At 39.1% G+C, this 72089-nt stretch overlaps 3 protein-coding genes across 3 annotated transcripts in view; 2 read left to right on the plus strand and 1 right to left on the minus strand.

Annotated features, from left to right (window-relative positions):
- Positions 1–2055: 2055 nt before the first annotated feature.
- On the minus strand, positions 2056–36995 carry nnt (nicotinamide nucleotide transhydrogenase). The gene is made up of 22 exons (XM_079256829.1): positions 36955–36995; positions 35034–35246; positions 30754–30983; positions 30051–30268; positions 29444–29531; positions 29223–29311; positions 27731–27918; positions 27199–27332; positions 26892–27083; positions 24861–25014; positions 23885–24046; positions 18789–18899; positions 16156–16301; positions 15704–15899; positions 14889–15122; positions 13063–13223; positions 9714–9893; positions 9321–9480; positions 6928–7009; positions 5587–5705; positions 5011–5126; positions 2056–4445 (listed from the first exon to the last, which is right to left on the minus strand). Exons 2-22 carry the CDS (start codon positions 35182–35184, stop codon positions 4296–4298), a joined length of 3261 nt encoding a protein of 1086 aa, XP_079112955.1. The 5' UTR covers positions 35185–35246; positions 36955–36995; the 3' UTR covers positions 2056–4295.
- Positions 36996–41929: 4934 nt separating this feature from the next.
- On the plus strand, positions 41930–50078 carry ccdc80l2 (coiled-coil domain containing 80 like 2; the record flags this gene model as incomplete). The annotated part of the gene is made up of 12 exons (XM_079256819.1): positions 41930–42209; positions 42283–42371; positions 42482–42655; positions 42795–42946; positions 46906–47208; positions 47342–47582; positions 47697–47853; positions 48416–48552; positions 48658–48809; positions 49130–49233; positions 49522–49602; positions 49750–50078. The coding sequence occupies 12 exons, from the start codon at positions 41930–41932 to the stop codon at positions 50076–50078; spliced, it is 2199 nt and encodes a 732-aa protein (XP_079112945.1).
- A 6780-nt stretch (positions 50079–56858) lies between these two features.
- Positions 56859–72089, plus strand: part of fyb1b (FYN binding protein 1 b) — a gene marked incomplete at its 3' end in the record, with an annotated part of 19594 nt that continues 4363 nt past the window's right edge. The window contains exons 1-9 of the mRNA XM_079256350.1: positions 56859–56944; positions 62890–63883; positions 67393–67516; positions 67626–67696; positions 68081–68103; positions 68456–68508; positions 71225–71351; positions 71471–71630; positions 71870–71987. Coding sequence (XP_079112476.1) covers positions 56942–56944; positions 62890–63883; positions 67393–67516; positions 67626–67696; positions 68081–68103; positions 68456–68508; positions 71225–71351; positions 71471–71630; positions 71870–71987 — 1673 coding nt within the window. The 5' untranslated portion in view covers positions 56859–56941. The remainder of the gene's footprint in view (positions 56945–62889; positions 63884–67392; positions 67517–67625; positions 67697–68080; positions 68104–68455; positions 68509–71224; positions 71352–71470; positions 71631–71869; positions 71988–72089) is intronic.

The raw sequence follows: 72089 nt of genomic DNA on the forward strand, positions 1-72089 counted from the left end.
GCTCGCTCAGCCAACAGCACTGAAAACAATGTGATTCCTATTATCATAAGACAGAGGGGGAAAAAAGGATAACTATAGTATTAAAATAGTTTTTGCTCTTTCACAGAAGTGCTATATTGATCTCTCAGCTCTAAACGTATTAAAATCTGCAGCATGTGTGAAAATTTGCTCATCAAAACCATTTATCTTTGATTAAGCACCAAGACAAGTGACGTCTGTTTGCCACTGAGTTAAAGTGGATTACGACCTGGATTAATTGCTATCTTGCCACAGGACAAACACAGATACACAGTCTTGTTTAGAACAACCAGGCAATGCAAACATGCTTTTTTTTTTTTTTTTTAACTGTAGGAGAAAGCCAGAGGACTTGGCACTGAATAATACTGAATAATAAAATATTCGTAATAAACTAATCTTGAAATTTTGAAGCCTTTGGTGGACAGAAGTTACAGCTCCATCTCTTCTATCCCCTTGTGTTGGTTTCTCATTTGAAGATAAAAAAAACTGCACTTTTTTCCATGAAACCCTCATTTGTTGTCTGTTCCTTTACAGTATTCAGAAATCTCACTGAAATGGAGGCTTGTGTACCTCTATCATGTTATGAATCCATAACCGCCCATCCAACCCAAACTGAATCCAATATGATCATTTTTAGATGATTTAGTTGCATTGCAGATCTCCTGTCCATCATGTTGCTGTATCACAGTTGTACTGTTTCCACTCTTTTACTTTTTTGTGCAAAGAGTGACTTTTGAGCATATTTTACAGCTGTCCAATTTCAATTCGTAAGGATTAATCCATAAACCAAAGGGCCTAATATGTACAGCATGATAACTGTTTTCTATTAGATCACACTGTTTTTACTTCAGATTTTAAGTCTTACATCATGATACTGGAATGTTCTTAAATCTAATTACACAGACGTACAAAGAAAAAGTCATACATACAGTAATTAAATACTTTATTTACTGAATCACAAACAAGTCCAATGAAACTAAGTCCTTTTCATTTCGTATAAGGGGGGAAAGATTATTTCTGTCGGGAGGGATGAAGGTTTATTGTGTCTGGAACATGCTGGTTGTCCTCGCCTCTGTGTGGGACTGACAGTAGATAAAACCCTGTCTGAGTGCTACTTGTTATAAGATGAAGCCATCCTTATCATGCACACATGCAATCCCAGTGTCCATAAATCCCCATGATCTAATCTACTGCCATCTCTGTAGGCACCACTCCCTTTCCAAGTGCCTCCAGTTCACTCCGTCCTGATGAATAGCAATCAAGTGCAGCTTGTAGGATAAAATGTAACACAAACTCATATTTACATTTCAGTCATTGTACAAACCCTCATCACACACTCATGCAATCCCATTAGAGACGATCATAGTGGGGTTAGAGTTGCTTCTGTGTGCATCACCTTCACACTCGCCCTCATCAAAGCAGAACCGTTGTTCATCTCTTCATTTATCAAATTCTAAGATGCCTGTTTTATGTTGCTGCAGGACTTTCATTCCCTCTTAAATGGCATATTTTATGCAAGTTGTTTTTTTAAGATCTTCATAAAAACACGCACTTCATTAATTCAGTGTGATCAGCTGGAAACGGCAACACGGCCATCTTAAATGTCATTTCCTTCCAGTCGAAAATAAGTTAAAAACTTCTCTGACAAATTAATCTGAAAGCCTCATTATTTGCCTTAATTTGCTGTATAAACTCAAATATTACATTTTAGAATGTGTCACAGACTAAAACTCTTTAGCATGAAGTGTGTTCGTTATTTTTTTTCCTATCCTGTAAAGCATCGCTGGAGAGATTAAGCATGTGTGGATAAAATTCCTTCCCCTCATGATCCTTCATCCAGGTAATTGCTGCAAATATTTGACTTCTCAGCTGTACCACAGTAAAATTGGGCTGGTAGTGTTAACCTCAAAGCTGTGGTAGACCTCAAGGCAAACCCTGCACATCAACGTGTTTACTATGGAGGAATTCAATTGCACCTTTCACCTTAAAGAGAAAGTCAAGGGAAAAGAAATGACACCTGCAGGCAACATCTTGTGTAAATACAGGTTTATTAGGGAAGAAAATGTTCCATGATAAACAAATAAGGGGAAAAGCAAATTCACAGTACATTTCATCTTCCTAACATGGTGCATTGCAATACAACTTCAAAACCCCATTGTTGCTCCGCACAATAATGTCTCTTTACAAAAATACTCTCCTTGAGCAGAAAAAGAAACACTTAAAAGGGAATAAGGGGCATACTTTTACAAATTCCAGGAACTTTTCTTTTTGTTCTTTTTGTTCATTATGACAGCAAATCTACAAATACGAAGCGAAACATCCCAAATTGAAGTCTTTAAAGATGGCTTGTGTGTGGAATCTGACATGTTAGAGCACTAATCTCCCAACATCTGTACCTCTACACTTACAAAACAGCATAAACTCGATGGCGGAAAACTGAGGTTTGATGGTTGAAAATGCAACACAAAACAGAATGCTTGGTCCTGGTTTTGGAAACACGAGAACTGAATGGCTGAACCGAGTCGTGAGAAAACAACAGGTTTGATCGTGTGGGAGATCAATAAAACTGGTCAGGTGAAGGTCCAATGGAAAGGCATTGGTCAGTTTATGGAGAGGTAGGATAGTTGTAATGGTCAACATATCAGGTCCCAGGATGAAATTGTTCTCATTAACTTCTTACAGTACTTGTGTAGGCTTTTAAGTCGAGTAACCAGCTGCTCTGTCACCTTGTGTGACTCTTTTTTACAAACTGTGTACTAATGCACACTCTTCCTTATTCGTGTACTGTGCCACTGTAAAAGTTAATGTACGTACTGAAGCAATGAAACTTTCAAAAGGAAAATCTGCTGGACCCAAGAGATGTTAACTCTTTCTTTAATTACGTCCCATGAGCCAAACCTCTGTTTGTCTGCGTCACACCAGATTAAGATTACCGTTTAAAGGGGAAGGCTTGGCACAATGCTGTGTTAATGACAAATATTCAACCTGAACAACAAATGGAAAATAAGTTAAGAGGTGCTCAACTATTAATCCCAAACAGTTCATATATTCTAAATTGTGGAAATGATTTTGATTAAATAATGGCATTTTGTTTGGATTTTCACACAACAGTCAGGTTAATACAGATAAGGCCCTTTACAAACTGTGATCCTTCATTTTCCTGTACAGTAGTAATGAGGACACACACTGGAGTGGATGAGCCACGTTCACTTATCTCAGTAAAAGGAAAAGAAAAAAAAAACTTCCTTTGCCATTAAGGCAACAAGCTAGCATTACATGTGATGTCTCAGAATGATGGAGCACACCTGGTTCAAAACCATAAAATCCATTCAGCTATCAGAGCAACAAGAGAGTTTGTAAGGGTGGGACAGCTGTGGTCACAGTAAAAGCTCAAAAGATGTCTGGTTTATTGCATCACATGCTCAACGGAGGAGCTCTTTTACTGTTTTTGCACCAAAGTGTGGTTGCTGCACACGAGACAATGATGGAAGTCACAAGACACACTGAGACGAAAAGGTGGAAAAAAAGCAAAAAGCATGACTTCTTACAGAAAATCTTTAAATTTATGATAATTACTGGACCAAATACAAAAATCTCTCATTACAGTATAAAACTGGAACTGAAAGAACTTTACAAAAATGTTATGCTATTCTGCTTTTTTCCCTTTTCGCTTTAGTTACACAGAAACAAAAAAGATGAGCAGGTAGATCTTTGCAGTGAGGATAAAATGTTGGTGCTTCAGTCTGTAAGAACTCCATCTGGTGATTCACCATCCAATTTCTTTTTATTCTACTTTGTCTATTGTTTTTTTTTTTGGTTTTTTTGGAGCTATTGACTAGTTGCTAGAAGATCTTAACTGTGAAAATGAACATATCTAACAATTGAATTCTACACGTCCGACTGTTTGTTTTTACATTAATACACGTCTAAAACATGAATGCCTTTCAACACGCCCCAGGTTATCCAGAGCACATTCAGATTGGTAACAAACCCTTCCTTTAATATCTAGAAATAAAAGAAGGGTCAAGGAGAATTATCTGTATTCAGGCTTACATGACTTCATTTGGGGAATAAATCTACAGTATCTGCATTGCATGGCATGGCTCACACTGCAACACATGTTCTTTTATTTGGAGATCTTAGGAAGAGTTTGCTAAAAACCTCTCATCGCAGTTATCAACTTCTCTCAGTTGAAGTAACGACTGGGCAGAGATGATGCGGATGCTGGAGTACTTTGCTTTGTTTTCTGTGCTCTCAGTGGAGGTGTCTGTGCTATATTACAAGCCCTGGGACTCCCGAACCTTGGCTTGCAGGGCATCACATGTCTTCTTAGCATCGCCGAGCAACATGGCGGTGTTGGGTTTGTAGAAGATGGGGTTGTCGACAGCTGCGTATCCCACACCCAGAGAACGCTTCATTACAATCACCTGAAGGAAGACGAGAAAGAGACACAAGCAGAACACTGAAAGATGAACTTTCAACAGGGCAGTAATGAAAGAAAGTCTCATTAAAATATGAGTTACAATGAAGAAAACCCTCACAGTGTGCTTTGCACATTAATCATCTCATTCTGAAAGTGCTGTGCAGTTTACATACTATTGAAATGCACATCTGCATGTGTGTGTGTGTCCATGTGTGTGTGATTAAGCAGAATATCTTCTTTGATTTTCCCAGGGGGAAAGTGTATGGAAACTTGTGGGAACAAAGTTTCACATACACTCTGATCAGTGCCAGTGGGATGAGATGCTACGAATGTTGTCATTCCACATGGCCACAGTCATCACTAATGGGATCAGGATGGGACTGCACCTGGAACTGTAACAATCTGTGTGTGTAAATGTGGGCCAATATTTCTTAAGGCTCGTGTACTTCTTCAAATGGAGGCCCCACTACAGGTGCGGACAGTTCGGTTGTTGTAAAAACTTCCATTCGTCTTCATCTTTTTCTGCTTCAGGACACGTTTCATTCTCATGCGTGCACCAGATGTCTCACCTGCTTAGACTTCCAGACCTCCAGCACGGGCATACCGGCAATGATGGAGTTGGGGTCTTCCTGGGCGGCGGAGTTCACCGTGTCGTTAGCGCCGATCACCAGCACCAGGTCAGTTTCTAATTAAACACAACACAAATTAAACTTTATAAAACAAAATGCGTCTAAATGTCAGCATAACCTCGTTTTTGCAACTTCTGTGGATTCAACCCCGAAGTCACCCAGACTTTATGAAAAATTTTACTCATCGTTTTGTTATGTCACACCCTAAAGTAACAAGTTACAAGCAAGAGTCTGAACCTAATTAATGTTGAACTCAAACTGGGTTCATTAAATTCATTCTGTTTTGCAGGATTTGGCTCATTTCTCACAGCTCGTTTAATCAGAAGTGGTCCTTGGATAAAATAAAAGAGTTTATAGAGAGAGAGAGAAGAACATTTCTAGATGCAAAATTATAATATCAATGTTATAAACCTCCATACTCGCCAAACTATGTCAAGGGCAACATATAACAATTGAGTCTCCATATGTTAGGAATAAACTTAGAGTGCGTAGAAGATGGGAAGCACTGGTTCCTACCTGGGAAGTCCTCATTAATCTCCTCCATTTCCAGGACAATATCGTACGGGACGCCTGCTTCAGCCAGCAGCACGTTAAGCTGGCCGGGCATACGGCCAGCCACTGGGTGAATACCAAACCTGCAGGAACCAAGATGCCATCTTTAGTAAATACTTACATATAGTGTCATAAAAATGAGGAGGGAGTGAATAAAAGAGAAAGGAAAATAACGTCAGTAATAAAAAAAAAAAAAACAGGGTTTAGGAAAAAAGGATTTTAAAGATGTTGGTGATGGTAGTTTGTCTACATCCAGCTTCCTCTACATTTCTGCTGGAGAGTCATTTGTTGAATGTGCACTGGTGTGTAGCTGGGTGCATACTGCTCTCAAACTCAATCAGCCATGTCATGTAATCAGGGAAGGAAAGTAACACCAGCTACTTGTGTCTATTGGTGGGTTTCTGTCTCTACTGTTCAAGCCAACCAAGTCACCACCATTTCAAGATCATTTTGTATTCATTGTGGTGACTTTAGGTAGAATGCAAAAGGTCTGCTGGTTTGAGGAAATATTAGCAATTATGGCAGCCAGACTCTTTCAGCCCACCGTGGAATTTTACATGTTGCAGCAGTGTGACTTTGAACCAGAGGAACAGTAGTGAATGTAATGCTTCCAAGCATTCAGCCAGTTACGTACGAGAAAGTACAAAAATGTATACAACACATCTGGCATTTAAAGATACGGGCGCCACTGCATGCAGAACTCTGCCCCGCCATGGACAAATGTTCTTGTTGAACAGAAAAGAACCTGGTCAACAGTTTACTGCACATAGAAACAGAGACATTCCAGCTGCTGTAATCGAAAATGAAGCGAGGACAAATCAAGACAACAAAAAAAGGAAAGGAGATACACCACCCAAGCCACACACACACACACACACACACACGCACACACACACACGCACTTCTTTTCCTAATCTTTGACCACCCACTTTCTTCTAATCACATACAAATGCTTTAAGCAGCAGCAGCTGAAACAGCCAGGATCAAACAAATGAAGTAGGACAAAAACACAGGTTCCGCTGTACTTCTACTCTTTCATTATTCACACACACACACACGCATACACACAGTATCCCAGCTAAACTCAGTACATCCCCTGCAGTTTGCATCATTCAGATCATTGCCGAGCTACAGAGATAGACCAGTTTTATCCATTTATTCATCTGTGTAGATGAAATCGTGGTTTGAAAAAAACAAAACAAAAAAAAACATCTTTTTCTGAGCATCTGTTTGCCTCTTTCTTCACTTCTTTGCTAATTTTTGAAATTTAGATCATTTCAGTGAACACTGACATCATCGCTTTACCTGACTTTCTTGCCGGCATCTTTAAGCATCTTCACCAGCTCTGCGATGGGGTACTGGGCCTTTGCAGCACAGAGTCCATAACCTGAAATCATTTTTTTTCACATGGGTGTATAAATGAGTATAAAATGAATAAGTTGATATACAAGCTTGTTACAGATGGACAACTTCCACAAGATCCTAAAGATTGCATTACATGTTTAAAGCTCAAAGGAAAACACATCATCATCATCATCATCATCATCATCATCATCATCATCACACCTGCTTATTTCCGTTTTCTGAAAGTAGCAGGAGCCGCAGGATAAACATCTTTGTGAAGTTACAAAGGCATCAGCTTAGAAGTAGGTTTGACTAAAATCGCTTCTATAATGAGTTGTGCATCATGTGTGATGATGAATTGGATCCACTGAGTGGAGTGGAGAAGAAGTGAGGTAAGGAGACATTCTGCAGAGGGTCAGCATGTGAGAATGCAATTGTAATTACGCCTTACAATAAATACTAGTCAATGTGCCGATATACAGTAAGTTTGTCTTTCTCTAAGCCTTGGATTGCTTTCATGTGTAATGATGCTTCTGTAAGGTGCTTACACACAAACATGTCAAGCAATGCAGTGGTGTTTACAGACCTTGTCACAACAAGCGGTGCGAAGCGGCCTTGTTACACCACACCAATCAAAATGACTTTTTCAAACTCAGTTTAAGAAAGAGGTGAGGGAAAAGAAAAAACAAAGCAAAAACATTGCTGACCGTCTGCAGTCTGACTAAACAATCTAAAGATTTCACTTTGAGTGCATTTAAAACTCATGTTTCCAATATTCTCGCACAACTTGCTAATGAAAGAAAAAACGTGGACCCGAACCATGCAGAGACAGTCCAGACAAGTCCAGGAAAACACTTGTGTTTATCAAACAGGTCTTAGCTGTTTCCATAGATGTCAATCGGACAGAGTGACTGTGACGGCTTCAATTAGGGAGAATGGTTGAAATGGAAACAAGGGCACTGACTAAACACTGGAGTCAAGTAACAATAGTAGACCACTACTCCCCTCCATTGCAGGGTTATCAATGAGACTTGCAGCATTTTCCTAAAAGTGTTATGCAACTGAAGTTAATCCAATATTGAACACTGCAATATACTTCTTTATTGTATGTAGAAAACTGTGCATTAATCTTCTATTATATTATTATTATCATTATTATTATATTATTAATAATAATAACAATAATAATTTATTCATGTTAGTGTTATAGATTTTAATCTGGTTAATTTTTTCTTGTGATTGTTTTTATGTGAACACTGTACACAACAATGTGTTGCTTAGATGTTTAGACTAAATGGTAATAAAGAAATCTTGTTTCTGAATGTTAATGATTTGCTTCAGTTTGGTACTTTATTCTTCTTTCAGTCTCACTGAGGGATTGTTTGTGATCCTTTTCAGGAAAGTAAAAAAATATTTATTAATGATAATAACGACGACAACAACAACAATAATAATAAATACTTTATAATAATAATAATAATAATAATAATAACGATTATTATTATTATTATTATTATTATTATTATTATTATAAAGTATTTATTTTTGGCCCTAGATTCCTTACACTTCACTATTTTGGATATTTTTGTGTTTTATGTGTTCGAAAATGCTTGTTTTATATTCTAAGATGGCTTAACCTACATCAAATGATTCTCTTTTTTCCCCCCCAAATTGCAGTAGTTTCCTTTCTGTAAATAGGTACTCAGCACTGACTGGAATGACCAATTTTCAGGCTAAATGCTTTTAGTCTGTGTTTACATGCACCCACGTGAGCAAAACAACTGCGACTGTTTCACAACAGTCTGACGACTGCACTGAAAATGTCACTGGGCTGCAAGATAATGAATTTACAGCAGCAGCTCCCTAGACAGTTGAGATAGTGGGAGGTTCTCACACATACTGTATCTAGTCAAATATTGGAAACATGTGAAACAAGCATGTAGCTGGAACAAAGGTTAGACCCCATGCTTGAACACAGGAAAAAAAAAGGCTACAACTTGGAGCATAGTATTTGAATTGTCAACAAAAACCCTGCACACCCTCAATTTCCCTTGACCTTGCATATGTGTGTGCCGCACTGTAGAATGTCTATTTATGAGGACTGCCGACCACACAGAAACCTGAGTATGTGCATACGCACGTGTGTGTGTGTGTAAATGCTCTGCCATGACTTCTCAATTAGCCTAGCAAAATGGTGATGTAACATAAGTCAAGAAAAGGTTAAACAAACAGAACACACTTTTTTTCACTTTGGGGAAAAATGTGACGGGAAAAGTCAAAGTACCATGTTTTTCTACTCGTATACCAAACCTCTGTGTGTGTGTGTGTGCTTGTCTTCTATGCGTGTGTTTCACCTGGAGTGATGATTATGGTCTGGGCCTCTTTAATCATGTCAACAGTCTGTTCCACGTTGACCTCTGTGTGTGTCCCTGTGATCTCCATGGGCTTTCCGGTGCCGGTGGAAGATGTGCCGTAACCTCCGAGGATTACATTGGCCAGAGAACGATTCATGGCCTGAGAGAAAAAAATGTCTTCTGTATTTAGTTTTACCTTATGTTTTTACCCTTTTGAGCATGTACAGAAATATATGCTAATCAGTAGAAATCAGAACAAGGACTGAACAGTCTTACTACAATGGTAAAGTTTAGAGACCCTCCTGGTGGACAGGAGAGGAACAACCACTTCCAAGTGATTGCTGATGTAAAGAATGTATAAATGTAAAATATTTCACTGCCTGCTCCACTTACCACACACATAATATATGACAGAATAGCTCCAGACGACCCGATGAGAGCTCCGACGATGGTCAGCAGGTTGTTATTGAGCAGGAAACCCTCAGCGCACAGGGCCCAGCCAGAGTAGCTGTTGAGCACGGTGATGACCACTGGCATGTCAGCACCACCAATCGCTGCTGTCAAGGTGACACCCTGAAGGAAAGTAGCAGGAATCATGAGACTGTATACAGAGGCTTTCTTTCATCCCACCTACAGACTGAAACGTGTTCCTTTAAACACTCCTAGAACCCATATAGAGTTAGAGAAATAGGCATTTAAACATGATCTCATGATAACATGTAGTGTTTGTAATGTTTATCATTCTGATAGTGTTTGATAGTTCATCACATGTGATGTATACATCTTATCATTTTGTGTATATAGATGAGTATTATTTTAAATATTGCTGTGTACACCTGTTTCCAGTCTTAGCTAGGACACGCCGGTCTTAATCTCTCTTAGACAAAGGTTTAATAGAAAAGAAATAGAAATAAATATATAAAATAAAAGCTGTTTTATTGCCTGGTAAAAAGTACTAATAAATATTACTACCAAGTATTTGAGTCATTAGAATAATCTAATGACTAGACAGGATAAAACACAGTTCATTTAAATGTGCTGTAATTAGCCAAGCCAGGCTTATGGACAGTCTCGGTGTGACTGATGTGTTGTGGGAAATAAGTGTCTCTTTCCTGTTTGTGTTGGCAGAACCTGTCTGCAGCCATAAGTGCATGTTATCAACAAGTTTTAATTTACTAGCTATCTGTTCTTGCTTCTCGATAAGCTCTTCAGCACTTCAGACCCCCCATTCCTTCTCTCCTTCAGAAATACATGAACCTTTACCTGGAAGCTCAAGCAGAATGAGTCTGTCACATATTAATGAGTTGATGGTGTTAAATGTGTTCTATGCTTGCATGAATAGACAAGGTAGGATGATCTTTTCACATTAAAAGTAAGTTCTTATTCAAACTACTTATCATGTCCATGAGGTATGCATGCTCTACTGACAGAACTAGTGGACTACTGGCATTGCTGGTCCTCATTTTCATCGCCTCTTACGTGCATATCTTATATGTATATTTTGTGGGTGGCAGGAAGCCAGAGTACCAGGGAAAAACCCACGCATTTACAAGGTAACCATGCAGACTCCACTGTTTAAACCTCCTGCTAGCTGAGGCTCAAACCAGTGACCTTGCTGTAAGGCCACCGTGTTGCCATGGTAAAGTTGAGCTAAATAAATAAATAAATAAATAAAACCTTGTCTTACAAGCAGCAACTTTAATTTAGACACAGTTACTAATCCAGACTTTTGAAACTACAGCAGCACCTCAGCTGCTCCTTTCTAATGAAGATGGTAGTAAAGAGTAAAACTTATTGAGGCAAACTGATCCAGATCATGACTTTAATGAACATGGGATGCGGTGTGTCTGTAAGGGCAACATGCAAATACAGTCCATATTGGAAACTAACCATTTATAAACTTGAATTTTGCTTCAATTCATAAATCCACCTAAAAATTAAAAGTAGCCAGCTTAGTGATGTGTTGCCTGATTCTTAAGCTTGTTACATACTCCACGAGAAGCGAGAACTTTTTTCTTGTTCTCGAGGCTCTGAGAAGAAAATGATGTCATTTTGTTCTCGCGGATGTGTTTGAAGACAGTTTTCCACGCATCGGGCTGGCAGAACTTTTTTCTTGCGGGGCTCCGAGAAGTATCGTGTGATTGGTCGGACATTTACATGGAAAAAGCATGAAGCGGAGTTGCTGCTTCCACATTTTTTGTTGTTGCAGGTAAAATTGATTGTTTTAATATAACAGCTGATCAAGGTGGTGAAAAAGTACAAACATTTTTACACGTGGCATTAAAACACTCGGACCCTGCCGCATGCACGACCCGCCCTGCCGCGGACGCAGTTGCTCCTTAAAAATGAAACTAGAAAAGCACTCGGAGAGCGGAAACCTCCGCCAAGCACAATGTTTAAGAATCCTTTAAAACATTCTTTGATCCAAACAGTGATCCGGATCACCACCAAAATTTGACCAGTTCTTCATTTTCACATTTTTTTATAAAAATCCGTCGGTAACCTTTTAAGTTATTTTAAGCAAAAAGACACTGGGAAAAACAACCTCCTCGACGGAGGTAACAACCGGGTTCGCACATAAAAGCAGACATCGCCCCCCCCACAGTGATCCCTCCCTGCAGCAGACATGCTTCTCATGGAGTATGTATGGACCTGACAAGAAGTTTTTTCTTGTTCTTGCGGCCTCCAGAACAAGAACTCAGTTCTTGCTTCTTGTGGAGTATGTAACAAGCTTTACCCAGCTGCTTTGTAAAAAAATAAATAAATAAATAAAAATTATAATAATAATAAATAAATAAATAAATAAAAAAACAACAATGTGTTTTCCACTTTTTAAAGAAAAAAAGATTTGTACAAAAACAAAAACTGTCCATGAGCCAGCTGTGAATACCAGAGCAGCAGCAAGGTACAGAACTCACTGTATGTATAATTTATTTCAGGTTGAACATTAGGCCGCTCGTCTCAAACACACAGCAGGTGTATTTCTAGAAACTCGTGCTGGTCTGTCACCACAAACACAGTGATAATGCATAATTCTGCACTTGAATGGCTGATTAAAGGTTAATCCTGTAAAAAGTAAACTGAAATTACAAATCACCTCATTTCTCTTGGAAATGAACTTGTAGCATTTTACTATTCTGACAGACACTTTGGAAGTTTACCCAGCAACACGTGCAAACAGAGCCGCAGAGGCCTTCGGCCTCTTTTCCAAATCATAAACTCAAAATTTATCAATAGTAATCTGCCAAGGCCTTCAAAATCTGCAGGATCTCTAAAAACGGCATGAATTCCACATAAACTTTACCTAGTTTCTTTTTCCTCTTAAATCACAGATTAAAAATTAAATGGTGAATGTAAAACAAAATGAACAAACATGTTTCTTAATGTCTTTAAAGTATATGAAGCATTGAAAAAGATGTATTATAAAATATCGTTAATAGATTAAATACATGAAATATGTCAGAGCTGTTTGGCTTGGACTGCTGGTTTTTCTCTTTTTACTTGACATTTATGAGCAGTCCTTTCTGTTGTCTTTTTTCTTTCTTTCTACGTCCTAGTTCATCTCCAACATATTTTTCCTGACTCTCTGATTTCATTTTCCAAATCCTGGAGTTTATTGAAGTTTTTAACATTCTTATATATCAATCTGTCATCATTTCAATCTAAGGTGTCTTAGTCCAGGTTTTCTTTTAAAGGGCCACGCTTAGTTTAACATCAGCTCTGAGAGACACATGCAGCATACCATGACAGCAGAAAGGGCAGAAACCGATCCAAGACAGGTGATGCCAGTGGTGTAGCTTGGATCCAGCATGTAGGGAATCATCCCACCAACACTTGCCGCCATGAGACTAGCATTGAGAGCATGACGGCCAGGGAGCATCAGAGGGGCACTGTTCAGCAGACCTGCAGAAAGAAGGAAAATAAGGGAGAATTTAAAGCAGCCAATGATGTTTTTTTTTTTTTAGCATTAAGTTCACAGATTTTTTCTTCTCTTCATTTATGAACTGTTGATATAAGGAGAGTACAAACTAATCTAATCCACGTCCAAAGGTTTTCCCAACAGCAACATGCAGCAATACAGTCAAACTGAAACATCTAACAGGCTAAGTTCAGCCTTGGCTATGGCAGCTGTGCTGATCAACAGCGTAATGAATGAACGTTATGAAAGCAGGAGAGAATCTGCTGCCGGGCCTGAACATCAGCGGACTAGAAGTGTAAATGTTTACCTCTAAGGGAAGTATACACTAATGAGCTCTAGCATTAAAATCACTGACAGGTGAAGTTAACAATGTAAATCATCTTGTTACAAGGCGATGCTCTGCTGGAAAACCTCGGGTCCTGACATTCACGAAATGCGTTTGAACCACAGGAACATTTTCCACAGTTCTTCTAGCTTTTGGATGTATTCCCCCTACTTTCAACTGTAGTGACTGAAGCAGGATCCAATAAAGTCCCTAAATAAAAACCAGTTTCATTAACTAGAGAGTTGAAGTTTTGAAGCATGAAGGGAACCATTTGTGACATAACATCATGCTGACTGGTCCAGATGAAGTTCATGTAGGAGTGTGACACCATGATTTGGCAAAACAAAACAAAGGAATATGCCGACCGTGAAGTCTGAGGTTTATCTTGTATGTAACAAAAGAACTATGACATGATTTTCATTTTTTTTTATTATCCATCGTCTGGCTGTTTTTATCTGCAGTGAAAAAAGCAATCAGAGAAAGGTTCATGAAGGTACACACTGCTTTGGGAGTTGCCCGGTCACCTGAATGCACCTGACAACACTGTAAACTCACACTAAAACAGGAAAAATAAATAAATAAATAAATAAAAATAAAACAGAAAATAGTACCATTCAACCTTGGATGAGGAACCCCTTATTTTTTGTTTGCTTGTTTGTTTGTTTTGCCACTGCAGAAAGAAAGTCCAAGCACTTAAGAAAATATAAACATTTGTTAATGTTAATATTGTTAATGCTAACTCTAACCCCTGAATTTCCCCCTTGGGGATGAATAAAGTATTTACATATTTATCCATCTATCTAATTGTAAGTAAAATGAGCAACTGATTAACAATAAAGTCAGACTAACAACGATGAGTTGCAAATCTGTGGGATTACAGCGCGATCCACAAAAGACTCCACCTTGCAGACATGGGCCCCAAACAATGTATTTAACATCTAAGTGCCAGGTACTCCAGCCAATCCTCAGCTTTCTTTGTTCTCATTCACTGCCCTGACATGTTGAGGAGCTACACACACAGTAACAAGTAGGTAGTCATATTTGATGGCTGACTGAGAATTATTAAAGGTGTGCAAAAGTCACAAGAGCCTCTGGGTCCAAAGTTAACTCAAGGGGGATACTAGAACTGTTTGGTCCAAGAGCTGAAACTTCAGTGAACCTAAAGGATCCACTAACGTTGTCCTTGTGCCTGGCACCACATTACAACGTGGGTTCCTGTGTCGGGAGCCTCCAGCTTTTATCTCCACAACGAGGACTGTCACATGATTCGCCAAGCGGTGACGGTGCAGTGGTGGACTGGTGAATGTGGCTGTGCTTTGCTCACCTTGCAGTTTGCCGTACGCCACCAAAGAGCCACTAAAAGTGATCCCACCGATGTAGGTGCCGAGGTAAGCAACTATCTTGGTGAGGTTGGCTGCAGGGTCCGTGGCAAAGTGGGGGTATTCAATCATATATTCAGCTACACAGGTGAGCACGGCAGCCAGCCCAACCAAGCTGTGGAACGCAGCCACAAGCTGGGGCAAGTCTGTGATTTGGATCTTCTTAGCAATGGTGAGACCTACAGAAAGAAAGGAAAAAAGACTAATTAAGTCCAGTGCCCCTTACACACGCACACACACAGTCAAAGGACTGCTGGGAAACGGGCGTATTTGAGGAGCCAGGTGCTGCTGATGAGGTCCACTCTGAGAATTTCCTTTTTTTTTTTTTTTTTTTTGCTAAACTGTGTGTGTGTGTGTGTGTGTGTTGGTGTGCCACATGTCTTGCAGGAGGCCTTTCAACACTGCCATATCAGGAAAAACGCATTATTATCTGTGTGAATAGTTTAGTCTGGTTTTCAAGCTTTGTTACTGGAACAATTAGTGTTGAAACAATCCAAGTACTCTGAAACAGAGAGAGAAAGTGAGTAATACCCAACGCTGACCATACTGACAGACCTCCTGTGTTTGGCAGGCATTAGTCATGTTGTGTTTGATGTAAACATCACACACTCTTTCAACACACACGCCTCTTAATCTGGACGAATTTGGAATCCCGGCATACACATGCAAACAACAGAAAACCAACATCCATCTGCTGCAGCACCGTTCTGCGTTACGAGTATGTCTGCTTATTTTTCAATGTAAATATACACACACTCACCGGCAGTGCCACCCACAGCCATAGCTGCACTCATCTGTGCCAGGAGTTCAGGATTAGGTTTAAGAGCACCCAGAGTGGCAACGAGCCCTCCAGCCACTCCCATCATACCCAGAGCGTTACCCAATCGGGCTGTGGTCTGGTTGGAAAGGCCAGCCAAGGCACCGACACAGCACAGACCTGAGCCCAAGTACATCATCTGGGGAGAGAAACAGTGGAACAACTGCATTTAGGACAACAACTGAGGGATCACAAACACAGAATGACATTAAAAAAAAAAAAAAAAAAAAAAAAAAAAAAAAAGGGCAAACAATTTTATTTGGAAAGACCTGCACAACTTCTGCTCAAAGAACACATCTGGAGGACTTTATAGTTTTAGTCTGTTTTGTACCAGCTCTCTGTGACTGCAGATGCACAGTAAACAAGTTGGAATGAGACAAACTGTCTTCTCCCACCTGTTCAATGTTGTATCCAGACTGCAGAGCGGCAGCGTAACCCCCAATGAAGGCACCACCGGGAAGCAGGTAGAGGTAGTTGTACTCAGGAGGATCAGTGGGACGCTTGAACATGTCCAACATCCTCTGGGTCACCAGGAAACCACCTGAGGATGAGACAAATCATTCATTTCTATTTACAGTGGCACAAAAATGAGATTTAAAAGCTGTGTTAATGAGAACAAAATAATAGTCACAGAAAAATAAATAATATTGTTGTAATAAAGTGAAAAATGGAAAAAGAGTGGGAGGTTTCAGGCAGGCAGTCAAGGCACCTGAAAAAGGTCAGCAGGTGCTGCACAGCCAATAGTTAAAACATTTTGCCAAGTCCAATAACCAATGGCAGGAATTTAATGAGTCTACTTTATGTCAGTGTAAATATTTCAAGTAGAAAAACCTCCGAAGTGTCAAACCAGGACCAGACAGTGTCTCACTTCTTTACAGGAGAATATCACATTACCATGTATTAGTCTCCCTTTTCCCCTCTGGCACAATCACAGCCTCGTGCACTCACATGCACCCGATGCATACGAGGGTGAATCAGAGGTAAGCATCTGTTTCTTTCCAGAGAATGTAACTTTAACCACAGAATGTCCTAGTTTAAACATAAAATAATAATTTGACTTTTATTATTGCAGGCCATACTGAGTCACTATATTAATATGGAAGATTGTTCATATATTTAAACAACTGTGTTCACTAATTTCTTGTGGTTATTTTGTAAAAACCCAGAATGGGTCCACTGGGTTTGCATCAGGGATACCTTTTCAATCTGGAAGCAACACACAAGTCACATCAACCCATTCAAGACATTTTAATTCTGAAAGATACTGATAAAAATGAGCTCAAAGCTTTTTTTGTTTGCTTCTTGTGGTGTTATTCTGTTGTTCGTTTCAGAGGCTGTGAAGAAAAGTTTTGCTGGCGTTTTAAATTAAAACCAAAGTACAACATTTACCATATTAAACTGACACTTTGACAGACTTAATGTGTAACAGCTTATAATAACTAATCTGCCATGTGCTTAGACTGCGGAAGGATGTCCCGTGATGCTCAGAGCACCTCCTTCCCTTTTTTGTCTCTCTGCTCTTTATTTTCAATGTATAAATCTATGACAGTGTTTGCTTCATTAGCTTATATTTGTCTTCTCAGCAGGTATCTGAGTAAAAGTAAAGGTTTGGCCTTTCGACCCTCTTTCCTGTCTTCTCCACCCATAACTTCTCCGCTCTCTCAGTCGGGTTCGGCCGGAGGTGTTCCTTCTTGGTAAAATGGGACATTTTTTTCTTTTCACTGTCACAAACTGTCCCATACATGCTGAGGATGGAGGACTGATGCTAAGTTTAAATTCAATGCAATCCATGGGTTTCCTCAAAGTGTTCCTTCTTTTTCACAGATTTGCTTCAGTGAAGACAATTATTACAAACTAATGAGGATTTGGATTAACTGGAACAAAATGAATTAGCTACTAATCAAAGCTTAATGAAATTGAACTGAATCTTTTACCAGGTAAGGAAAGGATGTGCTTTCTACACCATCCCGGACGTTTGGCGTAGGTTTTAACAAAGTTAAATATTAATTAAAGGTCTTGTTTCAACAGTATTTTTTTCTGTCCTTGTTATGTTGGGTTTAATATCGATAACAGATCTAATTGATGGATGGAAAATATTATGGAATCTCCAGAATGACAATGGATTCTGGAGATTTCAACCAAAGAAAAAAAAAAAAACAGCTTAATCAGAGCAATAAAATGTAATTGACTCTGAAACAACAAATACGTTAAATGGCACAAATAAAAACTCCCAATATTGCAATAAAGGTGTGAAATATGGATTGATTTAGCTTTAATACAGCCAAAGCATGTTTTACTATTGGTTCAGCATGGCAGTGCTGAGACTGTTGTGAGTACAGACACTGGAAAGCAACTGTCTTAAGTAGACTTATTTGCTGCCCTGTACTCTGAACCTTAGACCTCAGTGGAAGTATAACAGACCCATACCTGACATCATCTTTCAGCTACTGGTTCAGAAAAGGCAACAACAATTTTAAGTTCTGCATGTTACTGATCGATATGCACCATACGTAGTAAGATTCACAGCATAGGCTTGAACATAAAACCTTATGTCTCGTATCTCTCAAATGTGAAATTAGTGGAGGCATTAGTGCATTTTAACAACCGGCCTGAACTAAGCCATGATGCCAGTCATCTGTTGCCTTCCTGGATCAGACTCTCCTCTGACGCCTGGCTGTAAACCCATAGGAGAACTTCGTGGCTGGAAGGTCACACCATTTCCACGGGCAATTAGAGAGTGATGAGTCTTATAATGACTCCAAGAATACTTTGTCATTATAATGGGAATTATTAAGGGTAAAAGCAGAACTGGATGTGTGTGGTCCAACTCTGAGCCACTGACTCTGGTCTGAGCAGATGGGTAAAAAAAAAAAAAAAAAGGGCAGCTGCAAAACTTGGGTTGAAATTATGTTATTGTGCAATCAATACAAAGAACCTCAATCATCATCCTAAGTTGATTTTTGTGTTGGTTCATGGCTGCTGTAGCTGGCAGGGATGCCTGTGAGGTGTCTATGTTTGGGTGACTCACCAGCAATGTTGACTGAAGAGATGAAGGCAGCGAGCACAGCCAGTGTCTCTGCAGTAGTACTTGGCAAGTAGCCGCCTCCCATCAGGGACAGACCACCCACAGCTGTCAGACCTGCAGAACAAGTATTGGTGATGGGGAAATTAGTAATGCACGATATGTGGCAAAAAAACTTTCAGCGAAGATGGAAAAAAAACATAGCAAATCAAACATTCATTTCATTATGAAATTATTACTTATTAGATTTTTTCTATTCATTCTTTTTTTTAATTCTAAATCAGCACATCTACAGACTTTCCACTCAGAATACAGTTTGCCTGCTGAATTGGACAAGATAGATGTAGTGATTAAAAAAAGGTAGAAAAAAGAGAGAATGCGTGCATTTTTTACCAAAATACACTCAGGAAATCTGATAACATCAGTCTTTTAATGATTTACAAGCACTAAGATGCAGTTCAGAGAGAAAGAGAGAGAGCGAGCGAGCGAGCTTGCATTCATACAGAGATGTGTGCAATTTAGGTTGACAAACAGGTATGTGTGTCCCCATGCATGTTTGTGCTGAAAGTCATAAAAGCTAAATTGGACTTCAAATGAGGAAAAAAAAAAAAAAAGCTGAGTTCGACCTTCTTTTTTTCTAGCAAAAATCAGCCTTATAATCATGTGTGTGTATCAGCTCCCATACAAAGTTTCAAATGCTGCCAAACATCATTTTTCAACCCCTATTACGTAATTACAAGCCAATTTAAAATCTGCACTGAAAGAAAAGAGATGACCACAGCAGGAAATAACAAGTTATTGTGTTACGAGACAATCTGCCAGAGGAATGAGGTTTCCAAACATCTGTAATTTGCTTTCAGAAAAAGAACACCTGAAAGTGTCAGTTCCCCATACTGTAACGATTTAAAATCTTTGCTCTTTTTTCACCAAGGTATGATTCATTTTATATTCATATACAGTCAAGCCCTAAAGCGTTTGGACAAGAATACAACTTTCCCAATTTTACATCTATGACACAGTCAGAATGTGATTTGGACCTTCAGCTTTAATTTAAAATATTTAAAATACATGATATGCAAATATTGTACCTGCACCGTAAAACTTGATTTTGTTTCCAAAAGGTTTAAAATTCTCAACTAGCAGTTCAGAAGATTTGAGGTGCAAAACTAATCAATAAAAGGTATAGAGTTCAATGAGTCTGCACTGATAAATACTCACAGAAGCTAAACGTATAACTAAAGGAATAACAGATCTATCAGAAAGACAACAGAAGGTTTAGTTTGTATTTAAACGTGAGCTAAGTAAAAGTTGATGCGACTGGCAACAGTAGGAGGAAACTGAAAGCAGTTTACAGCACATATGGATAGTGACCTCAGACATACAGTATACAGTGTGTGTATATGTAAAAGGCTTCAGCAGGTGAAGGAGATCGAGCAGACATTAAGTTTATTGAAGACCCAAAGGAAGTAGAAAAGTCCTGGCAAAGCAGGAAATGCATGTGATTCAGACATCAGTCAGTCAGAGTGCAAAGAATTTGCATCCATATGTGATAACACAATCCTTGTGTGACTAATTTTTTTAGCTTGTTTAATTATTTTTGAACCCCTGACAATATTATTAAAGTGGGAAAATGTATAATCCTTTATTAATGAAGAAACTACCCTTCCTAACTATAAATATTCTGTATGATTTGACAAACAGATGCTTTTTACTGTAAGTTGTTTTTTTCAATTACTCTTTTTAAAAAAAAAATCTTTTTAACCATCTTAAATTAAATAAAAATATTTGTGAAAATGTTTTATATTTTAATCCACAATTTTATCATTTTAAATCTAACATGAACTGATTCAGATCTTTAAATTGTAAAAGAAATTCTAATTTTTTTTATGATAAATGCAGACAATAACACCAAATAAATTAATCAAGTTTTATGTTTAACCAGCTGATGTCTCTTTTGGCAGAGTATGAGCATTTTTCTGTGAATGCATTTGGCCACTACAGCCAGACATCTGATCATAAGATGTGAGGTTTTGTTTGTGTTTTCCATGCATCAGCTCTTTCATGTTTTTAATGAAGGTCTCCTTTCAGACATGTGGCTGAATATTTTTTTCAATTTAATCTACATAACCCAAACCCTGTAGACGGTTTTCTGTAGGAAAACAAGAAACACAAATGAGTGACAATTATAGAAGACCAATTCCAATGAAGTTGGATTTTATGTAAAACTTAGAGGTCAAAAACCCGTTCAGATTACATTCTCTCCATCAGGGGGCCATGACCACAATGACTCAGGAACCCTCCAGGAAAACCCTTTTCAGCAAGGCCAGATTGTCTCTGAATCTCCAAGTGTAGGCTAAAACTCTATGATGCAAAGTGAAAGCCTTAAGTGTACAACACCCAGAAACGCTGTTGTGTTTCTCTGGGTCCAAAGTGGAAAAGTGTGCTGCGGTCTGATGGGTTCACATTTCAAATTGTTTTTGGAAATCATGGATATCGTGTCCTCCGGGCCCAAAATAAAATAAGACTATGGATTGTTATCAGCGCAAAGGTCAGAATCCAGGATGTGTGTGATGATATGGGGGTGTTTTGTTGCTAATGGCACGAGTAACTTGCACATCTGTGAAGGCACCTTTAATGCTCAAAGCTACATGCAGGTTTGTAGCAACGTATGCTGCTATCCAATCAGTGTCTTTTTTAGGAACATTCCTCCTTATTTCCAAGCCACATTCTACACATGTTACATCAGCATGGCTTCACAGGAAAGAGAGGAGGCAGTGGACTGGCCTGCCTGCAGTCCAGACCTGTTGTTGTTCCTTCTGAAAGGGTCGCCACAGCAAATCATTCCTCGGGTGAATGGGCACATGTTTAACGTCGGATTCTTTTCCTGACGCAACCCTCTGCATTTATCCATGCTTGGGACTGGCCCTCAGAGAACAATCCTCCTCTGGGCCTGCAGTCCAGAACTGACTCCCATGTAAAAACATGTGGCGCAATATGAAGCATAAAATATGACAGAGACCCCAAACTGTTGAGCAGCTGAGGCTGTAAGACTGGGAAAGAATTCCACCTTCAAAGATTTATCAATTATCATTCTCAAATCCCAAATAGTTATTGAGTGTTGTAAAAGTGAAAGGTCGTGTAAAATGCATGTAAACATGGCCCTGTCTCCTGACAAAGGGAACATGGCAACACCAAGAACCTAAAAAGAAGCAAACAGGTAAAGTTTCAGGTATTTTTAACGTGGAGATCAAAGGCCTGTCTGTCCACCACCATCTTGAAAGAAAGCCAACTGGCATCAGTAGCTGCACTTACACAGATGCATGCTGGGTGGACTGACATCCAGTTTGTCACCGTCTTTGGTAAACACTGGTTAGTGTGCCGCTGGCAGTCACAGTCAGAGCTCTCATGTAGATTAAAGCCTTTCTATCAGAAACCAGACATTTTTTTAAAGAGCCAATGGATATGAAACCAATATCTGAAAATTCAAAGATTACCCTCCAGTCGGAGTCACAACTGACTGTAACACTATAAATGCCCCATGAAGAATATAACTGTCCATCACCAAAACCCTAAATTCCAATATGGTTCTCTAATGTCTGAGTTATTGTGTGTGTGTGTCTGTGTGTTAATGATGCCTGGCATCACAACGGCAGGATTCTGCTGGTCTTAATGTTTCCACGACCAAACTTAGTGACAGAATAAAAAGAACAAAAAAGTAATAAGCCTAGCCAAATATGAAAGGAAAAATACCTGGACAGGGAAGAGATGGAACAAGAATAAAGAAGACAAGGACAGATGGAGAGCAGACAACGTGGAAAGAGAAAAGGAAAACCTTCAGATAAACTAAAGGATATAAATTTCTCCAGTTCAACTTAAATTCAAGGATAACGTTGACGGCAACTGGAGGGGAAATTTTAAGAAAGCTGGGAGGGAGTAAAATTAGGTAAAGGGCCACAAAAAGGAAACATGAAGACTGGATCATGTGAAAAAGTTGTACAGGGTCACTAAAAAAGTTTTAAAACAAGTAAAAAAAGAAGTATTTCCGAGTTCAACAACTGAGATCTGATGACTGGCTGTGTGCACGAAGACTTCCCTGACCTGCAAAGATCACCAACAGTGTGTTACTTCCTACTTCTGTGTTGGATTTCAGCTTGATCAAAGCCTTGAGAACACACACATATGTTCACTTCTTTAACCTCTTCACCCCACTGTGTTAAGCAGCAGCCCTCAATAAGGACATCTAGAATACACTGCTTTGTTTTGTTTTTTTTGATGATTAGCAAAAAAAAAAAACACAAAACAATGCAACAAAAGCCCACCATACTGACACACTTCACTGCAGTGAGAAAAGCGTCCTCATTGGTGGAAAACAATTCTGTAAATTTCACGAATTTATCTTCAATTAGACCTTAGTACTTATATAATGACAAAAAAAGTCACGCCATGTTCATTCGAAGATGCAAAATGAGTTTGTGACTTGTTAAAGAGAAATCATTTCATCACCACAATGTTATAGTATCTTTGTGATGTAATGCTTCCATATAATCACATATTCAGAATGTATAACAGATGTGTAACCAGTGATGAATATTTGTACACAGACATATATTCAGACATAGACATCATTTGCAATATTACAACCTACTACAGTTTTTATTGCATTTCATGACAACACACCTTTCTCCCCACAAATGCCATGTTGGCTTATCAGTGACTTGCTTTTTTTAAAGAACAAAATCAGTTCTTTTGGACATATTCTCATTGGTAAGGGCTGCTTGTTTATCTCACAACATCTTATAACACCTGCTTCAGCAGCAGAGCTGCACAAAGCAGGATCTTTCATGGCAGAGAAGCTGTTGTGTGATGCTCTCAGTTTTGAAAGCTATGGATATAAAGATCTACACAAATATTTCTGCTGTATGTAGGAGCACAACTCAATCAAATAATGTTGTAAGACATTTACACAGGCATATGAATACCACATGTAAAGATCATATTGTGAATAAATTCTTAGAAAAGGGAGAATATTCTAAATATCATCGTGCTTGTAGTCGTAGCCGATGGTCAGAGGTTTAATTCAGTCACTGCATGGGTCAACTTACCTGAGATGGCGTTGGTGACAGACATGAGGGGAGAGTGCAGAGCTGGAGTGACTCCCCACACTGTATGGTATCCCACAATGCCAGCAAGGCCGAATGTGGTGACTATCTGAGTGAAGGCGGCGTTAGGAGCCGAGAGGCCCAGTCCCAGCAGGGTGGCAGCGCCTGGCAACCAGTGAGAAAACACAACGGCAGATTTCAGATAACCAGAGTGCTTGTAGGGTATGCTTGGGGGGAGTAAAAGCCATGTTTATTAATTCAGTCTGATTTGTCAACATGACACATGAATTTCCAAACTGTTTCACAAAAGATTAAATTTCTTTGTTTTCTTTTGGTATTAGTACTTTTTTTTTTGCCCATTTCCAAAACTTTTAGCACTTAATAGTTGATTACATCAAGCAGAAGGCATGTGAGCACCCATACTGTCCCACAGAGAAAGAAAACCTTGGTTACTGGTAAATATGAAGCAAATCATCTTTTCCAGTGCAAAAGTAGAATATTTTTCCGCATCAACCACATTTGATAAAATAACTTAAAGCCAGATTGGATTCCATGCAAATAAGCCCACAACCAGCACAAGGCAAGCCAAGCAGCACAGTAGCTATTTGGTGGTTTTAAGTAGGAAACAACTCAAGCACAGAGACTATGTGTGAACCACATTAACTACATGTGGCGCACTTACACAGAAGGCTGTGTAGCACCATGGGAAACCCTCACAGCAGCGCTACTTCAAACAAACACTCAGCAGGACACTCTTTTTACAATGCACACTTCCTGACACTAACAGGGTGCCTGTGTATGTGCTTGCCCTCATAATATGTTTCTGTCACTTCTCGCCTCCTGCGCACATTCCAGCAGTGACTTAAAAACAACTTGTTAACCCATCCTTCACCTTACATCAGATCTGAGAACCAGATAATCAACTGGTAATCCAGTTTTCTGTCACAGGGAATTGAACAATACTGACATTTCTACTAACCTCCAGTGTAAATGCCAGCAGTGCTGAGTGTAGCCCTGAAGGGGGAGATCTGTGACGCCTTCTCTGCCTCCAGTTCGTGGACAGACTTGGGTTTTGGAGGAGCTGCAGTGGGCACGTTGTTGGGCAGAGGAGCTGGGAACAGGTTCTTTCCGTTCTGTGAGAAATAGAGATAGGTTGGTGTGAATAGAAGCACAGAGGAAAAGCTTCGGTTTTATGATTTATATTCAATAAAAGAAGCAATGATGGAAATGTCAACTGTTATAAAAAAAAATACCTACAGAAGTTTAGACCAGACTTAAGCTTCACTTAATCCCTAAAATTTTGGGATGTATGTGAAGGTGTGTTTTTAACCTTGTTTTAGCTTTGCTTTTCATTCTGTAAAGCACTTTGTGCGACTTTTGTCTGAAAAGTGCTATAGAAATAAACTTTGATTAATTGATTACTTGTATTACCTGATAATAAATCCTGTGGATTAGCACTGACCTGTATTTGCAATCTAAAACATTACACTGTGGAGCTCAAATAAGCAAACTAATGATCAGTAAATGCAAAGTAAGATTTATCTGCACCTTAGAATCATTTACAAGATTATTACTGTCATCAGACATGGGTCAAATTACTGTGTGAAATCTGTTCTCTTGTCCTCTGATTGTCTTTCAACTGGTGATCACGTTCATTCATCTAAGCATATGGATAATGATCATTTAAACAAACTCAGAACAAAAGGGAAAAAGGAAGGGGAGCGTTTCAATGTAATAAATATGAATAAAATATTATCCGCAATGGCAAAAAAAAAAGAAAAGAAAAAAGCACAGTGAAACCAGAGGAAGAGTTGACTGGTAGTTTCTCTGAACTCTACTTACATAAAAGCAATGAGATTAATGAGATTATGCTGGCCAGTGAACAGAGTAGTGTATTTTTTACAACTAGGCTATCTTAGAGGATCCAAAAAACTTAAAGCACCGCACCTTACAAATAACACACAATGTGCATGTCCAGTTTTAGGGATGGTAGCAACCAATAACATGATTACAGCTAACTAAGTAATAATTGTGGCCATTTTAAATGTAAAATCCAATAACATCATAAAGTCTTTATTATAACATTTCGCCAATAATAAAATGAGATTGCTTTGTTATTAGTTGTTTACTGGTATAGCATAAAAAACCCTTCATAGATGTAAAATGAGCAGTGGATAATGTGACATGAATAAGGATGCAATTCTCAAAAATAAGATTTTTTCATAAGTAGTTTTTAGGTAATTTACTCATCTAAAATCCATTACTATAACATGATTATTGGTTTTATTCTATTTAAAATGGCCAAAACTACTCTGTTATTGGACATTTTAACACTACTGGTTGCTACATGGACGACACATTGAGCATTTTATTAACTGTAGCTGCAAAGACAGCAAAAATTAAAATTAAATTATTAAATTATTAACAATAAAACTGCAGCAACACTGAAAGGAAATTCGAAAAACAAACATAATTTCTACCACTAAAACTAAATGCAAAAGCCTTAACAGTACTTTAAATGTAACATTTAAAGATTAGATTCATCATTATGAATGAAACCAATTTTTCTGTGCTCTGTCAAATTCAGAGATAAAGCTTACAGCATACAGAGTGGACAGTTTGAGCCTGTATGAAAAAAAAATGCAGCTTTAGAGTGACATCTACTGGCTAATGCAGGTACATACATCGTTTCAAATATATTTCTTAAGACTGTGTTGATCCTTAAATCAGGAGCGGGTGAGGGATGCTTTCCTGCAACTGTTGGGTGACTCAAACTGATAGGTAATTAGCAAATGTATGCAGGGTTTGGTGTCAAGCTCTGCATATGTCTGTTGATCAAGTCTGATGTGTGTTGGTTGTGTTGCAGCAGGGAAACTCTGAGCATTTGAAGCCCTGCAACCTTAAAGGACAGGAGTTACCCACCGCTGCCTTAGATTGTAATGCAGCCCCTGCAAAACATAACAAATGCACAAGCATGTTTGTCAACTTCTGGTCCCATGAGGTCTTATACCTGCATGACGATTGATCCTCTGACAACGTGATCAGGGGTTCCATAGTCAAACTCTTCTTTGACATCAAGGTAAAAGTTCTCCTTGTCTGGGCTGATTGCCCGCAGCAACTTAGTGATGTTGTTGGAGTAAAGAGTGCTGGACTGGGTTGGTAGACGGCTTGGCAGATCTGTGTAGCCAATGTGGGTCACTCCCTGGAAATAAATAAACAAATTTTAGAGAAATGATTAAAATAAAAATAAGATGAGTGGATGCATAAAGCAAAAAGACTCTCTTTCAGGTGTAGGTTTGAGCAATATGTGCACTGACCTTGTATACCGACAGCTCTCCAGGTACTGTGGTCTCAATGTTTCCACCGGCCTCAGCAGCCAAGTCCACCACCACGGAGCCATCCTTCATGCTCTCCACCATAGGTGTGGTGATAAGGATGGGAGCCCGCCTACCTGTTATGTTTAATTAAAAAAAGGTAAACATTGAGCAGAAAACTTCAAATTTGTTAAAAGTCAAATTTACAGAAATTTAAGTTTTAACTCAACTTAACTCAAATTCAACAAATTTGGCAAAATAGTGAAATAAAACATGCAGAATGTACTTAAACTCCAGCCAGAACAGAACAAATGTAACACTTGCACATTTGGTAAAACTATCATTTCTTATAAAAATCTGTCTTCATATTAAAATCCTCTCAGTGCCTTTTCAGACCACTGGCCTAATGTTCTGCAATATGCCAGAAAAGAAAAGAAAGAAATATTTATACAGCCCTGTTTTTAAAGACTTTGTTTTCTAAATGTTCCCTTCAATTTTTGGACTAGCTGCCTGCAAGTCTGTGCGTTGTGCGTACCGGGGATGAGAGCAGTGCTGATGACAATGTCCACCTCCTGACACTGTTTGGCGAACAGCTTCATCTCTGCTTCTATGAACTCCTTTGACATTTCCTTGGCGTAGCCCCCCTGGCCTTCCCCTGACTCCTGAATGTCCACCTCCAGTGGCTCGGCACCCAGAGACTTAAACTGCTCCAAAGCAGCAGCTCTGGGAGACAAAGGAGATGCGGTGTCATATATCATTTAAATATCATATGGAAAATGTCAGAAAAATACAAAATTAGCATGAATGGAATTAAAAGTGTAAGGATTTTTACATTTATCAAATGATTTACAACAAAAAAGTGAAGGAAAAAAAATGCAGATTGTCACATTAACTTAAAAACAATTTTAACACAAATTGCAAATTATAAAATGCATAAATGAATAAATATTCATCTAATGAAAATTCATGAGTATAACAATTATAAAAAAAAAAAAAAATAGAATAAATATATGTGTAAATTGCTGCTCTCTTTTTTTTTTCCACCTACAGAACAAGTCTTTAAATTTACATGCAAATATTTGCAAAGTAGCAGTCGTTATAAGAGCAATAAGCAATAAGCCAGTACACCTCAAACAAAACACACCAAAATTAGTCCTCTAGTGCTGCTATTTTTCAGGCACCCAGGGGGTTTGGGGGGCGTGCTCAGCGGTTCAGATCTGTTGCCAGCCCTTGGTAATCACGAAGCTACTACTCCCCTTAAACAACAAATTACAAAAATACGTCTCCTGGCATTTCTTACATGTGTGCAGACATATCTCGTGGTTGTGGAAATAATGTTGGTCTGTTAAAGAAGGGTGAAATCACCCGCATGCTTCAAGCAAAGAAAACATCTAATGAGATTGCAGAAACTACTAAAAGAACTGTCTAAAACATTATGAAAAACTAGAAAGATGATGGAGAACCACAGTTTTAAAATCCTGAATCATATTAACTTAAATGTTTGGTGGAATTAAATGAGCCTGATGGGTCCAGAGTTACCCTGTTCACTGGGTGCATCGGGGTAAGAGGTAGATGAAGTGATGCACCCATCATGCCTGGTCCCTTCTGTACGAGCCAGTGGGGTTGCATGTTGGGTCTAGGTTCAGCAACATTACGCACACAAAGAATGAGGTCAGCTTACAACCTGGCAATGCTGACTGACCAGGTTATTCCAGCAATGGATGTTCCTTACCCGATGGCTCGAGCATATCCCAAGATGATAACAGATTTAGGGCTGCTCCATTTTTAAAGGATTAATAAATTATATTTCCTCAACTTTCCCTACAATTTGCAATACCATGAATGATTACCTTTAAATTAGGTTTAAAGTGCAGTCTGAGAGTCTGCACAATCTTTAAAAGTTTAAAACAAAATCTTTAAAACCTCCATCTCTACCATCCTGTCTTCAAGATGCTGGATTTCTCCACTTATTCTGCATTCAAATCCCTCCCTCTGCCAACACATAGTCTCAGCCATGAGAAACAAACCTGGTATCAAACCCTCTGACGATGGCTCCCATGGCCCTGGCAGTACCAGCTGCAGCCAGCCCAGCCACACCTCCTCCAATAATCAGCACCTTTTCACAAGCAGAGCAAAGGAAATGATTACAAATGACTGAACAGTCATTATGCACATTCAAAGTCAAAGTGATTATAGACAGGTCTGAAGATTTGAAGGAATTTTAACCACATGCAGATATTCTACACACCTTTGCAGGTGGCACTTTTCCCGCTGCTGTAATCTGTCCAGTGAAAAACCGTCCGAAGCTGTTAGCTGCCAGTAGAACGGCCTTGTACCTGGAATGGCAAGAGATTTGTGAACGTTTACATGAAGTTAAACATTTAAAAAGTAAAAAACTATTGAGTGCCTACACGTTAAGTGTGTCTGAAACCTGACATGAAGGCTGTATTTAATGCACTCATGTTGAATAAAAGACGAGTCAACATAACAGCAAAGAATGTCCAAGTTTAATAAAAACTTTGTTCTCACTAAGTGACTGTCTAAAAGATGCTGAAAAAAGCCAGAAAGTATTTTAAATTTGGTAACATTCCTTTGCGTTAAGGAATTTTAAAGTGATTATAATAAATAAAAAAAGAACCAAACATGATTACTTGATGTTTTGCATCTTTTCATTATCTCATATTCTATTACAACTTCATTTCAGGGCTTTACAGTCTGTTGTGTGTATGTTGCCTCCTGCAAATACTGCTTAGAAAGTTTTCTTCTTAACATGGACAAATCATAGCCTGAATGGCTCTTTATTTTTTAACAACTTTTATTACAGCAAAATGTAAAATAAACACTACTAAACATACCCTGCAATGTTTGCCATGGAGCTCAGAGCGTCATAACCCTGGGCGATGGTCACTCTGGGCACTTGGTCCATAGCCAGGACAGTGGCTTTCTTCTGGGACAGCATGTCCATCAGCTCGGGGTTCTGAGCTGGGTAGACGAAGCTGACTAAAGTGGCTGCTTCCTTCATCATTTCTACCTCGTGGACACCCAATGCAGGGTTGAATGTGGGAGCACGGACCTAGAATAAGACGCATCCAGTAAAGGTAAGTGCACAAGGGAAATAATACTGTTGTACTCCATCTGCCTGAAAATCACTCCAGTTATAAAGGCATTTGTGTCATTTCCAAATCTTCCAGAAAGAACATGCAAAACTTATAAGTTATTTCATCCTCTTCCCACTTTTCTCTTCACTTACTGCCATAAAGCCAAATGTATCACATTTGATATATACAGTTTCTGAGACCTTTTGCATTGCTTTCTGGTAGAAACTTTGCTTAAAACCCTGTTGTTCACAATCTAATACTTGTCTCCTGTCCCCAAATGGAAACCAGGGAGCAGAAGATTACATAACCATACTTTTGACCTATCATGCAGTTGTAAAAGACAAAAATATTAATAAAATTTGTTCATTTCTTTTTATTAATGGACCAAATAAAGACTTCAAAATAAAAACTTTTATCCCCAGTTTTTCTTGAGTAAGGCTTTAAAGAGTGAAATTCTTACCTTAACCAACAGATCAGATGCCAGGACATCTTTTAAGTCTTTAATGGTGGCTCCAGCCTGGGTGTACTGTTCATCAGGGAATTTGGAAGATTCTCCAGCACCGGACTCCACCACGACATTGAAACCCTGTTTGATGAGAGCCTGGACGCCAGCTGGAGACAGCGCCACACGTCGCTCATTTTGAAAAATTTCTTTGGGAACACCAAGTGTGAGTTGCTTGTATGGGACACCTGGAGAGTCACACAAGGCGGACATGAGAAGAGGAAACCGGTGAGACCTGTATTCACATCCACGATTTGCCGTGAAAGAATCCCTTGTGATTTATGCAAACAGGCTATGAACTCGTTTCATGCTGCACGTCTTACGTTCTGGTGACCGGCTATATGGGTTTCATGAATGTAAGTTGCAGGAGATTTAGAAGCAGCCTCTTCAGTTTCTTAAAATAGCATTTACCATAAACACATTACACTAACGACAACTGCTAAGTCTCTGTTCTCTAAACATGTATCTGTCTGATGGTTAACTGCTATTATTCCTTCAAAATACAGCTGGTAAAGGCAGTCATATTCATTATGCTGTTATTAAACCAAAATACCACAGAGGAAATGTTATCTAAAAAACAGAAAGAGAGATAAGTTGCAGTCTGTCAGAGGCAGTGTTGCCTTTTCTATTCTAAATTAAAGCAGACCTGAAATAAACTATTAAAAACAGGAGGAATAAAACTGGCATGAGGACAAAAAGGAATAAATCACATGCAAAAAAAAAAAAGTATTAAAACTTTACAAAAGACACCACAACCTTCTTTAAATAGTTTTGAATCTCTTTTAGAGCTTCTATTTGGGTCTGGTGCTCAAGTAAAGTCACATGCTGTGTTGTGTCCTATGGAAAATTCCACTGCAGCCTTCACACTCAGTCTCATCTGTGCAGAAAAACAAAAGCTTGTGGCCTTGTCTCGCTCTTCCTCTTCCTACAGTGATGACCTGTCCTCTCACAGCTCTTGTTTTACCAAGTTAAACACCACAAAGCAGCTGCCAATATGATTCCTGCAATCATACAATAATCAAACACCACTGTTGACATCTCTAACGTATGTCCTGTTTGTTTTCCCTAAAACATTACAACTTAAGTAACAATCAGGTAAAGAGCAAAAGAACAAAGTGTGAGATCTGGGGCTTGTTCACAGTAGGTGGATTAGTGTTTCAGCAGGATTACACTGTGGATGGTTTAGTCTGGCTAAAGATTTCTTGGCTCTTGACACGGCTGTAGGCAACATATCTCAGAGACTGAACCACACAAGTCATTCCTAGTGAAATGTAAAGACAAAAATGCTTTCACTTCAGCAAATATATCGAAACATTCCTGAACCACCAGTTGTATTGGTGCATTGTCAATAACAAATACATCTAGTCAATGGCTCAGAGGACTGGAGGTATTATCTCTCATCCCACTTTTAAATTAGACTATTTTCTTAAGATTATTGTAGTGGACCTTTTCAGCTGTGGTCAACTCAGTCCCAGCTACTCCAGTTTTGTTCATTTCTACCATCCTCCTATTGGCTATAGAAGGGCAGAGAACATTAAATTCCCACCGACGTCAAATGCAGCAACTGCAAAACATTTGGATGAGATTTTTGTTTCACTTTATGTTCTCTGGCCTTTAATGCAAAAGTACTTTCCCTGAATGCTAAGGTAAAAATTAGAAGACCTTATAAATGATAATTATTTACATTATTAACACAGCGGGCAGATGTTACAACAGGGAACAACTAAAATGAATGGAAAACTAATAGCATTTCTGTTTTTTTTCCTTGTCCATTTCCTTTACATGGTTTTCTGTTTTACATTGTCTTATATGAGACAGATTATTTATTTATATGGTACCTTGTGTCTTCTCTGGCGTTAACTGAAAGTTGCTCCTATAAATTTAGTTGCTGTTCTTGTTTTAATGTATGTTTTTTCTTGCTGTTGTGGACAAAACCATGTAAAAATATTAGTCTTTTTTTTTTATAGTTTTAGTAAGATTGATATTAGATCGGTATTTAATTCATGGATATTATCTTTTGTTCTCTTTTAGATGGTTTTGCAGGTAAAACATTGAAGAACATGATGTTGCATCTCGGGGATGAGAATTTCAACCATCTTTTCAATATTCCAACAAAGTAGAAAAAGTCATCCAGCTTCCCAGATGAGCCTCATACAACCCACTGCTGATAGTGTGTAATATCATCTCAAGCAATTATATCTGGCTTCTCACACATCAAAAGATATGTTTGTAGTAATAATTTTGTTCAGAACAAGTGTTCACTTTCAACAGTCTGACACACGAATGTAAGCACAGAAATCTAAAGCATGAACATGATAACATGCTTATTTTACTTTCAGACCTGAAACGAAGCTCATAGCAATAAGAATGACATTGTAACCTTTGAACTACAACATGCAGATTAGCCTAAATCAAAAATGGACATCAGCAAACACCAGACCCAGCAGTGAGATCCCAGCAGTCCCGCTAACAGGCACGTTAAGCACATCCATGTTGGTAAATATTACAAATCCTAACAGTTTTTTCATTCTGCACATTGTGATCTCTACACTGTACTTCATAAATCAAGTCTCACATCTACTTGTGGCCTCTATACTGTATGTCTAGAGGCCCCCGCAGAGGTCAAATCCAATCACATCTACACAAAACAAGTCCCCCTCTACTAGACTGCAAGCTGATACTCGTGTGTCCAGAATAGACGTTGCCAGCTGTTACTGGAGCTAGCTAAGCTGCAGGAATGTCAACCTCTGTCCCCGTGAACCAGAGAGAGAGAGACGTTGGTACAAGCCAGCACATACAGACATAAAGCCCCAGAAACCAGCTAGTGCTGGCTTCATAGCATGCACACTCCTCTCAGCTGGTCACTCTAGATAGACTTGAGGTCATAGACAGCAGAGAATAAGGCTTCAGGGCTGCAGTAGCCTCACTGTGACACTAACGCTAAAAGACAACGCAGGTAGCACTTACACTAAAAGTAAACCTGCTGTAAAGGATGAAGAATGTCCCGTTTAGTGTTATTCATCTCTATTTTGCCCAAACAGAGGATTACAATGTTCACAACAACTGTAAGGGGCCTAGCTTTGAGACAAGCACACAATTAAGAATGACGACTGGTACGTTTAGACCAGTGACACGAAGAAAGGACAGTGGACATCTGCTACCATTGTCCGTTTTCTGAAACGAGCCGTTAACACATCCCACGTTAAAACCGTGCACCTGATACAAAAGTTCACGAGAACGCAGAGAGACGCTGCAGGTGGGGTTGCTTTCATGTGGCTGTCAGTCATTAAACTAGCACGCGGGTTGAGAACAGCTTCCAGCATTACGAGCAGTCGGCTAGCTGGGAGTCAAACCAGTCCTTTATGATCTAATTACTTTCAGATAAATGCTTCTCCTGTATAACCTGCGGCGAAGTCTACCTGTATAATTATGCACTTTGCAACATCAAGTTATAAATTCCTCAAGCCAGCAGTAAGATTCGTACCTGAAAATGGGTCATAATGAGCTCTTCGTATGCTTAAAAACCATCCAAACAAACTTCAAATAAGGTTAAATCATTTCTAAGTTACTTTTGACAAGCTGTTGTCCAGTGTCAATCATGGAAAATGTGTCTGCATAAGTACACACAAACATACATTTCCTCTTAAATTTCTTTCCATCATAATAAAATGATAATTATTCATTCATTCATTCATTATCCTAATCGCTTAGTCTGATGAAGGGTTGTGGGTAATAATAAATAATAATAATAAAAATAATACAGATATACAGATTAATCACTGACTGATTAATCATCGGGTCATCCCGACTTTTACAATGCATGCTTTGGCATGAAAAACTGTGAAGGAAAACTTTTCTTTTTTTAAGTTCTTTAATGGCTGAAGTTAGAAGCAGCTGCACTCTTAAAGTCATTGTATCATTAATGCATGGATGCTGTCAAATTAAATGCTGATATTTCAACACAGCATTGAAATGTTAACTAGGGATAAAGATACGCCGAAAACATCTAAGTGTCACCTTGAAGGCTGAGAAACTTTCTAACCTGCATACTTTCAAAAACAGACATGCTGTTGTTGGCATTTTGTTGCAGCAAACACCACATGACCTTGACACAGAGCCGTCACTGGAGACCTACCTTCACACCTGGTGGCTTTATACTTTACAGTCAACCATTGAAACTCAGTAACAAAAACCTGCTAACATGTATAGCAGTACTTAATCCCTCTGCAGCCTCTTACCTGGGCTTGTGCTTCGCCACAGAGCTTGTTGGGTCCTGAAAAACCTCACGGAGGACGATTTAAAAGCCCGGCAGCTCTGCACCTTCACAGACACGCTGCTGAACACGGGGGCAGAGCAGCTGGTCGCCACAACACGCAGGAGGCTCGCCATGGTGCACACACACCTGACTCTCACACTGCAGGAGGAGCTCAACAGGATAGACAGCAGCCCTCCTGGGGAGGAGACGTGTGCCAACAGACAGAGAGGGGAGGGTGGTTGGAGGTTGAGTGGGAAGGAAAACAAAAAAACGTCAATTTGTCTACAGAGATTATCCACTGGATGTGCACATTTGTACAAGCTCCACAGAAAGATCTTCTACAATGTCTTCCCACACAAACATGACCTTTCATCAAACAACATTCACACGTGCAAATCCCCTGTGCTTGAGCTGCTTTGCAAGCAAAATTTATTTTATGACCTATTTTTATTTCAGAAGAAAAAGAAAGGTATATCGATATCTGTCAGTTGACAGAAATCAAACACAAGCACTTTTGACTGCATTCCATTTACTGCTGATGTAGCAGTAAACAGTATGTGGATCAACTTGTTTACTTTAACATTAGATAATAGAACTGGGATAAACTGGAGTAGGTGGCTGGTGTAGTAGGGTTTAAACTAGAACTAAATGGTTTGTAATAAACGTCTTTCTGTCACTGAGTCCTGAAAAACAAAGGTTTAGTAAGAAGTTCATAAATGTATACTAACCTGAAAACCAAAGCCAATTCAAAATGACAAAATACGCATAAATTACTGACTATGGGAGACAAAAGTGGAGATGGAAGGGCTGCATAATAAATAACCTGATAGAAAATACATTTCCATCATCTTCATCATTTATTGTCTTTGCAGTTTAGCTTAAATAACATGTTTAACCATGATTGACTTAAATGTAAATAACTTTCAAAACCTACAACACACCACGCCCTGTAAAAATCTGTAGGAAAATACCTTTTTTTTTTTTTTTTTTTTTTTAATTCTTTTAGTCAGTCTATAATGAAGAGGTCAAATAGCAGAGCTCCTCTTTAAGTGGTTGTTTTGTCTGACCGACACCATCATTAGAGGACATAAAAAGCTGCCAGACAGACAGAACTTGTCCACGGACCAGAAGTGATAAATAGTGGGATTTGTCACATTATAGCTTGCATATTATCCTGTGATTTAATGTCCCACTTTTCCTCTCAACCTTCGACATTTTAAGCAAGCAAAGATTTAGTGGGGTTGACCAGCTAGATCCAGAACTCGTAAGCGTAAACACTCCTTCACTGTCATTAAAAACTAAACATGAAGACGTATACCAGTTCAACTTAAAAAGGAAAGCAAAAGAGCAGCAGCAGTTAAAGTCTACATTACAGTAAATTGGGCATTTAATCCATTTTTCATACTCGGATAAACTGCCACGTGTCCAAAAATTATGACTGAAAAGGCTATTGCGCTTTTTGTTTTGTTTTGTTTTGTTAATGCTGAGTGTGCAGAGTAAAATCCGGTCAGTCTCGTGCACCTCTGGCTAAAATGCTTTACATGTGAACCTCTACAATGACACAAATGACATCAAATCAATGGCTTCCACCTAACAGCTCACTTTCAATTGTGTCCTTCACAACGTGAGGATTATAAGTGTTTGTGGCAGAACAGCTTTCAAAACGCGGTCTTTAGACTGAGACGACACTTCTCTTTTTGTCTGCGAGGAGAAGAGGGGGCTGTTAAAAGCTAGCAGGAGCTAGCTGCTGCGTTACCTAATATGTAAGAAATTTACCTCCGTTTCATTGATGTGGGTGATTACTGACTAAAAAAAATCCCAGCGCACTCATGGGGATGCAAACCGAAACAAATGCAAGGCGGAAATTGTGAGTAATGGGGTTAACGATGAATAACTCGACTGACCTTTGCAGACAGTCCGGGGCCCTGTGCAGCACTGGCGAACTTTCCGTTCACCCGGAAGCTGTCCGCTGAAACTGCCGGCTGAAAATGCGATTGGACGATGAGAACTACGTCAGCGGATATGCGAAGGCAGTCACCCCGCTGTCACGCGGCACTAACAAATGACATGGTATATGCATAAACTGTAAGGTTATATCTTTGTAGATTCTGTTACTTGTAATATATATATATATATATATATATATATATATATATATATATATATATATATATATATATATATATATATATATATATATATATATATATATATATATATATATATATATATGTATATAATGTCAACAGCATATCATAATGTCAACAGCATATCAGAGGGATCTATTACTGACCTAAAACTAATGGGTTCCATTAGTGGTTCCCAGGAGGGCATTACATACTATAAAGATGAGATACAGATGTTTGGTGGAGCTGATTCTGAACATCAGCTCTGTGTATAGAGCCCTGAGACTTTCCATATCTTTTATGTATGACTATCTGGGGCAAAAATTAAGTCTACACTTTTAAAGGAAGCGCAAATTTGCGAAGATTTAAACAAAGACAGTCGATGACATACAGACAAACATGTGCATAGTTATAAATAAATAATTTCACATTTACACACTACTTAAACCGTTTAATCTAAAGACAGATATAACCTTTTTTTAATAAGGGGTGAAAACGTGCAACTACAAAAATGTCCACAGGAGGTCGCTCTAACATAGCTCTTTACATCTATCTTATTCAAAATAAAAAATATTGGGGTTGCAGTGGCTATTAGAAATTCAGTTTTACTAAGGAAACTTCCCAAATGGACGAATAAAGATGTGTAAAGTTTAAAGTCTGAAGCTAAATGTTTGAGTTAAACTAATATACATAGTTCCTGACTGGTTCCCAAGACTTTACTGGTCAATTACACTAATCACATTAATTTCTTTTGACTGTCAATGTAGATACTTAGGACATACTTCCTTGAGATTATATTTTCTGGTACATACAAGTCACAGACGTAGAATTAGTAAGGATTATTGTAGAATTACGTAAACTTAAAATTTGCTACAATTTATTACTTTTCACAGATCTCAGTCCAGTTAAAAAAAAAACAGGACATATATACACACACACACTCGCGCACACACACACACACACACACACACACACACATATATATATATATATATATATATATATAAATATATATATATATATATATATATATATATAAATATATATATATATATATATATATATATATATATATATATATATATATATATATATATATATATATATATATATATATGTATATATATGGTGGCATTTATGCCATTCTGTTGCACCAACTCTTCTTTTAAAAATACTTTTTTTATAGTCCTGGAGCTAATAGACCACCTGGAGTTACGTAAGCCACATGTTTCCATGCTTTCTGCCCTTTGGTAGTGTTGTGCTATTGCCTTTTTCTTTTTTCTTATCTTTTTAAAATGTATGTTTCTATTTGTTTTTCATCTCCATTACCATGAATAGGTGTCAAGTAAGTTTTGGACCCTGATTCTTTTTGTGCTTTTGCACATTCTCTCTCTTACAGCTTGATAGGCCAATATGCACAATATACAGCATAAATTCTCTGTCACACACAATACTCATCTGTTTCTCTTTATCAGGCTCTGGTTGAGGAATGCGTTGTTACAACGGATGGTTCTCATTGTGATATTTCACCCAGACAATTCTTCAAACTGGATTAGCTTTGCATGGATTCTTTGATTTCCTTTTTTGATGTTATTCTTGTTTACAGTCTGTAAAATAAAAAAAAAATAAAAAACTGATGAAGGCAACATGCATGAACCTTTGATTTCATGAAGCATCTCCAAAGACATTTCTTATTGTAAGATGTCTTAAAGGTCAGTGCTTTCAGGTTTAAATTTAAAATAAACCTTGAAAATATATCCCCTGGGTTTTTATCTGTCCATTATTGTTTTGATTAAGGAGCATGAACAAATTGTCATTCATTCTTTCATCTATACCGCTTAGTCCAACTTAATGTTGTAGGGATACTGGAGACTATCCCCGGAGTGAGCAGGTGAGAGGCAGGGGGACACCCTGGCCAGTCCGTCAATGTGAACATACTTTATACATGCCAAACAAAGTTGAAAGAAAATCCAATAAAACAGCAAACTGAAGTGATGATGGTTGCATGCACTGCACATCTGCTTGGAAAATCAACCAGTATAACCCCAGTTTCCAAAAAGTTGACATGGTGTTTCCTGTCTCCATAAAAGCATAATGCAATAATTTACTCATATTTTATTTCCAACAGAGCAAACACAGCATATCAGATGTTCAAATTAAGACATTTTTCCAACTCATTTTGAACCCGATGACAGCAACACAAAACAATAAAACAGGCACAACAAACGGCTGGAAAAGTAGTCTGCACAAATACAAGGAAAAAGAACGACTGGAGCTTAAACAGATACATGAATTCCCAACAGGTCAGTAATAACACTGGCTACAAAAGAAGCATTTCAGAGCACCAGATGGAAAAATGGGCAGAGGCTTACCCATCTGTGACAAAACTGGATGCTCATGAATTTTGGGTCCCCAGGGGTTAAAAACAGACATGATTCTCTGCTGGACGTCCCTACATTGGCTCTTCCTGAAACTTCCCAAAAATCAGTCAATGAAAGTAGTTTACTGTGCAATCTACAAATGCAGAAATGTCTCCATGTCCTCTGAACCAAAACTCTTTCAAAATGATCTGAGGCAAAGTAGATAACTGTTTTGTTGTCAGATGAAACTAAATTTCTTTATCGAAACAACAGACTCCATGTCCTGCAGACTCAGGGAGGAGCTGTCCAGCTTATCATGGCAGGACAGTTAAAGCCTGCATCTCTGATGGTATGGGTTTGATTTAGTGTCCATGGGCAGCTTATACATCTGTGAAGGCATCACCAATGTTGCGTTCATAAAGTGCGTCGTCCAGCATTATCTGCTACCACCCAGACAAAGTCTCTTGCAAGAAATCCTTTCAGTAAGACAATCCTAAACCATATAGAGCATCCATGTTAACAGTCCTTCAGACATTTCACCAACATAAAATACCCTGTCACAAAGGTCCAGGACTGTTTAGAAGCAAAAACTTGAATCAGAGAGGAATGGAGATCGTCCATCACCCTGTTACAGTTTTTAAAAGATGTGTTGCTGCCATCAAATCCAAAATAAACTCATTTTTATGATCAAATAATTAAATGTCACAGTTTCAGCTTCTGTTATGTTTCCTCTGTGTTATTGGAAATAAAATTAAGGCTAAAATAAGAATTGTAAATCATTATTCTCTGTTCTTAATCGCCTTTTCCACTGCTTGCCCTTTTTTCATGTCTGTAATCCTTTGTTACATTAAAAATAAAAACATAACCATGAATTAAGCCCTAATTTCAGTTATTCTTATTAGACCTCAGGTGATCAGGTTATTGCACCCTAAACTTTAGGTTATGACTTTTGTTGTTGTTCCAAGATGCTTAAAGTCTCTCCATTTCTTTTCTGCAGCATTTTAACAAACTACACATTCAGTTTTATTAAGTGGGCTTGTTGCTTTGGGCCAAGTTTTTGAGCTGCATATTTGTTGAATCACATGAACATGCTGTATATGTGGATTATTAGCTAAGCTTGAAACTTTGGTTCCAGCAGTAAGATTTGTACAAGTTCATTATCTTGAGGGAGGGGCTGTGGGAGGAACTACTGCTGTGCTGAGACAAAAATTCCCCTTTGGGGCATTTTTTTTTCCAAAGATTTACAGTTTTGACCTTGTGTGAACTTTTCAAGACTTCAGCATCTATAGCCCACTTTGGGTTATTTACAGCTACACTGCCGTCCCCTTCCTGCAACCCTGACGAACAAATGGCTTTAGGCTGAACTCCTTCATGGATTTCTTAGCTCTCCGTTTCTTCTTTTGTGTTACAGAGCCCTGTTTCTGTTTGATGGCTTTTTAATGTTTTTTTTTTCTCTTGTTTCATGTAAAACGATAATCATTACTTTTTAATTCACAATAGCTCAAATTAATGTTTGACTTTTAACTACTATTAAAAATTTTGTGTTCAGTCAACCTTGACATGGTGAATAATAATAATAAAACGGGGAATCTGATAACTTACTGACCCTTTCTGGAATCCAAGTTAGGATCAGATTGTCAGCAGGTGAAAATATGGCCTCTCAGATATTTCATGGGCCCTCACACTGATTCTCTGACTCATGCCATGCAAGTACAAGCATGTTTTTACTTGTGCATGTGAGTAAATGTATGCATGTAGGTGAACAGGATCAGCACTTCTGTATGTATGTATGTTGTGTATGTGCCAGTAAATATTGTTCAAATGATCATAGACACATACATCCTCACTGATGTGTTGGGAGTTTGTTTGTGCGCGAGACAGCAAAAAAGAGAAAGGGAGACTGTTTTTCTTCCACAAAATGCTTTGAAGTTGTAGAAAATTCCAGGAGTTTCCTGTTAACAAGCCTGGACTATAATGTGAACCAGGAGTGTGTCTGTGTGTGAGAAGAGAAGCGTCTCTCCAGTCAGTCTCTCACATGGTGAGAGGGGTTAACATCACAGCAGTCTTTGCTGTCTCTTTACCATCAGGAGTCCAGATTTGGTTCACTTGTTTTTTTTTTTTTTCTTTTTATACTGCGACCTTTCGAAGAGCTTTGAACAGGATTCAAAGCATGGAAACAACTCTGCTGGAAATTTTCTGTCTTTTTTAAACTATCAAATAACTTTCAGCCATCTGGCAAATCCTCTCAGTCTGTCTCAGATGCTACAGAGCTTTCTAAGAGCTTGCAGTTGTGAGAACAACAATACATATGTGCACTGTTATTTCTGAGACTTTATGAGCTGCTGAGCAGTTCCAACGTTTCAGCAAACCAACTTCTCAACGATACAATAAGGATGCTTCACTTCTATACCTCACACTGTTTGATGTCTTTTGCCGCTTTGTGGAGCCTCACCTATCCAGGATTGCTGGCAGCGTGGCCTAATATTGCTGGAACCAAGGCAAAACACCAGTTGGACCCCAATGTGAGAGACTGGGGAGACTACTCAGACCTCCCTCCTGGAATTGAATTTGGGCTTGGGCTGGAAGAAGACAGTGAAAATGAGGAAAACAGGGGGATTGGCGAATCATCACCAAGTTTGGCTCCAGAGCTGGATTTCCTGGCAGAATTTGCAGGTGCGAGGAACTATTTGATCACCTTATCGATCTGTTTGCAGTCTTCCTTGTTTACAACTCTTAAATCTTGCAGGCAAAAAGCGTCTGTGGGTGATTTCAGCTCCATCACACAGTGATCACTACCTTCATATGATGGAAAAACAGATAGAAGACACAGATGAGGTAATGAGCTTTTCTTGCTCATGTGACACAAACTCAGATTTTCAAGCTTTTGACAATTTTGTCCTGAAGTACTATTTTCCTTGCACCTCTTGTTTCTTTGTCTGTCTCAGAAAGGGCTGAACTGCCGTTTAGCAAAAAGAGACACTTTTATCGTAACCATCATCCAGAATGCCATGATGGAAGGTCGTATTCAGAAAACAACTTTTCAAGGAGATGCCACAGTCGAAAGCTTGGACCCTGATACAGTTACTAAACTGCTGCACTACCTGGAGCTCACTGGCCAAGTAAACACAATGCCATCACTGGCTTTAATGACTTCTTCTTTTCTCACCATCTCTTTTTAATTTTGATTCACTTCAGTGTTTCTGCATTGTTTTACAGTTTACATGCTCTTAAGTGACGTTCAATGCCAAATTTTTTCAGGAAAAAACATTCACCATGTTGGTTATGAAGAAGAACCTCCAGGTCAGTGAGCGTTTCCCTTACCCAGTCCGTGTTGAGGCCATTTTGGAGCTCATCGATCAGTTTCCGATGAGGGTGCTCGAGAAGATGACCAGAAAAGGATCCAAATTAAGGTGCGTGTGAAGCAAGATCTTTTGGTCTAAAACTTACACACATTATATATATATATATATATATATATATATATATATAAAATATGTATATATATATATATATATATATATATATATATATATATATATATATATATATATATATATATATATATATATATATATATATACATACACTATTCACAAAAAGTTAGGGATATTCAGCTTTTGGGTGAAATTTCACAACAAGCCTAAAATGCATTCAAACCTGTACAGGTGAACTTAATGTGATCTTCTCTAAGCTTTTAAATGCACATGTCCAACTGTTAAATGTTTCAATAAATTTTGCACAAGTTGCTGTTCTCTAACAAGGAGCTTAACGGCAAAAATCACAGCAGGTGTGTGATCCTTGACCAATAAATGTCCTGGTTCAATTAGAGCTGGTGTTTAAACAGTTGTCCTCATCATGCTGTTCACATTTTGACATCATGAGACCAAGACGACACCTAACAATGGAACAACAGTCCCTTGCCATTGCGATGCTTCAAACAGGACGTTCTCAGACAGAAGTGGCCACTGAGCTTGGAGTGTCACAGAGTGTCATCAGCAGGTTGCAACAGAGATATCCAGAGACTGGAAGAGTCACAGAAAGGCCTAGAAGTGGACGTCTTGTGGCCACATCCCGTGCCGATGACCGCTACATTGTGAACACTGCCCTGAGAAACCGGATGATGAATGCCACTCAACTCCAGGCACGTTTAAGAGAGGTGAGAGGCACCCAAGTGTCACGTCAGACCATTCGAAACCGTTTCCATCAGCGTGGTCTGCGTGCTAGACGACCTGCACGGGTACCTGACCACACCACCAGGCACAGGCATCATCGTCTTGCATGGGCCAGGGAGCATTTACGCTGGACGAGGAACCAGTGGGCCTCAGTGCTGTTCTCTGATGAAAGTCAATTCACACTGAGCAGAAATGATGGCCGGCAACGATGTTGGAGACGTCAGGGAGAACGCTATGCATCAGCCACTGTTGTCACCAGGCGAGCTTTTGGTGGTGGCGGTGTTACAGTGTGGGCAGGGGTGTCCACTTGGTACAGACTGCCCTACACTTTGTGAATGGTACAGTGACAAGCCCATACTACCTGAATAACATCATTAATCCAGTGATTGTGCCCCTACATGAACAGCACAGGCCTAATTTCATCTTCATGGACGACAATGCTCCTGCTCATCAAGGCCGCATCATCAGGGAACGGCTGTTGGAGACTGGTGTACCTCAAATGGAATGGCCTGCACTCTCTCCAGACCTGAATCCCATTGAAAACCTGTGGGATCAGCTGAGCCGTCGTGTAGAGGCTCGAAACCCTGCACCCCAGAACCTCAATGACCTGAGGGCTGCCCTTCAAGAAGAGTGGGATGCCATGCCTCAGCAGGCAATAAGTTGCCTTGTGAACAGCATGAGACGTCGTTGTCAAGCTGTAATTGATGCTCAAGGGCACATGACGAGATATTGAGACGTTCAAATTTTTTGTTGTGGTGTAACTACCATTGTTGTTACCTTTTGTGTTGAATGAATTTTTTGAGATGAGGAAATCAGTAGTGCATCCTTCTACTTAAATGTCTTACTTTTATGATATTATATCACTGTAGCATGAACATATTGCATTTACCATAAATTTCACCTGAAAGCCAAATATCCCTAACTTTTTGTCAGTAGTGTATATATATATATATATATATATATATATATATATAGTCTAATATACTAACCCATAATAAATAGCCTTACCAGTCAGTTCACAATCTACATACATTCTGTCATGTCCTCTCTAGTTCAAGCTCAGTCTGTTTTCCAGCAAAATGTTTTGCACACACCTGATCATATTTTATTACGTTGGAAAATAGAAAGAAATTTAGATTTTATTCACTCAAGTTAAAGGCGGCCTTTTCAGTCTGCCAGAATCGGTTTCCCTTTAGCTTATACAGTAACATCAGTTGTTTTCATTTATGGATTACTCTGAGCATTTATACTTATGACAATACATATATGGAAAGTTTGGTTTTTATATGCAAAGGCAAGGTTTGCACATTTTATATACAAGACAATTTAAAGTGCTTTACATTGAACATCATAGCGTTGCAGTGGTGTGCAGAGAGCATAAAAACTTTTGAAAGAAAAAGAAAGAAATTAAATAAAAATAGAGAAAAATTATTATAAATAAAATATGAACAAATTTTATAAAGTTACAATGTGAGGAATTAGCAGTTACTGTGATAAAAGGCGGCAAATAAAAAAATTCTTAACCTTGAATGAAAACAGATGAGAGTTTCAGCAGAACTGCAGTTTTCTGGGAGTTTGGTCCGCATGTGACGAGCATAAAAACTGAACGCTGCTTGTCCATGTTTGGGAACACAAAGTAGACTTCTTCCTGATTACATGAGGGGTCTGATTGGTTCATAACAAACCAGTAGATCCTGAACATATTTTGGTCAGAAAACCATTTATTTCTTCACAAACCAACAGCAAGATTTTGCAGCTGTAAGGGGACACACATTCTGTCGGGGGCGTTATGCAGCTTTCAAGAATCTGTTTCCCTTGTTAATATAATTTATATAAAAATCTGATGTTTTTATTCATGTAAACATTACATCAAACAGCAAATATGCTGCAGTAAATATGAGGAAGTTTGGTCTCAATATACAAGAGGGGAACACTCATCGTGGCAGTCATTGTTCCTCAGCCCGCCAGAATCTGTGCCGCCTGCCTTAATAGCTTGTATTATGTCCTACTATCATGTGTTTTGATTTATAGATACCTCATATCACACCTAATCACTGTAGAAAATATGAGGAAGTTTTGCCTTCAAATCCCAGTTATTGTTGGGCAGGCAGCCATTATGTATTTCTTTGACCTCATCTCTAACATGATCACTGCATTAAATATGTGGAAGTTTAGTTTTCATTTACAAGTTATATGGGAAAATGCTACTGAAGGTTTTTGTAGATACCAACATGTTGGAGATATATCCCATGATGCACTGCTGATACCTATTGTCAGAGCCCTCAATAAACTTTGTACCTTGCAGCTAAAGGGATAAACGTCACTGGCACTGTTTCACCATTCTAGTGTTAGAACCTGAAATGAGCATCGTACAAAATGAAGTGACACGGTTCTGGCAGCAATTTATTTTATTAGAACCAAATATTATTCAAACAAGTAGAAGGAAAATTCTTCAGAGGCCTGTTAGATCCTGGTACAACATGAATGTAGAAGCTGAAAAGCCTTATCGTGGGGTAGCTGCATTACTGCCTTCTGACGACCACACTTGGACTCAAATTTGTCAGAGCAAAGCATACAAAAATAATCTAATCAAGAAAAGTCACATCTTCACCCTCACATGGCAACACAATCTTTAAGGGAACCTTATCCAGCAGTGACATGTGTTAAATTTTGCTTGCCCTCCAAGACTTAATCTCCTTTAAGCAGCCCAATAAAACCAATAGAGGAACTGTGGTGTTGCAGTGAACCCCTTAACTAAGCTGCAACAGTGGACTAAACAACCAGAACAACTTAAACCAATAACTTACAAAATATGTGATTATGGTACTTCCACGTGAAAGCTTAAAGTCTGTGCATGTGCAAAAAGTGGAATCAAGCTTGTTTTCAGACAGTCTATTTTATGACATAACAAAATGTTAATATAGTAATAGTACTGTATGCAAGTACAACACAAAACACTGTATTGAATAAATTCTCTACACAACAAATGCACACCACTTTCTACTACTGCTGCGTTTTTTAACCTTTCCAAGACATTAAAAAAAGACAAAAAAAAAACAAAAACAAAAGCACTGAATGAATTTCAGAGATTTGTTCAGGAAAGTATAGATATTTGGATGTAACTTTATACTCAGGGTACATTGAGTAACTGACTCTGCAGTGCAGTGTAAATAAATGCTGTTTCTGTTATGTTGCAGATGTAAAACCAAGAAAAAGAAAGTTGTGAAAAGAAAGAAAATTATGAAGAAGATGGTGATGAGCCCTCAGAGACAAGGAAATGTGACCTCTGCAGTGGCCTCACAAAGGAGACCTCTGGATAAAAAAGCTGCTCTGAAGAGTAAAATCATGGACATACTTAACGGTCGATCGAGATTTGTTATTCGCAAGGTGCCTGCTGGATCCACAAAAGGGAAGGAGTTGAGCAACAGTGGTGGGCTCAGCTCTAAAGTGTCCAGTCCTCCATCAGTCCCAAGGAACAATGAAGAAGTGGAAAACGACAGGTGCTGTCTTTCCATTTTCTTTGTGAATTTTTTTAAAGTAGCAAGAAGTAAAGTGCATGTCAGTCATTTTCCGACAGCAGTTAAATTTTTTTTTGTGTATACGTGACTGAGCGTCTTTTGAATCACATTGCAGATCTCGGTCCAGTTTGAAAGAGGGAAAAAAACAACATGGAGGTAAAAACAGTGACCATAAAGAAGACTTAAATGTAAAGAGTGTTTCACAAGATAAACAGAGCAATAAAAAAAAGGGCAAAGGGAAGAAAGGAAAGAAAGGAAAAGGAAGAGGTAAAAAATCCAACACAGAAGCAAGTGAAGAAGATAAAACAGCCCTGAAGAAGTTTCTGGACCGTTTAAGAGGGTCCAGAAGGCTTATGGTGAACACTTCTCCTCCTCCAAAATATCTCAGATCTCAGATGCTCTTCACATTGGAAATGATACATTAATGCAGGACCTTCATAATAACAAATATGCTTTTTTTTGTGTACAAGCTGATCTCCACACCCAGTAGAGATGCAACGCTGTTCATCCAACAAAGTCAAGAGAACGAGAAGCAGCACTGTGAGCTTGCTATCAGGAAGATCACCGTGGCAACCATCGTGGGTGAAGGAAATGATGCAACACTCACAATGCAGCCCTACCAACTCGGTAGGAAGTTTATGTCAGACGTCATGTATTGTCATATATTTCTATTTAAAAGTATGGGTATGTTTTTTTCTGGGGTGTCAAATCATCTAAAACTGCCACATAGATATTCGTGATGAGTTTTTATGTTAACTCTTTGGATGCCAGCTGCTTTTAAAGTGGACGTCTTTAGCAGCCACTGAATTGAAAACAGATGTAATGATCCTTTGGATAAAAATATCAAGAGATGAATAGGCAAAAAAATACATTTTAGCCAGATAACATTTACTAGTAACTAAGAAAAATCTTTTTGCCAATGAAAATGCAGCTCACAGGAACTACAGCACATTTAATCCATTTAATATCTCAGTCATCCTAACCACTTAATCCCATGAAGGGTTGCGGGGAAGCTGGAGCCTATCCCAGCAGTCTTTTAGGCGAAAGACAGGGTACATCCTAGACAGCTCGCCAGTCCATCGCAGGCATCTAATATCTGTTTTATTTTATTTTACATTTAATTTTAGGTCTTCATCAACAGCTTCTTGTCTGTGTTTGGCATTTTGTTGCTTGTGTTTGTGTGTTTCAGAGTCAGAACCTTCTCTAAGTGATTCATCAGATGAGCTATCACACACAGGCCTGATCTCTATGTTGAGAGCAGAGCTTGGCCTGTCATCTTCAGACCTCTTTTCAATGACTGTCACAGATTACGACATCAAGCCTACTGTAAGAGAGCCTCACCTGAGTTTCCAGAGTTTGTGGGTCTCTTTGACATTGTATAGCAACAAACTTGATTTCATTTAGTCCAACTTATCCTAATAATTTCCCCAGAGAGTCTTTGAGGCTCCTCCATCAAGCTCAGCATTGTTTGAGTACATCGACAACTTCCCTTCAAGGTACTCAGAGAAAGAGAAAGAAAGGAGGAGTCCTCCAGTTTGCTCCAAAGACACACAAATCCCTGCAGCTAAGAACTCATTGCTCAGGTGGAGTAACTCAACAACACACATCATATTACAGAGAAGAGTAGCATGAATTTAAATGTAAGAATTTTAAAGAGCACTGATCTTTTCTGCATACTTATCTAAAGATTTTTATAAAACTGTAAACCATGCAAATGATCACTGTATTGTTTATAATAAATTAATTTACCGTTATTCTATATCTGGTTCTTCCACTCTGCATATCCCTCAGTAAGTTTTACCACTACAAAGCACTTCAAATATAAAATTACCTCTGATGTTATATTTGACCTCTGCCAACTGATTTATGTTAATATCAACCCCATCATTGTATTTCCATTCAGGTTCATGTCCAAGCGAAGGCTACTGCTGATTTCTGCTCCCTCTGAGGATGACTACTCTTTGCAACAGCAGCTGTCTGCTCTGTCTGGACAGGACTGTCATCTGGGTGAGGGACACAACATAAAGTCTGCTTTGTCATTTTTGGTGCATCATGGAAACGTGAAAGTCAGGCTTCTCCTCTAACCACCATGATGCTAAAATTAGTTTCAGTCACCTCTGACTTTTATCTCATTAAACAAAATTACAAGAGAAATGTTAAAAGGGTCATAAATCATAATTCAGGGGGATAAAACTGCTACCGTGACCATTTTCAAAAGAAATCTGCCACTTCCCTATTTTTTTTTTTTTTCTTTTACGTTTTTATTGCTTAACTGTGCTTTCCTGGGATGTGAAGGTATTCGCCACTTTGCCATGTTAAAGCTGACCGGAAGTGGAGATAAAGCATCAGGAACTGTGGAGCTTTTTCCTTTAAATGGTAAGCTAGAGTCACATGGGGCATTGCAAACACATGGGGTGGAGGTCTAACCTCTAAATCAGAATTAATTTAATGTCAACATACTGTGTACTGGAAGACATGTTGGAAGGATCTTGCATAAATTTTTCTCTCTATCTGTCCCTAAAGGTCGTAGTCAGAGTGAGGTTGAGCCTTTATCCCGTGATACAGTCAACAATATGAGAGAAGAGCTGAAGATCAGTAAAGACTATTTCAGTATGCTGGTTGTGGGGAAGGATGGCGACGTCAAGGCATGGTTCCCATCACCTATGTGGTCCTTGGATAACATTTACGATCTGGTAGACTCTATGGAGCTTCGCCTTCAGGAGGAGAAGCTTCAGAGGAGACTGGGGATCCACTGCCCTGAAGATAGTGGAAGAGGAAGCAGTGAAGCAGAACACGGTCCTGGGTATGATGAGGATGGCACAGAGGATACATACTTGTATCACCAATCATAAAAATGACATAAAAACAAACTATAATATCTTCAGGACACAGTATGCAATATATAAAGTCTAAATAGATACATATCATGCAACTGTTGGATACTGGAGTCAGTGGGAGAAAAGTTTTAATAAAGCCATGTGTACCCTCCAGCTGTTCTCTGGAAGAGCTGATGGGTTGATGTAGTTTGCTGTTTGCAGTTGTGAAACGGAAAGAAGGTTTATTCAAGGTCGAACCAATTGTGTTTTTGGCAAAAGCTTCTGTCCAATCTTTCTGTAACACACTGCTAAAATCAAAGTCAACAAATCTCTGCTACAGTATTGTTTTGCTGTACTTCAATGAAACGCATGCTCTCTTCTTAAATTCCAAAACATCTCATCAGCAGTCTGCACAAACCTCCGAGTTCCTATTTCTGAAAATGGTTTTCCAGAACATCTCTGAAATGCTTGTAAGAAGGATAGTTGTGTCATTGAGGGTTTTCTTTTGACACACCAAGATGATTTCTTAACGTTATCCACAAACATGTGTTTTTAGACTGGGATTTCTTTTAGCAAATTATCACTGCAAGGCTTGGCTCTTTGCCAAAACAGCATCTGGGGCAAAAACAATGTTTATTATGTTGATGCAGTGAAAAATAGGGTGGTAATATAAAAGTAGCAAAGAAAAAGAGATATTGTAAAAGAAAATGTTTTCACATTTCTGTTTAAGTCCATGTGTCCATTTTTTTTTTTTTTTTTTTTTTGCTTGCATGTTGGTATTTGGAAATTATGTTTTAAACAAGTTTAAGGTGATAAATAAATAAACAAAATAAATCTTAATGCTACAAATATTTTTTAAGTGAAGTGAAATTTTTAGGTCTGATGGGTTATGTTTTAAACTGTTATAATAATCTGAGGAATGTGACAATGATCAAAAACACAAGGTGGGAAATTTTGGTTAAAATATAGGTGAGATTATGATGAATAATTACAATGAATTTATGAATAATCAATTATAGAAAAAATAACACTTTTAATCGGAAGAATGTAGAAGGTTTGTCAGTCCAACATTTCCTAGAATACTGATTACACTGATGCACACGGTAGGGTTGAAGAAAAAAAAGAGTATCAACAAGTCTAACCCCTTTTTATTGGTGATATTGGAGACTTTTGGAGAGAAATGTGAACGCACGCATAGTTTACTGTTCTATCTTCGCAAAAGTTGCTGCTGCATAAGCTCCTCCCCCTGCCTAAAGAACATACAAGGAGCTGTGAGTTAAAGATTGACACTTTAACTTTATGTCTTCTCAGTTTTTACCAGGGATAAATTCTATTTCTGTTTTAGTCTTTTAAATTACATGCAATTAAATGCATTTTCCATTCAGTAATAGAGCTTGAGTTTACAATATTAATAACTGTGTCTATCATTTGATATAATTATACACTAAAATTGATTTAACCCCTTAACTTTCACATGAACAAAAAGGCCAGAAAAATGTGTGTCTGTGTTTTTCTATTTGTTTTGGGCGAGAATAAACAATACATACATACATACATGTGTGTGTATATATATATATATATATATATATATATATATATATATATATATATATATATATATATATATATATATATATATATATATATGTATATGTGTGTGCGTGTGTGTGTGTATATATATATATATATATATTATATATATTATATATTATAGTGAAATGGTTCAAATTTTTTTTTTTAACCTGTCCTGTCCAGCATCCCAGCATACAGAACAGCAATCTGCGTGCTAGATTTGCTCTGTCAAGGGAGACATCTCATGTAAATAGCTGCCCTTGATAATCTGAATATTTTTATTATTATGATAATTATTTTATTTTATTTATTTATTTATTTATTTATTTATTTATTTATTTATTTATTTTCCTTTTATCATTTTGCAATCATCGTCAGTCTTGATATGGCCAAGCTGGACCTGGCAGGCAAAGAGGAGAAAAAAAAAAAAGAAGAAATGAAAGGAGGATAAAGAGAGACAGAAAAGAAAGGCATGTCTAAGCTGCTAAAGTTACAGTATTTGCAAAGCAATATAAATTACTGAAAAAATACAACAAGACATAAGTAGGATAGTGACAATATTCAAAAACAGACAAAAAAATGAAAAATAAAAGTAAAAAAAAGAAAATGAATTAATAAAATAACAATTACAATACCAACCGTTATTAAACATACCTACAGAGAATCATCAGCAACATTTAGTAGGAAGCAGATGGGAAGATGAGCGCTTTGTGGGCGTGCACGTGTGAGTGTTCAACCTGTGATCATGCAATCAAAGATCAGCTGAGTGCTTGTAGGGGAACACGACCACGACCCGAGGTGTAGAGGAGGAAGCCAAGGCCCCCAGGGCCCGGCAAGCCCACCGTGCACAGAGCCCGGGCAGGCAAAGCAGAGAGAGCCTCCGTCCCCCGAGCCCAGAGCAGTGGAAGCCCCCAGGCAGGGGCACCGGGTAGCACAGGGCGACGGCAAGCCGGCCTGGCGGGTGCCGGGCGCTGAAGCGCGGGCCGCACAGAGAGCCGGCAGCCCACAGGCCCCAGGACCACCCGTTCCCCCCCGGCAGAGCCCTGGCCAAGACCCAGCGGGCCCCGCCCACCCAGAGCAAAACCATCGCGGGCCGGTGCCACCACGATACCAGGGGAGGGATCCCCAAGGACAAGGACACGTCTGTAGACCGTCCCCCCAACAACCCCTCCCCACAACCCTCCCGCTGCTTCCTATCCCCCCTCTCCAGCACCCTCCCCATCCCTCTCCCTCCCAAGCCCCTCCCCGCCCCACCCCTCCCTCCCATTCCACACACCGCCCTCCCATTCAATCCTCCGTCTCCCTCCCAATCCCCCCCCCAGCGACAGCCGGAGCCGGAGGACTGCAGGCCCCGGACCTGAACTCCCCACATTCACACACCCACACACCCACACACACACACACACACACTTATGCAGCCAACCAGAGACCCTGCCAGCCCCCTCATGCGCCCCAGGCATCGCCCAGGACAGAGGGCCCACCGCAGTGCCCCGTCCCCAACCCCCAGGCCAGCACCAAGCCCGCCCCCCGTACCCCGAGTGCTCCCCATGAAGAGGGGACATAGGAAGACCCCTGCCCCCCCCACCCGCCCGCCTCTGTGGTGTGTGCATTGGTGGGTCGTGGTTGTAGTGCAAGTAAAAAAAGGGGTGGCCGTGGGGGGGTGGGACCAGCTGCTGCCAGACAGCCAGACCCCCCCTCCCCAGCATTCCCTTGTTTATGTGAGTGTCTGTGTGTGTGTGTTAAGTGTGTGTGCTGCTTGTGTAAATGTAATAGTGTCTAAGTTGTGAGTAAAATCGAGGGGAGAAAAACCCCAATGGAGGGGATGGGCAAGGGCCACCGCTGTAGCTCCTGTCCATCCCCCCATGGCCAAGGCGCCTGTCCCCTCGAAATCCTAAATGTATATTGGTGTCTATGTTGCAATTAAAATTTAGTGGGGCAGGTGGTCACCGGGGTCCATCGGAAAATGCCCCTTAGGGTTCCCGGGACCACCGACTTCACCCGCCCCACCGTGCCCTATATGCTGTATGTATGATGTCGGGTGGCGGAAGAGGAGGGGGGCATGGGGAGGGGCACGACCAGGGGAGAAGGACTTCTCCCCTGGGCGACCAACTCCTCAGCTGGCCGCAGTAGGTGCCCCCACCTCACCGGGACAGCCCCAGGGCAGAAGGGCAAGCTCCGGCCCGCCAAGTGGAGCAGGAGGCAGCACCCCAGTTGTCCCCCCATCCCCGGCGGCCCAGCGCCAACACTCCAGGGGCCGGAGAGTCCCCGGCTCCAACCCAGACATCCATCCAGGTCCGGGGCCCGGTGCCACCAGCAACGCCAAGACTGCCGCCGACGGGAGGAGACAGAGCCAGAGGGAGGATCCCCTCCGCCATGGACCCTATTCCTACCCCACCCATTCCCAACCATCCCCCTGCCTCTCACCCCCCCCCCCCCCGTCCACCCCCTCCTCTGCTGCCACCCCCCCCCCCACGCCGCCCTCCTCCCCCGCGCCCCCCCATGCCCCAGCCCCTCCCTCTACCAACCCGCACCAAACCCCATCCCTCTACGGACACATCACAGCCCCCAGTCCTACTAAGTGATGTGATTAATTAGCAGGGTCCAGGGAGAGCGAGCATTGGCCGATTCATTTTTGATGGAAGCAGATGTGATCTCGAGACTTATGTGTTCCAAGAGGAGATTTTTGTAGTGATTAATACTTAGACTTCTTTTGGACTTCCAGTTTAATAGGATAGTTTTTTTTGCTATACATAGGGCCACAAGGATAGTGTGTGTGTTGTTCGGGTCCGTGTTGATGTCACTAAGGTCTCCCAGTAAGCAAAGCTTGGGGCATGCAGGAATGCTGCATCTGAGCCATGTTGATAATTCCCCACAAATCTTATTCCAAAAATTTTGAACAGGTGGACAGAGCCATAGAGCATGTAAATAATTATCAACTGTGTTACATGTGCACTGTGTGCAGATCTCTGAGTGATTTAGACCCATCTTGAACATTCTTTGTCCTGTGTAATGTGTTCTATGAAGAATTTTGTATTGGATGAGTTGTAGATTTGAACTGTCTGTCATATTAAAAGCATTTAGACATATTTGCAGCCAAGAAGGTTGACTGAGACTGATATATAGGTCTGCCTCCCATTTGGAAGTTGGCAAGGAATTTGAATCATCTATTTTTGACATCGACCTGTGTATTTTTGAAAGTAACTTTGGGCTACAAAGTTCCATAAATTCTGCTACTGTGGGAGGAAGTTCCAAGTCTATTTGATGAGGGGGGAATTTCTTAAGTATAATGGATTTGAGTTGCTGATATTCTAGAAATCTGCTACTATTAATTCCATATTGTGATGATAGAGTGTCAAAAGATAAAATTCTTCTGTTATGGATAATATGCTCTAAATAATTAATTCCTTTATTAATCCATTGTTTAAAGTTGATCATATTTTTGTTTAGAAGAATGTCAGGGTTGTTCCAGATAGGTGTGAGTTTACAGATAGGTGTGATGGTTGAAATGGTTCAAATTTAAAACAGAAGTGTTATAACAATACTTACATACGCAAACCAATTGCTAGAGGTGTTCTGGCAGGTTTTTTTTCCACATTTTATTCAAGGAAATTCACCAAAGTTACTGAAAATTTACCTCTACCGAATGTTAGACCAGAACGTTAAAGGGTTAACGTGTGTTTTTGGTGTAGTCGGTTTGTCTAGATTTGCATGAATATATTTGAGATCAGACGACATTTTCTAGTCTTCAAATTTAACATCTTGGTAGAGAAAGAGTTGAAATAAATGTTGGTTTTGTGGCAAAGATCCTCATGAGATTAAAATGTTATTAATTAAGACTAATTAATTATGAAGCTTGTAATTAGATATTCTTTTAAATCGAATCTCATCTCTAACTAAAAGACTTGCGTACATAGGAACAAAAAAGAAGCAATAATAAACAGGAAGGAGAAGTGGACAGTTGGAGCAAAACAGAAAGTCACCCTTCCCTGTCTCTGCCAAATTTGCATGTTGGGTTGTTGCACGTCTCTTATTGCAATTAAATAACAACCAGACACACTGTCTGACTTTGAATTATTATGTCATATTGGTGGGGTAAAGCCAGGTGACTTCTAGTTTGTGCTTCCTGCAAGAACCACCTCTATTTCATGAACAAATAGAGGTAAACAAAAGCATGATGATATTTGTGTTTGGAAAACATTTTGTGAACCCAGCTAAATATAGTAGAAGAAAGTGTCCAGTAGCAAAATATGCATCTCCCAAATAGTTACACCGTAGTGACTCACCATACTGTTCAGACAAAACCAAGGTCAACTGTCCTGAAAGATCCAAAAGATAATAACGTAGAATAATTATTATTTTTGGCAATATTAATCCAGTAATGAAGAATGGTCTTTTAAGAACAGTGAGATGTGACTATTTCTGTTTGATCAGTTTGATCATCTTCTAGATCAATTCAGTAGCCTCTCTCCCAGTAGATTGGAGTAAGGATTATAGTCTATTATCTAATTATATGAAAACGTTTCTGATCATTACTTTGTAAATGTTTATTCATCAACATGCCAAAGTTGAATGTATGTAAACTTTGTTGTAATGAGGACTGTAACTAGTTCGTATAGGATTTGGTAATCACTTCAGGGTGTCGGGTTCAGGACAGCAATTATTATGTCCAGATGAATAAGAGAATGTCCAGGTCCAGGATTTGACGTTGAACTTGTCATTTCATTATAGATGGGCATTCTTTTAGACATTTGTCATCATGAGGATTTGTACCCGCCAATGTTGACATTTTGGCCAAAACCCTTAAAACAGTCTTAAGGTGTCAATAGCACGACTATATTTGGATGTTTTTATTAAAGGCAACATTAAAAGTCTGATGTGGTTGCTAGGGAATTGTTGTCAACATAGATTTCTTTTTCTTTTTTTTTTCTTTGATCTGTAACTGAGCATCAGTTATTAAGTACAGCGGGAAACTGCTGGGAATTTGCCAGCGATAGGCAAATCCATAAGATCAAAACTCACAGATAACGCAGACTCCAACACTCACATTCACACAAAACACGCATACTACTGAGAGAGGAAGTAGTCTGCTGCAGACACATGCTTATGTCACTGTCAGCTCGAGCTCTAGTTTACATCCCCCCACAGACTCAAACTTACCACTCAGTGTTTCTCTCTTTTGTCACACACTCTGTCTCTCTCTGCAACTCGGTGCCTTTATCTCTTTTACAGCAACAGAAACTCACACAGAGACACTGAACAAACAGTCCACCACTTTATCTACCGACCATTCAGACACAGCAAAGGCAGCAGGGATTGTTGCAGCAAAAATGGTGAGTACGGCTTCATAAGTGATTAAAACTATTTAATCAGCATCTTGATCTTAGTGACTTTAAAGGGGCTCGCTAGAATTGAGCTGATATGGTTATAATGTGGTTATAGGCATTTGTACAAGAAGTGAGCTTGCAAAATAAGTTTTTCTTTGTTATACCATGATGATGTTTTTCATCACACAAATTTTTGAAGTACCCTGAGTATGATACAAAATCAGTTTGACCATTTTGACCCAGAAATTATGTTTTTGACAGGAGATGTTTTCTTTATTTAATTCTATATCTAATAAACAGATTTTCTTTGTCATACAAGTGTTTGCACATATTGGCACAAATTGTATAATTGGATTGCAAGTTTATGGATTTTTGTCAACAGTTTAAGCAAGGCAACTTTGGCCAGCATTTTCATCACACTGGAAACAGAAATCATGCTTCCTCTTTGTTTTAAACAGACGACATGATACAGCAGGGCAATGGTCTTTAGATTTAGTTGCGCTCTTGATGTACAAAGACAAGCTGTTTTAATTTATATTTATATTAAGACAGTGTCCGATAAAAGAAGTATGCACTTTTAAACTGGGTGAACCGCAAACCTAACTTAATTGCACACATGCATTTTTACAAGTAACCGCAATGTAAGGTTCTTTTTATTAGTGGGAATCTTTGCCATTTAGACTTTTGCTGACATGATTCTATTGAGTTGCACTTCAACCTGAGAGGCATTTCCAGTATTTCACAAACTTTGTAGGGTTTTGCCAAAGGCCGCTTTAGTGCAAGGTTATTTAGAGAAGTAACAACCGTATGGCACAGAACATGTTTGGTAATTTATAGTTGCATGTGGTTGAAAAACAGAAGTACAGAATTATTTTAGAACATCCCTCTTTTGTTGTCCTCTGATTAAATATTCTGCAATATAGCATGATATTAGCACACTTTGTAAAGGGCAGCACACTAAGATGTCAGTGGCAGTGACAGAGAAGAGACCTTTCCCCAAAAATCTTTCTGAGCCACAAACGCAACCTGTAAACTGGTTGTTTTCACCTAATCAGATGGTGACTAGCTGGGTTGCTAGCATGACAAATATGTGACTAGTGCAGCCCTCCCAAAAAGAAAAAGTCTAAACAAGCTAAAACAGATCTCTAAAACAAAGATGGGTCAACGTAATCATACACTAAGGGTCAGATCTACTAAGATCCCAATTTGCAAGTAGTACTTTGCATGTGCAATCTAGAATTTTGTACATAGGGCTGAACCATGGTTTTTGGGTGATTTACTATGAGTGATTGTATAAATGGGCATCAGGTGCAAATGTGTTTGCACCTGAAGGCTTTTGCGTGTGACGTGGTTTACAGCATGAGTTTAAATGCTGTACGGGAGCAAAAATCGGCATATAATAAAATGTCTTCAAATAATGGTGTATGTACTGTCATCTTAAAAAGAAAGAAAACATGAATGAATATGACAGTCTCTTGTTTTTTTTAAGGCCTAATTTATTTTTATGAAAGATTTTATAAATTGATCCATCGAGCTAGCGTCTAAAAATTGCCAGCTCACAATTTGGAGAACGGAAGACTGTTTTTCAATAATTAATGAATTGTACTGACCTCGGACATTTTGCATGTGGGCACAGTCATTTGCTCCTTATACTTTAAGAAATCCAGCTACTGAAAAAAAAAAGATTGTTTGGTCTCAGTTAATCACTGCAAAGTGCGTGAAAACCTAATAACTGTGGTCATCGGCGACACATGGCATTTAGAACTTGGACAGCACATCTGGGGGATCCCACCTTTGACACACAATATCCGTTATTTGTGGGTATTCGCGACTCCTCTCCAAATCCACCCTGAGTTCCTCAAACAGCTCTGAAATGGGAATACTGGATAAGCAATATGTTTTCCTTGTTCACCTCAAAAATATTCACACGAAGGTGAAGATGCGTTCTCTGTGTCTCTTTGCTTTGTTTTGATGTCTCCTTCTTGTGACATTAACCTTATGTGCACAATGACACACAGACTGTTTGTATGTCCTTTTTTAAAAATTTTCTCTGACAATATTGATATCAGGTTTGATAGACCACAGTGAAGGTGCTAAATGAATATATTTCCATTTGCTCCTCCCAGGACACAAAATAGCGTGCGAACACCCCATATTGCATATTCATTGCAACGGACATAGTAAGATTGTTGAACAACTAACTTCTAAAGACGAAAAATAGTTAAAGAAACTGGTGTGAACACATTTTGATTATTTATTAATGTTTATAATAATAATTAAACAGCTTTAATCCATATTTTAGCATCTATCATCTAAATACTGGCAGGAACTATTCTTGTTTTTTTGTTGGGAATCTGAAGTCTGATAAGATTTATACTTTTAAATCTAGGCATTAGATTATTTCTACTGAAAAATAGCACTGTATAATATTGTATAATACTGCTCCAAATAACAGTATTATACAGTAGTATAATGGTATACTATAATATACATTACCTACAAATGCCTATTTTGGCTTTAAAAATGGCTTTTATTGACCATTAAAAAAAGAATCTTGTCAATGATTTTCAGTTCTCATGAGATTTTATGATTGTACTTTCTGTTATGTAGTTTTCCTTTTTATTTTACTGCTGCGTGTCTGGATAGGGAGAAATTGCATGTCCTGATGCTCTTATCTACACTTCCTGGTTTGGCGTCTGTGACTCCTGTCAAACCAGCCTCATTAAAATAGGTGCGGCCGCTGCATGGTCAGTCCATTTTTGTAAAACGGCTGTATAGCTGACACTGAACCAAGGTGTCTTGGCTTAAATACAACCTGGGGATAGCAATGCAGGATGATCCTTCTGGACACTAATTCACATAACTCATCTAGTTATTTATGTCAAAGCCAAAACAGCATCATAGACTTCTGTCTTTAGACTTATATTAATGTCAACAGTGCTTGACACATCCTATGACAGGTCTTTTACATGTACTTTTACCATCTTTTGAAGATTTAATACTTGAAAAAAGTAGCTTTGCATATTAGCTATGTACATCTGGCTCGGATATATCATGAACTTTTCTGTTATGATATGGGCAAGTCAAGTTTGCATCAAGGAAGTTGACTCAAACTGTGGTTTTAGTTGTGGTTAGGTTTTCTGTAGAGCTCTCACCTACTTGAGGCAGTCAGAACTATGACTATGAATTTTCCCTGATTGAAATGTATAATTAACAAGAAATTTTTACACATTCCAAGTGCTTTTCTATTTCCCTTTCTGTTTACTCATTAACTATGAGAAGTGGTTTGTAAATAGGGTGCAATATCCATGAAATACTACTGTTCCAATATTGGCTCACTCTTGAAGAATTCACAACAATGGCAGCCCGGAGGGATCCTTCATTATACTAAAAGCAGTCGTTAGTCTAACACTGTAAATAATGTTTACAAGACTATCACAGTTGCTGGATGGTCAACACAGTCAATGTTTAAAGCTGGGGGTTGACTGGTATTGCCCCTGTGACAATTGTAAATGTTTTAACCACAAATCTCCTGAGCCACAAGCATCTGGGATGTTCTCAGTGTTGTGTGAACGACATAGAAGACACTAGGGTAACAATTGGTAACATATCTTTGAGAAGTATTGTGCACCAAGTTTAGCACGTCACAATAAACTGCATCATATTAAGGTAATTTTTATGTTATCCTTTTGGGAAAATAATTATCCAGTGTCATAGTAGTTTTTCAAGAGATGATTTTCACTTTGGTTTGGGGCTGTGCAACTCAGATGATTTCTCTCTTACCATGAGCTTTTATCCCCACATCTATGATCATGAGTATCTATGATGAGACTAGTTGCTTACCGATGGAATCAACTGACTGAATTTACCAAAACCAAATTAATGAGAAAAATAACTCAACTAAACTTACGAGTTATAAAAGTGACAAAGGCAGGAGCAGAACAGAAAGAAAAAATTGAGGAAATCTCAACAATTTTTGTGAAATGTGGAAATTAGGATTGGAAAGTGAAGGTGGAGGTATTGCCAGGCTTGTGAACAACAGATTAGGTAATCCTAAGTATGTTACTGCTGAGGAGAAGATCTGCAAACTGTTAGATCTTTCTATGTTACCTACCCAGAGAGTTCAAATGTGTACAAGGGTTGTATTTCATACTTATAGTTATTCAACTACAACATACTGTAATCTTTAGATGATCTAAACAGGTTTCAGTATCTTCATCTCTGCTACACTTTCAGCATTCAGTTTGTGTGTTGCACCATTTATCTTGTACAAATATAGGAAAAAAGTGTAGCTTCTCTGCCCTGCCTCCCTTGTGGAGATTAAACTGAGATTGGGTTCACCTCACAATAACCTACACACTAATTATGCAGCAGTAAGCTGTGATAAAACAAATTATTAAACTTGGTCTAATAATCCTGAAAATATTCTGGAGGTTTCCACAGACTGGAATGTCCTAAGCCACATAGAGATGACATGAATACAACACTGTAGAGCGCATGACAGATTACATCACCTGTGTGCTAATTCTGTCGTACAAAAACTGCGAGTTGATTTCCCAGGAGCATGTCTTGGATCACCAGTTACTTGAAAAAGCTGCTAAATACAAAAATTGCAGGCTTCAAACTAAAGGGAAAGCAAACAGATGGATATCTGGACAGAGCAAATGGACTTAATGCATTTTTCAGCAGGTTCAACAGGTTCCTTCTCTGTTACTCTGCAGTTGATTTGTGGTCATTAACACAGTTGCATCAGAACAAACTGATGCCTCCCCTGCCTCTATCCCCCACCTGTATGTTTCCTGCAGTCAGATGAAGCAGAAGCTGGAGAGACTAAACCAGAAAAAAAGTCACAGCTGCAGGTGGTGTAAGCCCTGGGGGTTTCAAACACCTGTGCAGAACAACTATGTTGGATTCTACTGGATCTTTTCAACACTAGCTTGAGTCAAGAGTTCATTTCTGTGATGTCCCAATTATTTTAAAAAATGCATCCATCGCTACAGCAATGACTACAGACAAGTAGCCCAAATACCATAAGTCAAACTGAAAATCATTGAAAGACTTAATGGTTCACCTCATGCAGAGAACTCAAGCATCATATGACAAGCTCAAAAAATGTACAGGTGGGTGTGTCCAATATGGCCTGGTTGAGTTGCCATGCAGCCGTCTGTTGGGGCAGCAGCATCAGAGACAGAGAGTAAAATCTGATCAAGAAGGCTAGTTTTGTGTAAATATTTCTGGAGTCCTTGGAGTAAATTGTGCAAAGAGAAAAGTTGCACAAGCTGCTGAACATAATGGATAATTCTGCACACATTCTACAAAACACATGAAGGTAACCTGTGCATTTAGTTGTATGAGATGAGTTGTATGATCTTCATACTGAAGTAATCATCCTCTGGAATAAGAACTTTAAAACATGTAAAACTTAAAATTTAATTCTCTAAATTTAAAATTTATTCAGACTGTTAATAAATCATTTCTAATGAGGTGAAAAAAATACAAAAATTCTACAAACTGGAAAGACAGTTTGGGAAAACTAGATTTTTTGTGTTTGTGTGTTTTATTCATTTTGCATTTCTGTTCCTATCTCTCAGTTTTGGTTTCTGTTTATGTCTTTGAATTTCATGCGAATGCTTAACTCAGTGTTTTTCAGTTCCGTCCTCAGGCCCCCCTGCCCTGCATGTTTCATAGGCAACCCTACTTTAACTCACATGAATGAAATAAAGGCTCGTTAACAGGCTGCAAAGAACCTAACGAGGAAGTTCAATACTCTGACTAAGGTGCTTTGGAGGAGGATCATATCTAAAACAGGCAGGGCAGGGGGGCCTGAGGACCAGAACTGAGAAACCCTCATGCTCTTGCTTCTTTCATGTATCCTATGAATCAGTTTGAAAGAATTCATTTTTATGTTTGACTTTCTGAACATATCTAAGCCAGTTTTGTGTTCTTTTCAGACAAACAAGGCTGATGTTAAGGCCATCATGGCTCGCTTCCAAACAACTGGGGCAAGCATTGACGAAACTTCCTCATCACCAGCTATATGTTCAAAACAACTCCTTCACCCCACCCTTTCTTCTGGCCCACCCATACAGAAGAAACCTGTCCTGGAGAGCCTCTCAGGCAGTGCAGCAAACGTCCCTCCAAAACCATCTTTCCTGAAAAACACAGTATCGACCAAAAGCCACACCGATATACATGCACCAAATAAAACTAAAGCACTGGCTAACAAGTTTACCAATGCCCAGGATGACAGCAACACCGGCAACAAGCCTTTTATCCTTAAACAGCAAACACCCATGATGCCAAATTTTCCACATGCTACTGAAGCTAAAGGCCCTGTACAGAAACCTCCTCTCAACAAACCATCTCTAAGCTCCGCATTGTCTGAATCTAAACCTGTCTTTCCAAAGCCCTCTGCAATTAACTCCAAGCCCACCTGGGTGAAAGAAGACAGTGGTGGGGGTACAGCATTAAACAGCTGCCCCATGCCACCCAAAGCATCTAATATGCAGAAAAAGCCCAGCAGCAACGTCTTAAAATTATGGCAACAGAATGAAGAACAGGTCGAAGGAAACACAGACACCACAAGCAAACCTTCACCTCTGGCAAATGCTGCTTTCAAGCCTCCCACCAATTTCAGAACTGCTCAGAATATGTTCAACAAAGAGAAGGAAACATGCGAGCAGACGGAGAGCGGCGGGGTCAACAAACTGGCCCTTACTGCCACTAACTCAAATGTTCCTCCCAAACCTCCTGCCAGTAAAAAGCCGAGCTTAAAGAAGCAAACGAAGGCTTCTTCTCTGGCTGTCAATGGTGATGATACTTCAGGCCCAAAGCGTAACCCCCTTCCCAACAGTTTAGCTTTAGGTCCTCCTCCTGCTAAACCAAACAGACCCCCCAAAGTCAAGCTGGAGAACTTTAGAAGAGGTGCAGAGGCTTCTGAAAACGGTAAGTTGCATAACAGATTTGTTTCATGGAGTTATGACAGCGAAACTATTGATTAGGATCTCCTGTTCTGTTCTGCTAAGTGTATTTGCAAGTACTCCCAACACTTTTACAGCTTCGCGCTGCCCAAGAGATGTGTGATAACACCTTCATGGCCCCACTCAGCTTAAGCAACAATAATTAGTACCTCCACCATGGTGTCGTTGGTTTGTCTGTCTGTCTGTCTCTCAGTCAGCAACATGGCTCAAACTTAGATGGATTTTGAATAAAAATTTTCAGGAAACCTCAGAAATAGAATTACGAACAAATAATGAACAAATGATGATGATTTGGGGGTGAACCAGATCACAGTCTGGATTTAGGAGTTTTTTAAAGGATTCTTTACTTTGGGGAAATGTGGATAATTTTGCAAACAACTATGCCCACCATCATGGGTGCGCAGTAAGTTTTTAACCTTTGTTTTTTGAGGTGCAAGTATGATGACATGTTGAAAGCTTATTAAGACCTTATTGCATCTATTATTACAAAATTCACAATATGATTTTCTGCTGTTATCAGATTAATATTCCTGGAAAAACAAGCATGACTCCAAAGCTGTTTTATGAATTGGTGAGATGTTTTTGTGGCCTTGGAGTTGAGCTTGACATAAATACAGTCAAGTGAACTGGATGAATCAACATGTGTTTGCACATTTATTTTTATATATTTCAACACAGACAACGCACAGAACTACTTTTCTGACAGTAAATGAGAAGTGCAGAAACATGTTCAGCCATCAGCAAATTCCTCTTTTGAAGGTATTACTAAATATAAACGTACTAAATAAGTACTAAATATAAATCCAAAACTATGGCAAGATGTACCTACACAAGCACGCAACTAACTGCACTTCTTAGGGTCCTGGCACTTGAAACAGCAGAGTTTGTTTCATTGTCAGCACTAAATAATGTTGTGAACCACATTTTCATTCAGTCTTTATAGATATTTAATAAATGTTCTGGCAGTATACATAAGTGTTGTCTTTTAAACCAGCAAACATGTACAAAACAAGAAACTGCTTTGACTGTGGAGACTTTATATCAGATCTTTTTTTTTTCCTTTTTTTTTTTATCACTATTCAGTCAGGTTTAGGTAAAATACTCTGAGACCTGTGTGGCATAATTTTCATTTATCAGTGTCCACTGGGTAACTCTGCAGCCAGCTGAGTCAACACATTTAAACACAATAACCACTGACTGTGATGATCATGCAAGCACTCGATCTGCATTCAGATAAACAGCTTGAATTAAAAGTCATGTGTTGTTTGCGAACAAGATGGCCCCAGGAGCGGATTCTTTGTCGTGATAGAAAAGAGTCTGGCAGGACTTTATTTGATGGGCATATTATGAAGCCAATCATATGTGGCTGCAGACTTTGATCATGAAATCATGTGAAAAAAGGAAGACATGGAGATAAAAGGAAGGTGCAGAGTAACATAGACAATGAGGCTAGTTTAACCATCACGGCAAAAGTGGAGATAGAGTGAGGCTTAAGAGTTGCTTTTTTTTTTTTTTTTTTTTAAATAAAAACAATACATAAAAATAGGCTGTCCATGTTTGTTTAGGTTTTTGTTCACATCTGCAAGTCCTAGTTTTTTTGTTTTTTTTGTCCCAGGTACATATAACTAAGTTAACTGTGCCAACATCTTGAATGAATGCAAACAGATTGAAAATTAAATAGGATTAAATTAAAAATTAAACTATTATTTAATTAATTAATTGGTTAAAAGCTGACAAAGTTTTTCATTGTGAGTTTGCAGGTCTTGAGATATCTGTAAAGGAAGATATTCTCGTAAGCATGCTGTCTCAAGTGCACTTCCTTTATACATAAACAGTGCAAAATTGGACTGTGTAAGTAAGAGCGTTTGAGTAGTGTGAAAAAACAAGACTTGCTTCACAGGACAGTGTGGTTTTAATATAACATAAACAAAGTTCAGCATGCTGTTGTCGAGTATAATTTTGGTTACTGGACAAAACAGGAACTCGGAAAAACACCGTTTTAAATACGGTTTTCATTTTTTCTGTTTTAAATATGTTTATTCTAAATGTAATATGTCACAAACTTTGCTACTTTTCAAAGCTTTAAAAAAGAGACAGAAGTTACAGAAACATATTTAGTTCCTCTATTTGTCCCGGTCAGGTTCCCTGTCCAGTTTCTTGTTTCTCCTCCCCCCATACCCACCGATCTGACAGCTGAGCACATCTCCTCATATGGGGAAGTATGTACTCGTAAACGTCGAGTGTTTTATATGAAAGACACGTACACATTGAGAGTCCTTTTTTTTTTTTTTTTACAACCCCATGTCTAAAAGTGTTGAGATGTGGAATAGCATTTTAATTGGATTATGTTCCGTTTTATGTCTCATAAAACTATATTTTATTCATAACGTAATAAATATATTAGATGTTTAAAGTGAGATATTATAACATGTCATAGAAATATAAGATCATCACATTTGATGGCAGTAATATGTCTGAAAAATGTTTGGATGTGGCAATGTTTATTAAGGTGCAAACACCCCCACCTCCACACACACCTGTGTCATCTTTAGAGCCATCTTCATGTTCATAAATTCCCCAGCACATTTTATTGGCCTTTTGCACATTTATACTGATTATTATTTCCTTTTTGACTATATTTTAAATCAGCCTTATTGCTGCTGTTACTTTTGACATTGTCGTAAAGTCTTTTGATGGCTGGTTGAACTAAATTAGTATTCCAGCACCCGAGTCGATCCGTATCAGAGCAAATGGCAAATGAAGTCTTGAGTCTTGAGGTTAAAGTGCAGCATCCCCTCATTTTAGTTTGTAAATATCTGAGAAGTGAGGAGACTGGTTAAAGGTTTGGGTGAGCAATGTTCTTATTTTCACATTTCACATTGTCCCAAATTTGGAGAATTTCTTTGGTCGGAGATTCAGAAATGTAGGAAGAAAAACTTTTTAACCTCAGACTTTTTTATATGTCAGAACAAGAAAAACTAAACATGGCTTTGCTTTTCATATTGTGGTAAGTTAAGGCAAGGCAAACAGTGCATGCTTTCAATTTAAGCTCCCTAAACTCTGCTCTTCTTTCCTCTAGTCAGGGTTTACAGGTTTTTTTTCTCCTCTACTGCAATTATACCTTGACTGATTAAGTTTGCATTTAACATGTATTACCTACCTCAGCGGTGTAGTTTTTGCCATGAATAAACTTTAGTGGTATTACTTTTAAGTACCGAAGCCATAATTCAAAAGAAATTCAATTAACACAAAATTAACATGTTGTACAAAAGTTACATTCTGGGAAAAATTACCTTTGAGTTCATTGGTTATTTGCTTTACTAGGTTTTAAATTAATCAGTTCTACAGATTTCAAACATGCAGTGGCGCATTTGTAAATGTTTATAATGTTATAATGTTATGTGTCTGTGAATCAGCACACATGTACAGGTGAGAGTAATTGTCCCTTTTTGACATTGCATTTTTATTTAATAGGTCCTGGTGTCAAGAAGCCCTTCATCCCAACTCCCCCAAGCTCTCACCCCAGCAGCCTCGTGGCCCCAACTCAACCTTCTCCGCCTGTGTTGCCCAGTTTACCTCCGCGACATCCTGGAACCATGTATGTCATGCCAGCACAAATATGTCAGCAATTCATGATCATAATGCTTTGTTTATTTCTTTGGTGAAGTTACAGCTAACAGACGTTCCCTCCTAATTGTGCTCCTTAGGAACCAGCAAGATGTTTACGATGATGTTGATGAAATCATCAATGTTCCTCCACCTCTGCCGCCATCTGCAGGTTCTGTAATGGTCACATTTCCATGAAATGTAATGCTTCACCATGATACGTGGCAGTTATGCATTAAAACCACAGAAAAACATACGATGGTTATGCGCTGCTGAACTTTGTACCATGTTACATAGTTACATGAAAGAAACCAAATCAGTCAGTATGCATGCACCTGTATAACCTGTTTGGTTTAGTTACTTATTTGTGGATTATACCTGTCTCATAGTCAGTTTCAGTTGGTAATTGTATCAACAGTCCAGTTTAGTTATAAGTATAGTACGTGTGGTGAACACGAGAAAAGCACATGACGTGACTCCGAACATGGTAAAAAGTAATTTCTCACAGGCAACAGTTTACATGTTTTCATGTTGCTTTGTTGTTTCTGTTCTGTAGGTCACCCAAGTCAGAGGGCAAAGGTGAGACATGCTGAGCAATCCAGGCTACATTAACACAGATTTGCATGTGTGCAAATGTGGGCAAAGAAGTAACCATAAACACATTTAGCAGCATAAAATCAATCCATGCAGCAAGTGAACAGTAACAAAATAAGTAAATAAGAATGAAATAGTGCAGAAAATTCAAATAAATAATGTTTAAAATTATTAAATATATATGAGTGATATAAGGGTTAGACATACTTAGACATACACATAAGCAAGATACAAAGAACGGAAATTGAAATTAATAGAACATATTGGGAATAAATTCTAACAGACTGGCTTTCAACACTAAAGGCAAATTCACTTATGTGTTTGTTTTTCTCTTCAGGAGGAAAATGACAGCGATGATGGAGATATGTATGAGCCGCTGGATGACCGATGGTGAGAAAATCTTCCAAATTAAACTAAATTAAAACCGCAAGCGGTGATATAGGCCCTCGCACCATGGCGCCGCTCGGCATAATGCCACCCCCTCCCCTGGCAACATCCTTCCCATGCCTCTCTCAATCTAAAGTACAGCCAGACTGCACTTCAGGCCATTAAGGCCTTATGAACGGTCACTTCCTGTCACCAAGGGGCGGGGCTAACTAATAATCTAATTATTGACATGCACAAATGTGAAGGATATGACTGGCATCATCTGTAGCAAATTTGGTGCAGGTTGGTTGTTTTTTGTGGGAGTTATGTCAGTTTTCCTTTTCATTGCATCACATCTGCTTTGCTGCCCCGCCTCTCCTAAATGATATCCCCTATTAAAAGAAATAGCACAACTTTTAATCACACATGTCTCTTGAGCATCCTGACTCATTTGGGTTAAAGTTGGACAAAATTCTTAGGAGAAGTTCCTCAAAATGCATGGCAAAGAAAATGACAGAAATGACCCCAAAAATGGCACCCTTTTCAAAATGGCCGACTTCCTGTTGGATTTAGCCCATATGTCCAAGAGACTTTTTTGAAGGTACTGGGAGGGTCTACAAGTTTCCCGAATCATATCCATGTCAGTCAATGTAGTGGGCGGGGCTGATTGATTGAAATATTGTAGGGGGCGCTATGGAGCCATTTACTATCTTTTCCACTATATTGTAATTTTATTCTATTAAGGACATAACTGTCATGACTCATGGCAAGTATGGTGAAGATCAACAATTTCATGGCTTTGTTACAGGTACTTCCTGGTTCATGATATCAGACACTTGTTGTTGCCAAGGGGTGGGGCTAGTTCAGAGTCATATTATTGCATTGTAGATTTTGTTCATCATGGGACTGGCATCAAATGTGTCGATTCCTGTGCTGATATGTTGTTTTATGTGGGAGTTTTAGCAATAAGTCTTTGTTAATGAGACATCAAACTTTGAGGGCCCGCCCCTCCTAAACTAAATCTTCTATTAGAAGAAATAACACAACTTTACATCACACATGCCTCCTGAGCATCCTGTGCAACTCCTAGGAGGAGTTGTTTAAAATGCATGGCAAAGAAATGACCCCAAAAATGGCACCTTTTTCAAAATGGCCGACTTCCTGTTGAATTTAGCCCATATGTCCAAGAGACTTTTTTGAAGGTACTGGCAGGTTCTCCAACTGTGCTGAATTTTATCCATGTCGATCAATGTAGTGGGCGGGGCTGATTGATTGAAATATTGTAGGGGGCGCTATGGAGACATGCTCCATTTATTCCATAATGTTTCAATGGGGCTTAGTTCAGGGCCTTACTGTCATCAGTCATGGCAAGTTTGATGGCGGTCCAAGGTTCCATGGCTTGGTCACAGGTACTTCCTGTTTCATGGCGTTGGACCGCCATTCGCCATGTCCCGTTTAGCGTAGCGACTTGAGGTTTTTATTGTGGCATCATGAAAGGGTTTGACATGTTTTGGAGGAGTCTCAAGTGTTTGGGATCATTTGCTTAGAAGCATGATCCTCAAACGTGGAAAAAAACACTTCCTGTTGTAAGTGGGCGGGGCTTAGGTCTACACCAGCAATGGTCACATTAATCTGTTCAGGACTGATCCCTTATTAATCCCTATAAGTTTTAGGGTGATCAGATCAAAATTGACAATTTTATAGTGATTTATGATGTCACGCCGCCGCATGGAACTTCGCCATGGCGTCACGGGCACGCCGTGCAGCGTAGAGCAACGTCCTTTACCAGATCTCTTCACTGACATGTTTTGTGATGCCTGAGTGAATTTGGGCCATGTGGTGTCCACCAAGCCAGAGTTATGGGTGTGTGAGCAAAAAACAACACTTTTGACCTCCAGGGGGCGTGGCTATTTCATAATCAAAATATTGACATATAGAACTCTGTAGGAGGGGACTGCCATCATATCTAGCAAATTTGGTGCAGAAATGTTGCTTTATGTGGGAGTTATATCCGTTTAATTTTTCATGGCGAGACATCAAACTTTGAGGCCCCGCCCCTCGTAAACTAAGTCTCCTATTAGAAGAAATAACACAACATTTAATCACACATGCCTCCTGAACATCCTGAGCAATTTGTGGCTCAGTGGGATAAAAGCTCTAGGACGAGTTCGTTAAAATGCGAGGTGCTAAAACGCCAAAATATTGACTTTGACCTAAAATGGCCGCCTTCCTGTCGACATTTCACCATGACATTAAGAGGATTTTTTGTTCGCCCTTGCATGTAGATCATGTGTATGAATTTTCATAAAGCCTAACGACATGCAGTGGCGGGGCACCTAAAATAGGTGGCGCTCTCATTCAGTTTCGCCCAAACATTCTGGAGCACCTCAAAATATCAAATTTTTCGTATTCCCTTGGGGGGGTACGCAAAATTTGGTGAGTTTTCGAGCACGTTCAGGCCTCCAAAAAAGCACGCGAAGTGTCCGAATAAAAATAATAAACACTGCAAATACAATAGGCCTTCGCACCGCCAAGGTGCTCGGGCCTAAATATCTTGTTTTCACTCCTTGCCATGACTGACTGGCATTTCAAGTGAGTTCAGTTAATTTCTAATCATTTGGATGTTTGAATCTTTGTCATTTTTATGAGAAAGAAAGTATATTTTGAGTGACCTCTTCATCTTGCATGTGTTCATGGATCCTTTGTAACATTCATCATTTTCTGTCTTTGGTCTGAAAAGGGATGAGGTTGAAAAAGCCCAAGAAAAAAAGAAAGACGATAAGGAGGAGAAAAGGCGACTAGAGGCTGAGAAAAAGGAGCAGAAAGAACGAGAGAAGAAGGAAAATGATGCAAGGAAAAAATTTAAAGTAGGTAAAGAAGTCTGGAAGCATGAAGTGTGCTTTCTGATTGGATATTAAGAGAAAATCTGTATCTTTATTATGTGTCTCTTGTAATTATGTTAACTGTGTGTGGTTGTGTATGTTAGCTGGTTGGACCACTGGAGGTCATTCAGCTTGGAAAGGCTCTCATGGATTGCAAAGGCAGTAAAACTGACCTGGCTCTGAAGCAGGGTGACTGTGTGGACATCATCCGTGTCCACGGCAACCCAGAGGGTAAATGGTTGGGACGGACACAAGACGGATCAAGTATGTTCAAATCCTATTCTTATACAAACCGCATCATTGCTTACACCCTTCTATTTTTTTCTTTGTCTCTGTCCCGTCTTATCTGTAAATCTGCCTATAAGTCAGAACTGTGTCGCATTTCCTCCCCTGTGTTGTTGCATATATCCTCATTTCATTTTTCTGTGTTACAGTCAATATTTCATCACAAAGCCACAGTCAGGGTTCTGCAATAAAATGCACTATTTATTTTTCTCTCGCAGTTGGTTATGTGAAAACTACCTCGGTGGAAATTGACTTCAACTCACTGAAGAATCGTCAGGTCCAGTCAGCACACGAACCGGAGGTCTATGACGACATTGATGTGGTTTCTGATAACAGGTACCAGAAATATTATCGTACATTTCTTTATTCTTATTTCCTAAATCAGTAAGACAAATAGTTTTAATTAGAAAGAAGACAAATGACATTGCAGCTTTTGGC

The sequence above is a fragment of the Telmatherina bonti genome (genome assembly GCF_933228915.1).
Source record: "Telmatherina bonti genome assembly, chromosome: 17".
Lineage (NCBI taxonomy): Eukaryota > Metazoa > Chordata > Actinopteri > Atheriniformes > Telmatherinidae > Telmatherina > Telmatherina bonti.

Coding starts and splice junctions, on each gene's coding strand:
- nnt (XM_079256829.1), bottom strand. CDS start 35,184: ATGGCGAGCCTCCTGCGTGTTGTGGCGACCAGCTGCTCTGCCCCCGTG. Junction 30,269..30,753: donor CATCTGATCTGTTGGTTAAG/GTAAGAATTTCA, acceptor GTCTTATTCTAG/GTCCGTGCTCCCACATTCAA. Junction 9,481..9,713: donor TGTCATATATTATGTGTGTG/GTAAGTGGAGCA, acceptor TTTTTCTCTCAG/GCCATGAATCGTTCTCTGGC.